We start from the raw sequence: 72,089 nt of genomic DNA, 5'->3' as shown, positions 1-72,089 counted from the left end.
AATGATCCACATGATCATTCCTGGTGTACCCACCTTAAAGACAAAGCAAGAACTTTGGGCCTTCTGTGACATCCCGTTTTACAGCCTTGTTTTTCTTCCACAGAAGAAAAACAGTGCTGAGGCACTTAAGTACTTCCACTGGCAGTGGCTCCATCATCAAACGGATGCTCAGGAGGCATCAAGCACTTATTGATTTTTGGGTCAGTGCAGTATGATGAAGCACACTTCTTCCCACTTCAAGGTCCTGTGCTGAGTGGTTCCTGCCTGCTTTATGCCAGATGGGCAGCAGCATGCAGCTGGTCAGGGTGTCTGACTATGGCTGGTCAGTAGAAAGTATGTCTCAGAAATGCAGTGTCAGAAGTTAAAAGCTGCCTTTAAGATATACTAATGAGAGCCATAGCTGATAAATTCATACCATATCCCAATAGCATCTTCATGAGATGTCTGTTCCTGCCTCACTGCTTGCTTGTTTATTCTGACCCCAAACTTAGCTTTGATCTCTAGACTTTTGATCTGTTTTACCCTCTACTCTTTCATTTTTTTAATTCCACACTCAGCTATTTCCTTTATATTCATGACACTATTTAGTAGAAGAAAGTTGCCCTGTCATTGCTTTAGTGAAAATGATCAGGTAAGAGGTAAATGATGCCATCTTTATGTCAAATACAAATTTTTAAAATGTCATTCTGTCATTCTTAGTATACTGATTTGCAGATTTGGCCTTTAAGATAGTCTTTCCTTCTTGGTGCTCCTGTTTTCTTTACAATCCTCTTCCCCATTTTTCTCTGATCTCTCCCTGCTTATCTGCCCCTTCCTCACATTCCTCTGATTTCCAGTTCACTTTCTTCCCAGAGCTCTGATCTCAGCCCTCTGATATGTTTCATATCACCTCTGAGGCTCAGCAGACATATCTATAGCATCCATCTGTGTAATTCCATAATGTATAGCTCTTGCTAAAAAAAAATAATTCAGCCAAGTTTTCTAATGAACTTTTATATTTGGCAAACCAGTGATAATCTCAAAGTCTGCCATTTCTCTTCTTTTCCAAAATCAGCTTCCACTTCTGTGTCCCCAGTGGATGATCCTAGTGAAGACTCAAAGATCCAGACCAAATATGGGGGAGTTTACCCTGTCGTTTACTCATCAAACCAGGCTACCACCCCAAAGTGTACATCTTCTTACTGACTGTTACAATGTATTCATTTCTATCTTGCTTTAGGACTTCATCCATTTCCTCTCCAGATGTGAGTAGTAGCATCTGATAGCTTTTCCTACATCTAGTTTTTCCATCTTCAAATTCATTTTCCATCCTTGAGACAAAATAAACTCCATAAAATTCAAGTTACTCTCTTATATAAAATCCTACCTTAGTTTTCTATAGTTTTCAGAAAGTGTTTGAAACTCCTTATTTAACCTCAAGGGTCATAATAATCTACCTTTTGCCTATTTCTCTGACCCCATCTCCTAAGAGTCCCCACATATTCTTCTCTTTATAGCTATGCAAACTATGTACATCCTTTTTTTCTTTGAGGCAAGCCCAACAGACTGCCACCTTTTTTATATAAGAGGAAGTGAGAGAGATGATTCGCATGCCAGGGCCTCTAGCCACTGTACTTGAACTCCAGATACATGCAACACCTTGTGCACATGTGCAACCTTGTGCACTTGTGCACTTGCATCTCCTTGTGAATCTGCCTTACATGGGACCTGGAGAGTCAAAAGCAGGACCTCATGCTTCACAGGCAAGTACCTTAATCACTAATCCATCTCTCCACCCCTAAACTAAGTAAATCATTGTGTCTTCAAACGCCACCTAGACTGCAATCCCCACCCACCTACCAACCATCTTTTTGTCCTACATTATACTTATCTTCAAACTTTCCTTGGCTGTCACCACTGCCAGGAGAATTCTTCATCTGCCTCCACCTTTCCTGGTCTGATTTGGTTCCCTTTCTGTGTTATTCTACCAGAGAATCTGGGGTGCCACCCCACCATACTACCTGTTTTTCCACATTTGAAAAAAGGAGCTATTTTTCAGTTCAGTGTATCTGGTGCAATGCCTGACATGGCATAGACATGTAATGAGTATATCTCTAAAGGTAGGAAAGGAGGGGAGAAAGGTGAGAATAGGCAGGTTTACAAAATTCACCTTAGGGAATTAAAGTTTGGTTAATGGAAGACAAATTTACCTGGAGAGTTAGTGGCCTAACAACTGCGCCCATCTAAATTTAACAATTCTGTGCCATCAATCACTAACATGAAACCCAATCTTGAGATAGATAATCAATCTGCCTGCTTTGAGCAGTAATTGATAAAACAGCCCACAGAGAACATAAATACTATTCCATCCTCAGCTTATAAGGAAATTGATAAGGATAAGAAAAGCAACAAAGGGGGCTTCAGGAAGGGTTTTGGATTTTAACTAAAATAAGCACAAAAGCCGGATGTGGTGGTAGACGCCTTTAATCCCAGCACTCACACTCGGGAGGCAGAGGTAGGGGGATTGCCATGAGTTTGAGGCCACCCTGAGACTACATAGTGAATTCCAGGTCAGCCTGAGCTAGAGTGAGACCTTACCTCAAAAAAAAAAAAAAAAAATGGGTGTAAAATAAGCACGAGACTTCAGAAATGAACTCCACAGCATTTCATTGTTTGCTAGCTTTACTCATGGCCAGAGAGCTACGCACTCTGGGTTCATCATAATAACGATCGTGGATTATTTTTGTATGTGTGTGTATGCTTCTATGTGTACGTATCTGCATCTTATTGGTGTGATTACTAATATAAAGTTATTCAGGATCTATGATTAATGAACTTTTTTAAAATGAGATAATTTTTTCTTTGGGACTTTCTCATAAACTTTCCCACCAAAGCTTTGTGTGTATAAAAATAATATCAGTTTTGTGTCTTGTTTCCAATTTCCAACTCCAATTACTTTCCATTAACTTAGCTCAACAAAAAGTGAGCCTATCCTTCTCGTCTTCCTTAAAAAGCTTCACCAACTGATTTCTCCAGCTCTAGTGCATGCTTTACCTTCTAAGAATACCCCTGCCTCCAAAATCTGAAATTAAGTTTGAGATATTTCTCTTCTACACAGCCAATCAATCAATTGTCCAGCCCTGGATAATATAATTCCAAAATCAATCTTAAGATTATGGAGTGATAGTTCAGTGGATAAATGCTTACTTCACAAGCATGAGGAGCTAAGTTTGATTTGTAAGACCTACATAAAAAGCCAGGCATGGTGGTGCATGCCTATAATATTAGCACTGAGGAGACAGAGCAGAATTCCTGGAGCTCTCTAGTCACCCTGTCTAGCCTAATTGGTGAGTTCCAAGCCAATGAAAGATTCTGTCTCAGAGGATATTATAGATGGCTTACTTGAGATTGTGCTGTGGTATCAGCATACACAGATACACACACACATGCATATACACACATACACATATACACACACACACCACACATGCAGAAAATAAAATAATTAGTCTTGAGATTTTCCCTACTTCTTTGTTCCCACTGATGCCCTCATGGTTTACATTTAGTGGCTAAAGTACACTATTTTTTTCTTACCTATACTATACTGTTTTCTGATTCATACAGTTTTAACTTGTATTATTCTCTAATAGAGTAATATGTACTATTCCTATCCATACTACTGTAGCATCCTTCTTTGAGTGTCTTTCCATTTCAATACTGCACAATGATGGCAAAATAATCTTATAAAAATCTATGTTTACCAAGCACAGTTCTGATTGTGTCACTCCATAGTATTTATAAGAGCATCAAATGAAAATAAAATGTCACAACAAAAGATATATTTGAAACTCACAATGCTTATGTAATAAAATCCTAGTGCCTTGTCATGGCATTCAGAGAATGATAGTATCATGAAATTGTTGTAAGGGAACTTACATATCATCTTATACCAGGCTCCCCAGGCTCAGTCCCAAAGCATTCTTTTCCATCTTGTCTTTCTCACTTTCTTTAACATATCATACACTCAGGCAGACTAAGCCAATCCTAGCTTTGACATGACTGCCTCACTGACTATTCTCAAACTGTTCCCTCTGTCTGGTGGCCCTTTTCTTGAAATATGTCAAAATTTGTTCATCTTCCTCAGCTCCAGGTCAGATGTCTTCCCTCTTCTATGAATGTGTACCTTATGCTTGCAAATTAAAAATCATCTCTCCTGAAACTTTTGTAAGTCTGATTTAATCCTTTCTTAGGGCATTTGAACATTCTTCTCTGTGGTATAAAGAGAATGGGTGTTGGGCTGGAGAGATAGCTTAGCAGTCAAGGGTTTGCCTGTGAAGCCTAAGAACCCTGGTTCGAGGCTCGATCCCCCAGGACCCACATTAGCCAGATGCACAAGGGGGCACACACGTCTGGAGTTCGTTTGCAGTGGCTAGAGGCCCTGGAGTGCCCATTCTCTCTGTCTCTCTCTGTCTCTGCCTCTTTCTCCCTCTGTCTGACACTCTCAAATAAATAAATATACAAACAAATTAAAATAGAATGGGTGTCTCCCATTGTTGTACCTGCTTCAGAGTCACATGGGAAAGGGAACTTGCCATATTTATTTGTATTCCTTCTGTATATTTTATCCTGCACCTTAAGAAAAAAATTACTTCTAAGTTATTGTTTTCTCCATGTTTTTAAAAGAAAGCTTTGACAGAGTGAGATTATAAAATTTCAACTGAAATATTTTTTTAACTGCTGTGGTAGTTCAAGTGGATGTCTCCCAATCAATTCAGGAATTTTGTTAAAACTTTTAACTTGGTGTCACTGGGGAAAGATCCTAGGGTACAGCCCTAAGATGTGGGGGCAGACCCAGAATTCCAATCTAAAGATATGTAAAGTGCTTGATTTCTGCCATTATGGGGTCCCTGGAGTGTACTTATTTATGGTGCTGTTGGTGGTCGCTTTTTACTTTTTTCTCTCTGCTTAGACCTGTGAAAGTGGATCAGCTTCTTCTGCCATTATGGAACTTCCCATCTATTTGTAAGCTTCAATCTCTTCCTCCATAACTGTGCCTGGTTTGGAAGTTCATCCCAACAACCTGTCTACTACAACTTCCAACCATTGATTACTTTAGGAACGTATAGCTTTGACCCTCAATCTATATAAAATAGAAAACAGTGTCACATTATTAGATAATTTTATTCAATAAATATTTGTAAAGTATCAACCATATGCAAGTGACACTGTGACAGGTGCTTTGGAAACACAGACACAAATGTATTCATTAAGGTATAGTCTAACAAGATGAAACTAAATTTTACATAGCTGTATCACCATTTTAAGTACCATATGAGAAAAAAATCTGCTATAGAGATTTAAATAAGCTTAGAACTAGGGAGGAATCTCTGTGGAAAAGAGAAGCATATGGACCTCGAAGTCATTCTGGCTGTTTTGGATTCTGGATAACTTTTTACAAGTGGTACAGCTAGGTCAAAACCCTGAGCCACACAAAATCTCAGATTTCTTATTTGTAAAAGGGGAGTCATACCTACATTTGGTTAATTTTCTTAAAACATAGTTAAGTGTTCAAAAAATAACTCAAGGTTAACAAGAGCACTGAAAACTAGTGAGAAAGGGATTCTCCCCACTCACACCAGCCCTGCAAAAATCAAAGAAATATGAAGAAAACAGGGACCAGCTGAGCAGCTCCATAACACCTTCAGATAGCATTCCACAACCTCTTCTCTCCCATATGCCAGCACTGGGAATAGCACTGGAGATTGCATGACACCAAGGGATTCCAGGCACCCCTCCCCACACAATATCCAGGCCAGCTAAGCCAAACCCATAGTGCACCAAAAAGAGAACCAACTTCACAACTCAATGTAGATGGTGGTGACCACTGCGGAGACTCATAACTACTCCAAGTGCTGAGAGGAAGTAATAGTTGAATGTTCAGCACTAACTAATATATCTCCATTACACCCTCTAAGGCTCAGGGACCATTACAGAAGAGGTGGCAGACAGAATGTAAGAGTCAAAGGATGGGAAGGAGGCGTTTGGAATACTGTCTTCCAGACATACAGAGGTCAGTACATTCATGACCTCACAGCAGCTGTCCTTACCTGCAGAAAACCTACATAATGTTGGGGAAAAACACATTTTCATGGATGAAGGAAGAGGGCAAAAAAATGATATCAAAATAGAAGAATGGATAATTGGAAACAAGAGGGGATTCAGTGGTGGGGGATGGAGGAGAAGACCAAAGAGGATGGTGGAAGGGGATTAGGAGCAAGGGTACACTGTATATATGTGGATGAAAGTTGTCACTTAATTTATTCAAAAAAATACTTTTCCTCCTCCATTTTCTACACTCTACAAAGAGATCAAGAAATTAACCATAGCTCTAGATTAAATTTAGTCCTAGGTGTCAAATTCAGAATGATTTGAATATTCTTACCACACTTCAAAATGACAAACCCAGAAGAAGGTAAAATGAAATCCATGGTAATTAAAAGCCACCATCCTTGGCTGCATCATAGCCAAGGATGACTCACTGAAATGACTGCAAATCTTTTTCTGGGAGATGATGATTTCATATTGGGGTAGTAAAATCAAGTGCCATCAATCTAGTATAACCAAGCAACTTCTCCTCAGCTCTCATGATGATAAATAATTGAGGCCCTACCTCCCAGTTACAAATATGCTTCAGCCCTGAAATGTTCCTAATAAATTTTCCATCTCTCTCAAATAGATGTTTTACTGTCAGAACAGTTTCTTATTCCCGTTAACATTGGCATTGAGCAGTAAGGATTTAGACACGTCCAGTAAAAGCACTAAAATGGGTGTTTTATAAGGCTTCGACATATTAGGAAAGTCCATTTTTGGTAAGAAGTAGGAGTCTTCCCACTCCACTTCTGAGCTCCTCTGGACCCATTCTGTGGTATAAACATCTCCACGTAAGGGGTAATCAAGCATCCCTCAGGATGCTAACATTCCAGACTCAAGTTGACACAAAATTTAGTTAACAGCTTCTCTAAGTCTATTTTCTCTATTAATTTTATGCCTTGAGGTATATGGTAATCCTAAACCAAGCTAGATTCTGGATTACAATCAGTCTTCTGCTCTCTAAAAGGACACAGAACACCTAGATGCTACATCTTAATCTGTTCTTAACTACAGAATTGTCCATTGTCAAAGTTCACAACCTCTCTCATTTTGTTTCAATAAGAATTTATCAAATTTAGGGCTGAGGAGATGGCTCAGTGGTTAAAGCACTTGCTGCTCAAGCATAAGCACCTGCATTTGGATCCCAACAGCTTACGTAGAGTTGGACTAGACTGTAGTGCATGCTTCTGTAGCCCTGGTGCTTCCAAGATGGGAGGCCGAGACAGGAGAATACCCCAGAAGCTTATAGGCCAGCTACCTGGCAAAATGAGTGAACAATGAGGGATCTTCCCTCAAGCAACATGTAAGGCAAGGACTGACAGCTGAGGTTGTCCTCTGATCTCCACATACATTGTGGCACATGCATGTCTCCACTCACAAACCCAATAACAGACAAGAGCAAAAAAAAAAAACTTATCAGCCTCTTTTATATATTAAGAAATCTGCTAGGAGCTGGGCGTGGTGACACATTCCTTTAATCCCAATACTTGGGAGGCAGAGGTAGGAGGATCACTGTGAGTTCAAGACCAGCCTGAGACTACATAATGAATTCCAGATCAGCCTGAGCTACAGCAAGACCATACTTTGAAAAAAAAAAAGAAGAAGAAGGAAAGAAAGAAAGAGAAAGAGAGAGAAAGAAAGAGAGGAAGGTGCTAAGTATTAAGTGTAAAACCCCACTGATATAAAATATATTTTTTAATTTTTTTGTTTATTTTTATTTATTTATTTGTGAGCAACAGACAGACAAGAAAGAGAGAGAGGTGGAGAGAGAGAGAAAATGGGTGCGCCAGGGCCTCCAGCCACTGCATATGAACTCCAGACACATGTGCCCCCTTGTGCATCTGGCTAACGTGGGTTCTGGGGAATCAAGCCTCAAACCAGGGTCCTTAGGCTTCACAGGCAAGTGCTGAACCACTAAGCCATCTCTCCAGCCCTAAAATATCTTTTAAGCACTAACATCAGAATGTTTGAGAAGCAGAAAGTTTTATTCCAAGCATGTGTTTTTAAAGTAAAATAAGACTTTATGAGCTGAAGAATAGATTTAAAGAGCTATTCTTGAAATGGATTTCAAAGAAAGCTCTTAGAAAGATAGCATGTACACCACAGCCCATGGTATTCAAACCCAGCAGCCAGGTCACTCTGAGCTCATGGCCATCCTTTATTACTGGGCAGCTCTCTCTCGCCCTGCTCTGAACATAACATAACAGCGTGGTCCCTGCCCTGAAGGCTAACAACTCAGGCAGCTTGTTCTGACACACTCCTAAATAAGCTTCAAGTGTACAAGAAAGAAACCAGATCAAATCCAAGAAAATAGCATCTGAAACACAGTAAATCTATGATGAGTAACTGAACTAACTTATCACCTATAAAAATCATTTTTCTTCCAAAGACACTAACATACTCATAGCCATAGCCATGCCGAGCGTACAGCTTGATGAGTCATCCTGTTCTAAACAATACAAGGTTAAACAAAGGGGTTTAAAATGACCTTAGAAAACAGTTGTAGTTGCTGAGAGAATTTGCATGTTTTAGGTGGTTTGCCCAGCGTCTTAAAACTACTTCATTAATTCAACAAATAACTGCTGAGTGAGTTTCTGCTAATGCACAACATAGCACTGAGTATTAACAGGCATAAATTTTCAAAAGCTATGAGGCATTTACTATCAGAAACAAAATTTACAAAGTCAGAACTTAATATTTATTACTTATTTCTGATTACATGTATTTATCCTAACTGCATAATAAGATGCAACCATGCTGGAAATAAAATGAAGAACAAGTCTCATTTTAAGAAGGATCTTTTGAAGCACAAGAAGAAAAAGAACATCAGTATGTGAGCCAAATACCACAAGCCAAAAATTCAATCTAAGCTATCAATACCATAAAAGGCCAACTGTAAAAGCTTATGTCTGAGGGTAAAAAGAAATGGTAATCAGACTATCTAAAAAGAAACTAGTATATGAAGCACTTTAAGACTATGTGTGAAAGATACCTGAAGGATTGCCTAGTGCAACTCCGTGATTTTGAGTGTTTTTTTTTAATTTCTTCTTTTTAAATTTATTTTTAACTAATAAATTCCCCAGGACCCACATAAGCCAGATACACAAGGTGGCGCATGCATCTGGAGTTCATTTGCAGTGGCTGGAGGCCCTGGTGTGCCCATTCTCTTTCCATATGCTTCTTTCTCTCTGTGTCTGTTGCTCTCAAATAAATAAAAATTTAAAAATTTTTAAAATAAAATTTTAAAAAATTACAATAACTGCACATTTATATTTATTGTAGCACTATTCCCAAGACACAATATGCAATAATCCTAGCTGTTTATCAGTAACTAAAGAGATAAAAAATTAAGTCTGTATACATAATGGGGTTTTATTCAGCCATTAAAAATGAAATTATTCATTTTCAGTAAAATTGGTAACACTAGAAATCTTCATGTTAAATAAATAAGAAACCCAAAAAAGACAAATATGTTTTCTCTCCTGTGTCAAATCTAGATTTTTAAGAATTAAATCTATAACATATCTATACATATACAGGATATGAAAGTATAAGGGGAACTATGTGGTGGAGGAAGGGATCACAAGAAAGAGGACAGATATAAGAATGGGTAATGTGGCAGAGGAAGTGGTACCATGAATACTGCTCTTACTGCTAGCTAACAACCAGCCCCAGGGCAATGGTGACAGACCCTGTGATCAATCAAAACCCATCAAAGCAGAAATCCAGGGACTGCAGAGAACTCAACACTAAATCAGACTCCAACAGGCTTGTCATGACCCAGGGAACATTGCAGAAAAGGGGCACAATCATTGTAAGAACCACAAGGCTGGTAGGAATACCCTGAGGCATGATCCCCCACTACCACACAGGGATTGACTGAGGCCTTCATGACCCCAAAGTAAATCCCATAATCACACTGAAGAGAGCTTCCAGGGAAACAGGAGCAGGATCAAGGGGATAAAAGAGTATACCCTGATATATATATATATATACATATATATATATATATATATATATATATATATATATAGAGAGAGAGAGAGAGAGAGAGAGAGAGAGAGAGAGAGAGAGAGAGAGAGAGAGAGAGAGAGAGAGAGAGAGAGGAAATTATTTTAATTGAAAATAAGAGTGAGTAATATGAACAAAATATATGTCATACACATATGAAAATGTCACAATGAAACTCATTCTCTGTAAGTTAGCTACTTTTTTTGCTGTTTATTTATTTATTTGAGAGAGACAGACAGAGAGAAAGAGGCAGATAGAGAGAGAGAATGGGCGTGTCAGGACCTCCAGCCCCTGCAGATGAACTCCAGACGCTTGTGCCCCCTTGTGCATCTGGCTAACGTGGGTCCTGGGGAATTGAGCCTTGAGCCGAGGTCCTGAGGCTTCACAGGCAAGTGCTTAACTGCTAAGCCATCTCTCCAGCCCACTCTTTTTTTTTTTCCGAGGAAGGGTCTCACTCTAGCCCAGGCTGACCTGGAATTTACTATGGAGTCTCAGGGTGGCCTCAAACTAATGGCAATCCTCCTACCTCTGCCTCCTGAGTGCTGGGATTAAAGGCGTGCACCACCATGCTGAGCTTTAGCTACTTTTTTAATTAAAAAAATATTTTCCCCACAATCCAGCTAATTTTCCACATCAGAGTTTTCTTCCATGACTTGTTTTTGTAATCAATAATTTTACAAGGTTGCAATCATAATGCAAATGTAAATGTGCAGTCACATTCTGCCTTTGTGTTTCATGCTCTCAGCTGGACTCCTTCATACCAACCAGCAGAGCAAGTCGACTCTAGAATCCCATCTTATCCTCTATTCTCTGAGTATCTATGTCAAAAAATTAAGTGAATGGGACATTTAAAATGATGTGTCAGGGCTGGAGAGATGGCTTAGAGGTTAAGCGCTTGCCTGTGAAGCCTATGGACCCTGGTTGGAGGCTCGGTTCCCCAGGTCCCACGTTAGCCAGATGCACAGGGGGGCGCATGCGTCTGGAGTTTGTTTGCAGAAGCCCTGGCGCACCCATTCTCTCTCTCTCCCTCTATCTGTCTTTCTCTCTGTGTCTGTCGCTCTCAAATAAAAAATAAAATTAAATTAAAACTAAAAAAAAAAAAAATGATGTGTCAACTTTGCTAGCCTGGGCAGGAAAATGGAAGAGATAGCCAAGGAGTTACTACAAGGGAAAATTAATAAACTTTTGAAATTCAAATCTAATACAATTTTAAAACATTTTAAAGATCTCAGGTGAATTATTACACTTCTTATTACTAAATAATTTGGTGTCATCACATCTAGATATATAATCATATGGTATTATAGCACTTTGCCTGTTGCTGTGACAAAAGAAAGTTAAAAAGGAAAGATTTATTTCAGCTCATAGTTGTAAGAGATACAGTCCATCATGGTAAGGCAGGCATTACATCAGAGCTTAAAGGTGACTGGTTACATTTGTGTCCATAGCCAGAAAGCAAGAGAGATTCAATGCTGGTACTCAGCTGCCTTCCTTATAATCCCCTTTTGATTCCATTTGGGACTCCAATACATGGGATGATGCCACCCACATTCAGTGTGAATCTCCCTGCTCAGTTAAACCTCTCTGGAAACTCACAGATGCATCCACAGGTGTGCCTCCAAGCTGATTCCTAATCCAGTCAGGTAGACAATGAAGATTAATGACCACAAGAATGCCTTACATCCATGAATGTTTACTTTAAATGTACTAAATTTAATCTTAAGAACAACCCTAAGAATATAGGTAGCATTATTCTCTCTTTATAAGTGCATCTATGAGATACTAAATGTCTTAACAAAGTTGACACAGATTTAAAATCATGTCTACACTAAAGATGCAATGGCAGAAACACAATAATACCCTGGGATAGGCCACAGATATAGTGTGCCTGAGCACCAAAGCCCACGCACTGTTTCCCAGTTCCACTTTAGAATACATGAGTCGTATGGCTCATGAACCAAACAAGAACCATATTCCAGTTCATGTTTTTATTCTTTACTGTTCACTGAAACATGGCTCAGTGTTTAATGCTGACATGTGTGAACTAGAACAGTGCCCTGAGAGTCAATTCCTTCCTCTCCCTGGCCCATATTCAATATTACCATTAGTAATTTTTTTTAATTATTTATTTATTTATTTGAGAGTGACAGACACAGAGAGAAAGACAGATAGAGGGAGAGAAAGAGAATGGGCGCGCCAGGGCTTCCAGCCTCTGCAAACGAACTCCAGACGCGTGCGCCCCCTTGTGCATCTAGCTAACGTGGGACCTGGGGAACCGAGCCTTGAACTGGGGTCCTTAGGCTTCACAGGCAAGCGCTTAACCGCTACGCCATCTCTCCAGCCCCATTAGTAATATTTTTAACAAAGACTCAAAGCTAAAAAATACAGAATATAAACTACTTTTATCATCTATTTTACTATTACCAACATATACAAATTCATGGGTTTATTTTTAAATCTATAGATTCAAGCCATTAATTTTTTTCTTTATTAGTTATGTACATACTCAGTGTGTAAACTGCCATGTTGGTACCATCATTAGCTTTCTCCTTGTCTTACCCCCTCCAAAGGAACCCTTCTTGTTGGGGATTGTGGATCATGCATTGTGAGGGTAGCCAACAATTATGGGGAAGAGGCAATGTCTCTGTGCATATTGTCCCAATTTGTGGCTCTAACAATCTCTCCACCCCCTCTTCTGCGAATTTCTCTGAGACATGTTGGGTTCATTTTAGGTCTGCTTCAGTGATGAGGTCTTGGGAGCCTCTGTGTCTCTGGATATCTGTTTTGGTAGGAGTTGAGTGTTCTCTGTGTCTATCTCCTTCTATCTCCTTCACCCTTTTGCTGATACCAGGTTCACCAAGAAAGCAGCACTCTTACTCATTTCTACAATTACTCTATGATTTCAACTGGGGCCCTGATGAGGTGTTATGGGCAGAATTTCTCCTCAGGTTCTGCGTCCATCTGAAAAAGAGAAGCAAATTCTCCAACAGAGAGTGAAATCAGTACCAGATAAGTGGAATAACCATTATTATTTTAGAGGGAAGTTAACAGGTATAGGCCCTCTTGTAGCCCAAGATTGGTGAGAGCTGGATATTGGAGAGTGAGTTAGAACTGGGAAACAAGTTAGAACCATGTCCAAAAATCAGGTCATTAAATTTCTTGGGCTGGAAGCTAGGAAGAGGGCTCAGCAGATATAGGTGCTTGCTTACAAAATCTACCAGGCCAGATTCAATTCTTTAGCTGTTCACAAAAGCCAATGCAAAAAACATCTGGCATTCATATTTATAAAGGGTAGAGGCCCTAGCACATCCATACACACATGCATATGCACACACATATGCATTCATGCACATATACAAATATATAAGTAAAAAGCATTTTTAAGGGCTGGAATGATGGTTTAGTGGTTAAGCGCTTGCCTGTGAAGCCTAAGGACCCCGGTTCAAGGCTCGATTCCCCAGGACCCACATTAGCCAGATGCACAAGGGGGCACACACACCTGGAATTCATCTGCAGTGGCTGGAGGCCCTGGCATGCCCATTTCTTTCTCTCTCTCTCTCTCTCTCTCTCTCTCCCTCTTTTCCTGTCTGTTGCTCTCAAATAAGTAAATAAAAATAAACCAAAAAAAAATTTTTAAAGCATTTTTAAAAGCCTTTAACTGCAAATCAATTGTAGCAGGTTTTTTCAACTTATACAATGTATTTTATTATATAAGCAATTTTCATGATATTCTTATGATTACATAAATTCTAATTTCCCAATGAATGCTTAAGACAAACTTTAATTTTAGCTCTGGAAAGTAATAATCTATAATAAATTTCTTAAATATTTTAAAGATATTTATTTATTTATTTATTGGAGAGAGAAAGAGACATGTAGAGAAAGAATGAGTGCACCAGAGCCTCATGAACTCCAGATGCATGTGCCACCTTATGCGTCTGGCTTACATGTGTACTGGGGAATCAAACCTGCATCTAGTTTAGGCTTCAAAGGCAAGTTCCTTAACCAATAAGTCATCTTTCCAGCCCTATAAAAAATATATTTTTTAATTCCTAGATTATAAATATTCATGAGATCTTTGTGAGAGAAATATCAATACTCTCTTCAGTGCCTCCATTGAATTATAGTTTTACCAACGAAAAGTATACTAGAAACACTTTACCCAAGTTCCTTATTTTATAGCTTGAAAGAAAAAAAGCAGGCTCAACATTTTCAATGATATAATAGTAAAACTGTAGTATATGGAATAAAAGAAGGTACTAAGTTATATTTGATGTTATTTAATCATACTATCAATAGTTTCTTGCTTAATTTCTCCCACATTAAAACAAAGGTTTCATATTTCATGAAATAATTGAACCAGATTGGCACTGAAATTTATCCAAATTCCTTCTCTTACAGAAATGTATGTGTATCACATACTTCATTTGAATTCTATGAAATTTTGATGAAAAGGTGAAAGTTAATTTTAGAAAAAACTCAGGTAGAATCAATAAAATCTGACAACTGATTAGATGAGGAGTTGAGAAATTGAGGTTTGGGCATCCTAGACAAGAGCTTGAACAAGAAATATTACCGTAAATAATAGAATTGATTAGAAAGAGAAAATGGGATGGGAAAAACAGCATTCTGAAAGTTTCTGTTGAATATATTACTCAGATATTTTCTACATGAAGTTGGCTGGATGTGTTGACTTGGTAAAAATTCTCTCCAATCACCATCACAGTCAAGATTTGGTCCTATGTGCTTCTTTGATTGAAAAAAAAAGAACAAGTGGCATGTCATTTCAAAGATCATGACAAGCTTACCCTTGAGGTGATAACACCTTCCCTTAATAGAATCCATTCTGAATCAGTATTTTACTTATAATTATTTCTATTTATATTGAATTATTTTATCAATTTATAAAATTAATGGACTCTATCATATTAGAACATACAAAATACCTTCTCCATAAGTATACATGCAAGGTTTATAGTCACACCCTTAATTAATATAAAATTCAAAACCAAAGCTTAGCATACATAAATTTGTTCAACCTAGTACAGTTCTCAAATACAATGAAAAATGTTATCAACTAGGAATAAACCATCCCCCAAGAAATGAGGTGAAAGATAATGAAAAAGCAACAGTGACATCTGCTGTCTGTTTTTATAGTTCCCTTAAAATTATTGTTGCAATTCATTTCTTTCTCTTCCATTTTCTTCCATAGTTATCATTGTACTCTGCATGGTGAGAAATGCTTTGAGGGTCATGCACATTGTACTCCATTGATTTTTTTCAAGAGAATAATCTAAAACAAGCTATTTTTGCGAAATGAACTGTTATAGACCTTTAAACATATATCCCTTTAGGTAAGCTGATCAGAGAGTTCATCAAAATTTAAACTTACATAAAAATGGTATTCATGAGCTATTATGCTGTCTTTCTGCTTCTGGTGTTTTGGTTCTAACAGTAATTTTTAGTTGTATTGTTTGTTTGCTTGTTTATTTGTTTTAATACTAAAGATTTAATAGAACCAGAGCCTGTTGCATGCTCAGGAAGAGCTCTACAACTGAGCTACATCCCTAGCCCCAACAAACAATGTTTTCCAAAACAAAATAAAATTATTTCACCTGTAACTTGTGAAAATATGCAGGGCACAATTGTGTTGCCATAACATGACACCATTTATAACCCTCCATACAAAAACCTAAAAATCCTTAGCTTGCTTGCAAACAGGAAGGACAGCTAGCAGCTGCCATATCCCTCCCCAGTCTAGTTCAACATCCCACCTAATGATATCTGAAAAAAAGGCACTCATAGTCGCAACCTTGGCTAATGAGTTTTCCACATAAAGCCCTTACCCGTGCCACATGCTAATTTTCATCCTAGGACAAGACATTGGACTAGTCATGCTTAAAGAGAAAAGGATTACTCATCTTATAAATTTTTCTTGTTATGCTCAGTTAGTAAATTGTTTAATTGGAGATGAAAGGGGGACAACCTTGTCATTTAAACATTGGCCCAAGAAGGCAGGCAGAGTTCAGAGGAGAACTGAATAATAAGGGTGTAAGGACACTGTGACAATTAATCTCTGGTTATCAACATGACAGAATTTAGTTACCATGGAAACAAATATCTCAAAATATCTCTGAGGGATTTTCTACATGGGTTTATTGAGGTGGGAGAAATCCACCCTGTGGGTGGCACCATTCCATAGGCTGGGGTTCAAGACTGAAAAAAAAGGAAAAAGTGAGCTGAGGAGCAGGATTTATAGCTCTCTGCTTCCTCACTGTGGACTGAATATGACCAGCTGCCTCAAGTTCCTGCTATCATATCTTCCCAGCCATGACTGGTTTACTTAACTTGTAAGTTAAATAAACCCTTCCTTAAATGGCTTCCAGTCAGTTATTTGGTCACAGAAATGAGAAAGTAACTAAAATAAACACTAAGTACTTGGTCAAGGGTCAAAAGGAAGAAAATCAGGCCTATAAAGATGATTTTTGTGCTTTCTTGCAACACCTGACAATACAGACTCAATTCTCTAGTACCCACATAAAACCAGATATACAAACTGCCCCTGCTTCTAGAGTTTACTCTCTCTCTATCTCTCTATCTCTCCCTCCCTCCTTCTGTCTTTCACTCTCAAGTAAGTAAATATTTTTAAAATATTTGAAAAAGGAAAGAAAAGTAACACCAAAAAGAAAATATCACAGACAAATCAAAACTACTCTGGGGCTGGAGAGATTGCTTAGTGTTAAGGGACTTGCCTGCAAAGCCAAAGAACCCCAGTTCAATTCTCCAGGACCCATGTAAGTCAGACACAAGGGGGTATATGTGTCTGGAGTTAATTTGCAGTGACTGGAGGCCCTGTTGTGCCCATTCTCCCCCCCCCCCCTTCTCCCTCTTTCACTCTGTCAAATAAATAAATAAAAATAAAAATATTTAAATATATTTTAAATTTAGATTTAAAAAAACTACTCTGCAATTTTACTTAATTCCTAAAGTACTCATAAAATAAGTTTTATAACAAATATTAAGTAAAAAGTAAGGGATGTAAAATATTGAAGAATAAAGAACTAAGAAAATTTCTAACCCTTAATCCAGTATGCAAGTCCAGAAAATTACAAGGAAGAATAAGTTTCCCATGGGCATGTGCCTTCTCTGAACAGAAGAGCTTATTTCCTCATGCTGTATGAGAAGGATGGAGTGTACTCAGTCTAAGGCATGACAAATGACAGCCTTCACAGAGTGACAGAACTCACCAGGAACAGACTCTGTGAAAACTAAACACAAACCTCCACACATGAGAAAACAATGTATATAGAAAGGCTATGGGTGTGATAAAAGGAAATCCATTTCTAAAATGACAGTATAAAAAATCCTCTATTGGCAAGAAGCAGTTTTCATTCTGAGGAAAAGTGAAATTCAAGAGCTCATGTGGGAGAAAGAGATCATTTGTGCTGTTTATTCTTGCCTGAGCAGACACATTCGAAATTGATCATCAGTGAAGAATAGAACAAACATTCAGTAGCAAGTGTACCTATACACTTGATCCTAATATTCAAAGAAAATGTATGAGGAAACTTTATTTCAAAACAAATCTCCTCAGATATCCAATACAGTTCTCTGTGTTACTATACAGAAGGTTATGATGAAAGTAACAAGCCAATGAAGTGATGCTTTCAATGAAATCATTAATTGATCACATAAACACTAAAACAAGCAGCATCACTGCTATCCTTTGTGGAGAATAGAACCAGCTTCACAAGCCTTCCATCATGGACTAAAGACTAGTAGCATTCCAAGAATCCTCCAGACCTTCAGTGATGGATTGGGACAGCCAAGGCATCAGGTCTCATGGACTGAGCAGCTACCAGGTTCTCCATCTCTCTAGTCAGCTATTGCTGGCCTGCCCAGCTTGTATCTTGTAAGCTAATCAATAAATGTATACCTAGAACTTAAAAAAAAACAAGCAGCATCACACATATGATCAAAATGGGCCCTAGAAGGAAGAATGGAAATACAAAGATGAGTGATAGAGCTTTCAATCTAATACATGAATATGACATCAATGTGTATAAAAGAAAAACTCCCCTGTCCTGTAATTTGATGGTCCTCCATCAGTGGTTTAAGAGTTAAGAGCCCTTCTGTATGTAGTAAACACTGTGTTTCATGGTGCTTAATGTACAGGACAGGAACCAAACCAACATGGCAGGTTAGAGAAATCTAGTTCATTATGACTGAGCATGGCACATGAAAGGCCTGAGGGGAGGCAGGTGTCAGATCTAGAAGAGCAAATGTGACATGGTTCAACTAAATTAGACAACAACTTCATAGTTTTGTTGTTGTTGTTGTTGTTGTTGTTGTTGTTGTTGTTGTTGTTGTTTTGCCTTGGAAAATTATGAGCATTAAGAAATCTCCATTCTGGGGCTGGAGAGATGGCTTAGCGGTTAAGCGCTTGCCTGTGAAGCCTAAGGACCCCGGTTCAAGGCTCGGTTCCCCAGGTCCCACGTTAGCCAGATGCACAAGGGGGCGCACGCGTCTGGAGTTCGTTTGCAGAGGCTGGAAGCCCTGGCGCGCCCATTCTCTCTCTCTCCCTCTTTCTGTCTTTCTCCCTGTGTCTGTCACTCTCAAATTAAATAAATTTTTTTTAAAAATTAAAAAAAAAAAAAAAGAAATCTCCATTCTGAAACTCCCATCTCTCAGGTCTGAGGTCCTTGCACAGATAGTGTGTGGGAGACACGGCCTGGAGTGAGTAGGCTGAACCAATTTATGGGCTTTCCCAGCTCTCTGGTCTGAATTCCTTGTGCTAACAGTATGTGGGCAGGCACAGCAGTCTGGAGTAAGTAGGCCAGGCCCATTTCTGGACTCCTTCCAACTCCCAGGTCAGAGTTCCTTGCTCAGACAGTGTGTGGGCAGGCTCTGCAGTCTGAAGTGGATAGGCCAGACCCCTACCCACCTCCCCAGTCTGAGTTGCCTGCACTGGTCTGTGTCCTAGAGGGTTCACCATGAAGTAGGCCAGATCCATGTTCCCTTGCCCATCCTAGTCCCCTGGTCGTGGTAGGTACCATTGTGGCTACTTTGGAGAGGCCTGGTCCCTGTGTGAGCTGTGGAATCAGGACTTTTGTTCTGGTATCATACTGTCCGCCAAGTATCAACATCCATGTTCACCTGAGTCAGAGGGTGAATGAGCCAAAAGACAAAATCTTGCTTCCTCCTCAATAAAAAGTCTTTCTAAAATGGATAGACAACAATGCAAAAAAGCCAATGAAAGAAACTGAGAGATGTCCACCAAAGATGTCTAGTCCTACTATGGAAGCCTCCAATGAAATCATAGAGAAATCATCAGAAATTCATTACTAAAATGAAACAAAAACAATGAGACCTTGATTTTAAAAAATCGCTGAACTTGAGATAAACTATCAAAGAACAAACAATTGTATCAATGAAATTGAACAGAATCATCTCCTAGAGCATTGAGTTTTGACAGTAGGCCTAACTTGGATAAAGAAAATGTTAGAAACCTCCAAAGACATATTAATAAATTGAAGGTAAGTCAAGAAATGGAAGACCTCAACAACTGGTTGATTAACTTTAATGAAGACTTGATCAAATGCAAGAATGAACTATAGGAAACACAAGAAAATCAGAACTCAAATTGAAATCATACCTCAAAAAAGAGATGGACATGATGAAAAACAACCCAACAGAAAACAAAAATCAAGTTGAAATTATAAAAAAACTCTCTAGAACCACTCACAAACAAAGTTATTCATGTGGAAGACAGAACCTCTGACCTGGAAGATAAGACAGAAGATATTGATCAGGAGGACCAAAAGTTTGCTAAGTTCAAAAAATCAAGTGAACAGGATACAAGGGAATTGTGAAACACTCTAAGATAACCAAACATCCAAATCATGGATATACAGAAGGAGAGGAAATCCAGACCAGAGATATAGAGAACATACTCAACCAATTATTGAAGAAAATTTTCCCAATCTTGAAAAAGAGCGGCCCATCCAGATACAAGAAGCTCACAGAACATCAGACAGGACCAAAGAAGAAACTCTCCAAGACACATTACAGCTAAAACTCTTAACAATGAAATCAAAGACAGAGTGTTAAAAGCAGCAAGAAGCAATTCAAAACAAAGGCAATCCCATCAAAATTATATCAGATTTCTCAATGGAAAGCCTGAAAGACAGAAGAATGGAAAACTATGGCTTCCAACCCAAGCTACTTTACCCAGCAAAAGTATCCCTCATAATAAATGGTGAAAGAAAAACTTTCCATGAAAAAAGTCAACTCTATGATTATATGAACACAAAGCCAAACCTACAGAGAATACTTGAGGGAATACTCCATACAGAACAGTCAAATAGCCAGTCTCAGGAGCCAACAAGAAGAAGATCACAATAACAAAAATAAACTAGACTGAAAACAGTACATAACACAAGAAAGCACCCAACCCCATAAAACACCTCCTCATGGCAAGGATTAATTCAAACCTCACAATATGAACCTAAAATATTAATGGTCTTAATTCATCCATCAAGAGACATAGGTTATCAAGATGGATCAAATATCTGGGCCCTTCTATCTGCTGTTTTCAAGAAATCCATCTCACCACTAAAGATAGACACTTCCTCAGGATGAAAGGATGGAAAATGATATTCCAAGCAAATGGAAATAAAAAAATAAGCAGGTGTTGCTATATTAATATCTGATAAAATAGATTTCAAACCAAAACTAATCAAAAATGGCAAAGAAGGCCACTTCTTTCTCATCAAGGTAATGATCCAGCATGACTACATAACAATCAAATATATATATATGCACCAAACACAGAGGCACCACAGTTTATAAAACAAAATCTACTCAACAATAAAACAGAAATAAACACCAACACTATCATAATGGGACACTTCAGTACTCCACTGTCATCAATGGACAGATCATCAAAGCAGGAAATCAACAGGGAAATAATAGAGCTCAACAATATCATAGATTAACTAGATCTAGCAGATATGTACAGAACTTTCCACCCCAACTCTACAGAATACACATTCTTCTCACCAGCCCATGGAAACTTCTCCAAAATTGACCATATATTAAGCCATAAAATGTGCCTTCATAAAGTCAGTAAAATTTAAGTAACTTCCTGCAACATGTCAGATCACAATGCTTTAAAGCTAGAAATTAACTAAAGACACATCAGGAACTCCACCAGCTCTTAGAGACTAAACAACACACTTCTAAAAAATGAATGGGCCATGGAAGAAATTAAAAAAAGAAATTGTAAAATTCCTAGAATTGAATGAAAATGAAAACACAACCTACTAAAACTTATAGAAGTCAATGAAGGCAGATATGAGGGGAAAATTCATGGCCCTAAATACCTTCATTACAAAAACAGAGAGATCCCAAATCACTGTCCACTTAGAGGCACTGGCAAAACAAGAAGAATCCAACCCAAAGTGCTCCAGACAGAAAGAAATAATCAAGATTAGAGCAGAAATTAATGAATTGGCAACTAAGAAAACAATTTTTAAAATCAATGAAATGAACCCTGGCGCGCCCATTCTCTCTCTCTCCCTCTATCTTTCTTTCTCTCTGTGTCTGTCGCTCTCAAATAAATAAATAAATAAAAGTTTAAAAAAATCAATGAAATGAAAAACTGGTTCTTTGAAAAAACAAACAAGATTGACATACCCCTCATCAAACTGATCAAGAAAAAATAAAAAAGAAGTCTCAAATTAACAAAATTAGAATAAGAAAGGAAAGATCACAAGAGACATCAATGAAATTGGAAGAATTATCAGGACAAACTTCCAAAATCACTACTCCACAAAATTAAATAATCTGAAAGTAATGGATAAATTCCTAGACACATGCCACCTACCAAAACTAAACTCAGAGCAGATTAATGTCCTAAACAAACCTATAAGATCCATGGAGATTGAAAAGGTAATAAAAAAGAAATCCTCCCAAAACAGAAAAACCCAGGACTGGATGGCTTCTCAGCTGAATTCTATCAAACCTTCATAGAAGAACTGTACCCAATTTTTCTCAAACTATCTGCAAAATCAGAGACAAGGGAATATTACCCAGCTCCTGTCATGAAGATACCATTACCCTAATACCAAAACCAGACAGAGATGCAACAAGGAAAGAAAATTACAGGCCTAATAAATTAGATGCAAAGATCCTAAACAATATCCTTGCAAACTGAATTCAACAACAAATCAAAAGCATTATTGACCTTGATCAAGTAGGCTTCATCCCAGGGCTGTAGAGATGGTTTAACATACGGAAACCAGTCAGCGTGATACACCACAGAAATAAACTGAACCATAAGAACCACAGGATTATCTCAATTGATGCGCAGATGACCTTTGACAAAACATAACACCACTTCACAATCAAAACACTGGAAAGAATAGGTGTGGAGGGTTTATATCTCAACACAATAAGGGCTACCTATAAAGCTCCTGAAGCCCAAAAAGTACTTAAGGGGGGAAAACTCAAGGAGTTCCCACTGTGATTGGGAAGAAGACAGGGGTGCCCACTCTCACCACTGCTCTTCAGCAAAGTACTAGCCCAAGCAACAAGACAGGAGAGAGAAATAAATGGGATTCAAATTGGAAAGGAAGAATTTAAGTTAGCTCTATTTGCAAATAGCATGATCCTATATATAAGTGACCTGAAAGTCTCCATCTCAAAACTTCTAAATGTAATAAATTCCTCTAACAAAGTGGCAGGATACAAAATCAATGTTTTTCTATATGCAAAGGACAAAAATACAAAGAAAGAACCAAAGCTAGCAGTCTAGGTGCTGCGCCTTAGGCTTTCCCACCTCTGGGCAGAGCCCCTCCTACACGATTGGCATACCGATGTTCCTGCCTTGCCACGGTTGCACACAATCCCCGTTCCTGCACAGCCTTGGTGTCCTCCACAGGTGCACATGATCCTGGTCTCCCCCAGCCTTGCTGTCCCCCTCGGAGCACGAACTCCTTTCCCCGCATCCTTGCTGGCCCCTGTGGACATACACAATCACTGTTCCCCCGCCCAGCCTTGCCGTCCCCTATGGGCACGTGCAATTGCAAGTAACCCCCAGGCTTGTTGCCCACCACGGGTGCATGCAATCTCCGTTCCGACCAGCCTTGCTGTCACCGCTCGTGTGATCTCCGTTCCCAACCAGCCTTGCTGTCCCCCCCACCACCACCACCACGGGAAATGACTGTTCTCCGCCTGCATGCATGATCACCATTTCTGCCCATTCTTGCTGTCCCCTGCCCACGCATTTGGTCCCTGTTCCCCACCAGCCATGCTGTCCCCCGTGGGTGCACGTGGTCTCCATTCCCTGCCCAGTTATGCTGTCCCCCTGGGGCACGTGTGATCGCTGTTCCCGCCCAGTCTTGCTGTCCCCTATGGGCGGGGATAATCTCCGTTTCCACCCAGCCTTGCTGCCTACCATGGAGGGCGCACACAATCCGCTTTCCCAACCAGCCTTTCTGTCCCCACGGCATTGGCACATGCGATTGCCATTCCCACCCAGCCTTACTGATGCCGCACGCATGATCACAGTTCACACCCAGTCTGTCCCCTGTACATGCACGTGGCCAAAGTCCCCACCCACTCTTGCTGTCCACGCCTGTGGTCCCTGTTAGCCCCCAGCCATGCTGTCCCCGTAGGTGCGCACAATCCTCATTCCAACCCAGTCTTGCTGTCCCCCATAGGCCAGGATCGCCGATTCCCCAAGCCTTGCTGTCCTCTATGGGCATGCACGCAAGATCACCCTTCCCACCCAGCCTTGATGTTCCCCGCCCTTGTGAGTAATTGTTGTTCCTGCCCAGCTTTGCTATCCCCCAGGCAAGCACCATCACCGTACCCAACCCCCGCCCGCAGCCTTGCTGTCCGCAGCAGATGTGCGTGTGTGATCGCCTTTCCTACCCAGTCTTGCTGTTTCCCACCCATGCGCATGATCACTGCTCCCCGCCGCCCCAACCTCGCTGTCCTGCCCTGGCACATGCAATTGCCATTTAAGCTCTGTCTTGCTGTCCCTCAAAGGCATGCAATCATCATTCCCACCCAACTGGGTGGCCCAGTCCCCACTACCGCCCAGGCCTGCTGAGCCAAGCACACAATTACTATCCTACTAGCCACTGCCCCCTCCCACCACCAAACAGGAACCAGGCTAGTTTCTCCGTCCTAGCCTTCCGAATTCCATGGATGATCATCATCAATCACCACTGCCCCACAACCCCTGGTGAGCAGGCTAGCATCCCACACCTTAGGCTTTCTGAAACATTATGATGGGCAGACAACAGTTAAAAAAAAAAAAAAAAAAAGAATAGCACAAAAAATGAGATGCAAGTAAATCCCGCTAGATTGCCCAGCCCCACAATGGATATCTCTAATCAAAACATAGAAGAGACAATAGGATCAGACCCCAAAATGAAGAAACAAAGTATGCAACCCTGGCAAAACAATTAACAGAACTTGCATAAACTTAACAAAGGACCAATAATTGTATGAATGGTATGCTCACTGGATTAGACACACTAGAAAAGAGCCAGGAAGAGTTCCAAAGACAGTTAAATGATCTGAAAGAGAGCAAAATAAAAGAGGTCCTCAATAACCAGCTGGCTAAGCTCAATGAAGACATAGAAAAAATTACAAGGATGAATTCCAAGAAGCATTAAGAAAATGACATGAACAGGGAACTCGACAGAGGGTTGGAAACTATACATTAAAAAAAAGCAGTAGAAAATACGAACAAAATTGAACAAGCCCAAAACTCTATAGAAGCTCTCAATAATAGAGTCAACCACATGGAGGATAGAAACCCAAAATTGGAAGACAAAACAGAAGAACAGTTTGTGAATCTAAAAGTTTCAACAAGTTCAAAAACTTCTGTGAACAGAACATGAGGGAACTGTGGGATAAAGTTAAGCATCCCAACATTCAGATCATGGGAATACCAAAAGGGGAAGAAATACAGACCAAAAGCATGGAAAACTTATTCATCAAAATTATCAAAGAAAAATTTTCCCACTCTCTCAAAAGAAAGTCCCATCAAGTTATAAGAAGCTAGCAGAACTCCAAAGAGAATAGACTAAAGCAGAAATTCTCCAAGACACATTATCATTAAGCCTCTAAACATCAATTACAAAGAGAAAGTCCTAAAGGCATCTAGGGAGAGACAACACATTACATATAAAAGAAAGACCATCAGAATTACTTCAGACTTCTCAATGGAAACCATAAAAGCCAGAAAGGCCTGGAATGGAACACTGCAAACTCTAAGAACTTATGACTTCCAACCCAGACTACTCTACCCAGCAAAAGTATCTCTTATAATAGATAGTGAAAGAAAAACTTTCCTTGATAAAACTCAGCTATACATCTGTATGAACACAAAGCCAAATCTACAGAAAGTACTTCATGGAATGCTCCACACAGAAGATTCGAATAACCAACCTCAAGTGCCTACGAGAAGCAGCTCACAATAACCAAATTTCAAAAAAGCACAAAAACTATAAAGGCCAAGAAAACACCAAACCACATAAACCACCACAATATGGCAGGTATTACATCAAACCTCACAGTTATTACCCTAAATATTAATGGCCTGAAACCACAGAGGAATTGGGGAAATGAGCAGGAGTCCTGCTTTCTTAGTGAATCTGAATCACCATAAAGGTGACGGAGAAAGATACTGAGGACACTAACACCAGAGGCTCCTGAGTGCCCATCACTGAAGTAGACTTAAAATGCTCCCAGCATGGCTCAAGGAATTTTGCAGAGGAGGGGAGTGGAAGGATTGTTAGAGGTACAAGTTGGGACATTTTGCACAGACACTTTGTCTCTCCCCTTCCCCATGAGGTTGACCTGCATTCCCAATGAGGAAGGCCTCTTCAGAAAATTGGCAGGGAAGAGGGAAAGGTTAGTACCAACATGTGTTGTTTACAAGAAAATATGACCAAATCTAACAAAAAAGGGTAAAAAGTAGAGTTAATATTCATATTTTGTGTACAATGTATATATTATACCATCATAATAAATATTAAAGTAATTAATAAAGATTTTTTTAAAAAAAGAAATCTTGGAGTCAGGCATGGTGGTGTACGCTTTTAATCCCAGCACTCAAGAGGCAGAGGTAGGAAGATCCTCATGAGTTCAAGATGACCCTGAGACTACATAGTGAACTCCAGGTCAACCTGAGATAGAGAGAAACCCTACCTTGAAAGACCAAAAAAAGAAAAGAAAGAAAGAAAGAAATCTTGGGCTAGAGAGATGGCTTAGAGGTTAAGGCACATGCCTGTGAAGCCTAAGGACTCGGGTTCAATTCTCCAGGTCCCATGTAAGCCAGATGCACATGGTAGCACATACATCTGGAGTTCATTTGCAGTGGCTGGAGACCCTGGTGTGCCCATTCTTTCCCTATCTCTATTTCTCTCTCCTTTTCCCTCTCCTCCCCCCTCCCCTCTCTCTCAGTGAGATAGTTCCTGAATAAGACCTAGGAAAATCTTCCTGGAACAGGTAAGGTACACTCATTGTGCTTGAAACCTTTATGCATGAACCTCCAAATGTGGTCTATAGACCAATGAGGTTTTCATTCTTTAGAATATGGTTAGAAATAGTTGTATTTATGAAAAATGAAATAGTAATATAGTAATGGCAAATTAATGTAGGGCAAGAAGCATTTTTGTCTTCTAATGAAAACATGTGTAAGAATACAATGCTTATTTTAGATATACCATTTAGCTTTCTCATATATTTTCCCAGGGATGTGTGGTGCAGTTAGGCGGTCACCACCTTGGCCAGAAGTCTGTAAGCACTTTTCTTAACATTCATACCCATATATTAATGCTACTCTCACTATGAGATAAAGAAGTTTCTCTTTTCAGATGGCAATGACCACTAGGATGACCCAAAAGGCACCATAGTGCTGAGAAGAAGTGACAGAGGAGTGCTCAACACTGGAATAGCTAGCTTTATCATACTTTCCAAGGATGTGTAGGACTGCTGACAATGCGATCATTCAGGCAGAAATTGACCTCTATATCCATAACCTCACAGTGCTTAGTACTACCTACACAAGACCCTTATAATAAGAAGAAAAGATGATGACATCAATATAAAAGAGAGATTAATTGAGAGGGGGAGGGAATATGATGGAAAGTGGATTTGTGAAGGGGAAAGTAGGGGAGGAGAGGATTTCATGGTTTATTATCTATAATTATGGAAGTTGTCAATAAAAATATTTAAAGGATGGAGAGATTGCTTAGTGGTTAGGATGTTTGCCTGTGAAGTCTAAGGGCCCAGGTTCAATTCCCTAATACCCATGTATGAACATGGTTTTGCATGTATCTGGAGTTTGTTTGAAGTGGCTAGAGGCCCTGGCATGTCCATTCTCTCTGCCTCTGTCTTTCTTTCTCTCTCTCCAATAAATAAATAAATAAATAAAATCTAAAGTTTAAAAAAATTACAAACAGCCTGTAAAGATTGCTTAGTGGTTACTGAAAAGCCAAGGGACCCAGGTTTGATTCCCCAGGACACACATAAGCCACATGCACAAAGTGACACATCCATCTGGAGTTTGTTTGCAATGGCTGGCATGCCCACTCTTTCTTTATCTGCCTCTTTCTCTCTCTCTCTCTCTCATAAATAAATAATTTTTAAATTAAAAACAATGAAAATCAAAACACTATTAGAGGATGGGGACCTGAAAGTTCATTGCATGAATTATCACCTTAAAGAAGCCTTTAGTGAAGCAAGACTAATGAGGACATAGACGCATATGCAAGGTGTGAGGAATTCAAGAACTATAGGGCATGGAGTGGCTTCAAATAGTTCTGTACTGCTTAGACAAACACAATGACAAGCTGAAATCACAAATTCTTGCCTACAGGCATGAAGTGAAGTCCCATGTTTCTCTGACTGCTAAAAGAATCTCTTATCACTTCCAGCCCTAGGGCTGAGATAACTGAAAATCAAATTCTAACTTTGATCCTGTAACTTTCAAAATTATAATGTCAGTCCAATTCACAGCTCCCTGAGATCAGTAATGGGAAAGCAAAAGATGATGATAGTACAAAACTGAAATGCAGTATGGGGAGAAAATGGATGGATTTGGATGTCATAAGTACCCTAACCCTACCAAATCCCATGACAGCCCCTTGCTAGCCAAGGCATTCTTCCTTCCTTCATCTTATGAGGTAAAAAAAAAAAGAATAAGTTATCTATGGTAATGGAAGTGGTTGTCACAAAAATTGAGGTTTTAGGTAGCAGGACTAGTAGAGCTGGTGGCAGCTTCTGACGCCATTGCTAGTGATGTCAACAGTGCAAGCTGCATTCTGAGCAGCAGTGACAGCAAGGTCCCTATGATTTGGACTGTTGCTTCTGGCTGAACAATCCCAAGCCTGATTCCCTTGTCCAATGTCATTAAAATAAACAATTTTCATTCCCAAACAACTGAATTTGGCTTCCATGGCTTATAGCTATGAACTATAGGCTTATAAATGTCAATAGTAGGGCTGGAGAGATGGCTCACCAGTTAAAGTACTTGCTTGCAAAGCCTAACAACCCAGGTTCAATTCCCCAGTACCCACATAAAGCCAGATGCACAAAGTGGCACATGCATCTGGAGTTTCTTTGCAGCAGCTACAGACCTTGGCATCCTCCCTATCTCCCTCTCTCTCTCTCTCTCTCTCTCTCTCTCTCTCTCTCTCTCTCTCTCCTGTCTCTCTTTGCTTGCAAATAAATAAATGAAATGTCAATACTGACTGTGTAGTTGACCCTTGATCCAAACTGTGACCAAGATGTAAAACATTTCAACTGTGTTTGGTTGCTTTGGAACAGTAATTCCTTCACCAGTCTAAATTTTGCTACAGTAAGAGCTCATGTGCAGAGTAGCAAGCTCCCTGCCTATGAAATTTAATAAGAGATTCATGGTTATTTCCTATTTACAGAGAAAATTTATTTCCTTCTACCTTTATCCATCCTTGCCTCTTTTATATGCAATATTATTCATAGTCTTCCAGCGAATTATCAAAGAAAAGGCAAACACAGACTGTCCCCTGTGTAGCCATCATCATCTAACATATCAAATCATAACCACAGATTACAACATGACCAATTGCCTGGTCAGTCTAAAACCATGACAAAGTAAATGCCTAATAAATAGTCACAGCCTTTGGAAAATTGATGTGAAGGCTTTCAAAACTTCCAGCAAAGGGCTTTATTAGCACAATGGCAAAAAACATTGATCAAATATACCCATTCCCTGTTGAGAAGACTATTAAAGTCCTTGAAAATCACACCACTAAATGTGCATATGTATATGATATATATAGAGAGAGGTATATATAGATATATAGATTGACTTTTAGGCTATAAAAAGCATCATTCTACTACTTGACACATAGTTCACTAATCTTGTGGACATTTGAACATTTCACTGGCCTCAGTTTAGGTGCACTTCCAGATACGGTCTACCCCGCTATCTCCTGGGCATTGCATGCATGTTGAAGGAGAACACAGCCACCTTACCAGTCCAGCTCCTCATATCCTAACACAGGAAAACTGCAACACAGTCTACCTCGGGAGCACAGCACCTCCTCTCATTATTTCTAGGTTCAGAGGCAGGCCATGCCACAAAACATGGAATCCTCAAAAATCACCCAGCCCAGATGGGGTAGATAATGCAACCCTGAAGTACAGGTGGGTTTCTTGTGAATTTTAATATATTAACATACAGTAATTTGGTAATATTCCCATCATGTTAACCTCTTAATTCCCCTCTCTCCCATCTCCACTGAAGGCTCTCTCCCTCCCCCCCCCCTTTTTTGTTTTGTTGTCTCATGGCTTGTGTCCTCCTCCATCATCTACATCAAATGTTGATGGGTTCAGAGCAGTGCAGATCTTGTGAAAGTACCAGTAATCACTGTGAGTAATGAATGCAACAATTGCCTCCTACATTCTTTCTGCATCCTCTTCCACAATGTTCCCTGAGCTTTGGAGGATGTGTTAGTAATCTTCTAACTAAAGTGTTAAGCTCTTGACAGCCTCTTATTTTTTTGCTTTGATTAGTCTCAGGGTGGCCTCGAACTCATGGTGATCCTCCTACCTCTGCCTCCTGAGTGCTAGGATTAAAGGCATGTGCCACCATGCCCGGCCCAAAACTAAACATTTTAACATAAAAAAACATTTATTCATATTGATGTCATTGTTGGACTATAGTCTGCTATAACAGGTTCATGTGTCAATAAACACTGGTATTTTCCCACTTCAACCTTTATTGGAGAGGGAATGAGTGACCTCAGCAACTTCTATAGCATTTTGATGTAGGAAAAACGTTGAAGAAGATGGGAGGTGAGAGAATGGGCACAGAATAGTCAATTATTTAAAGACAGGCAACTGTGGATAGGGAACTGCTGGGGGGAGGGGTGAAGTGGATAGACAGACTCTAAAGTGAACAGATGAGGTTTAAATGTTGATGTGAAGAAAGAACTCAGGATTCAAATGCTTCACTGCTGTCATTCTGACCCCATTCATTGAGTCATCAATCTCATGGGCCTGGAAAACCAAGTGAAACTAATGAAATGACTAGCACACACTCATTGGGAAAAGCACATGCTGTGGAAAACAGTTTCAATAAGCAACGTATTTGTGTGACAGCACCATTGATGAATGCAGCAACATGAATAAACAGGCTGAAGTTTTTGTCATTAGGCCTCAATGGGATAGCAGCTTTCCAGACAAATTCAATCTTCTCTTGTTCTCAAAGAACAATTTTATGTTCAAGGAATAGCCTATTACTATTAAATCTCAGGACTGAGGGGACTATAGTGGCTAACACTGATGAATGGAAAATAGAAATAATAATCATTTCATGGTGAAAAGTGCCATCTTAAGGTAGCCAGGGGGAAAGCAGCTAAAGATGAAAGCTTTTTTTTTTTTTAATTTCAGTGTCTTGTGAATACTTTTTTTTTAATTATTATTTATTTGAGAGCGACAGACACAGAGAAAAAGACAGATAGAGAGAGAGAGAATGGGCGCACCAGGGCTTCCAGCCTCTGCAAACGAACTCCAGATGCGTGCGCCCCCTTGTGCATCTGGCTAACGTGGGACCTGGGGAACCAAGCCTCGAACCAGGGTCCTTAGACTTTACAGGCAAGCGCTCAACCGCTGTGCCATCTCTCCAGCCCGATGAAAGCTTTTTAAGTAGTGACAACTTTCACATCTTCCATCAAGTCCATACAAAATATCAATTTTCACAGTGGTCTATTTTTGTCCTTTTGCTATTCCAAATAAAGCTCTGTTTATTATAATAAAGCTTCTTTCTTTTTTATAATTGTTTTTGTTTGAATATTTGTTTGAGAAAGTCTTACTTTGTAGCTCAGGCTGGCCTCAAGCTCATGGTTCTCCTGCCTCAGTCTCCCCAGTGCTATAATTGCAGGTCTGTGCTTTCATACTACCCAAGATCATGTGTCTTCATTAAGAGAAAGTTTTATGTGCTGGGATATATCTCTATGGTAGATCATTTGCTAGCATATGTAAGCTATAGGCTTAGTCCTCAGCACCTTAAAAAAATTAAAAAAAAAAAAAAAAAAGATAAAAGGGCCAGGCATGGTGACACCGGCCTTTAATCTCAGCACTCAAAAAGTAGAGATAAGAGAATTGTCATGAATTCAAGGCCACCCTGAGACTACATAGTGAATTCCAGGTCAGCCTGAGCTAGCGAGACCCTATCTCAAAAAAAGAAGAAAGAGGAGGTGGAGGAGATTTTGAATCAGTACAATAGAAATAGTTCTCACATATAAAACAAACACATAGAAGCACAAAATATGTAAGGAAAACAGCACACTGGAAAAAGGTCTTAACAGAAATAAGAACACAGAACTAAGTAAGAAAAGGTAAGAAAAAGCATACATTTAAAAGAAATTTGGGCTGGAGAGATGGCTTAGCTGTTAAGCGCTTGCCTGTGAAACCTTAGGACCCCGGTTCGAGGCTCAATTCCCCAGGACCCATGTTAGCCTGATGTACAAGGGGGTACAAGCGTCTAGAGTTCTTTTGCAGTGGCTGGAAGCCCTGACTTGCCTATTCTCACTCTAGCCCAGGCTGTTATAGAACTCTCTCTGTAATCTAGACTAGCCTTGAACTCAGTGATCCTCCTACCTCTGCTTTCCAAGTGCTGGAATTAAAGGCCTGTGCCACCATGCCCAGCCTAAATATGTGCTTTTCAAAGAAATGGTTAATTCTAGAATCTAAATGAATGGGAGTCATTTCCTAATCACAGGAAGAGAACACAGAGTATAAAGTTTAATCTTTTGTATAAAATGTATGTGGGTGTGCATGTGTCTGTGTGTCAGTGTGGTCACACACATGCCACAGTACTCACATGGAGGCCAGAAGGCAACTTTAGGAGTGGATCCTCCCCCTCTACTTTATTTGAGGCAGGGTCTCTATTGTTAGCCACTGTATTCGCCAGGCTGGCTGGCCCTGAACTTCTAATTCTCCTCTCTCCACCTCCCATCTTACTGTAGGCATGCTGGGATTACAAATACTTGCTTCCATGTTTGGCTGTTACATAGGATCTGAGGCTCTGAACTCCAGTCCTCCTACTTACACAGCAAGCACTTTATCCGCTGTATGTAATATATATATTATCATAAGTTAGTTAAATTTCCCTACTGAAAAAAGTAAAACTTTAGGAGCTGGGAAGATGGTTCAGTGGTTAAAGACCCTTGCTTACAAGTATAAGCATACTGGCCTGATTTTTATCCCAGCACCCACATAAAGCCAGATACAAAGTGGCACGAGTATCTGTAATCCTCCTGAGCCATCTAAACTGACACACAAGCAGCAGCAAAAGAAAAAGAAGAAGAAGAGGAAGGAAGGAAGGAAGGAAGGAAGGAAGGAAGGAAGGAAGGAAGGAAGGAAGGAAGGAAGGAAGGAAAGAAAGAAAGAAGAGAGGGAGAGAAGGGAAACCCTGTTTCAAGCAAGGTAGAAGGAGAGAACAAACACCCAGGGCTGTTCTCAGACCTCCATAAGTGCACCCATACACACACACACACACACACACACACAATAAATTAATTAATCAATTAATTTAATTAAATAAAAATTTAGGGTCATGGCATGTAGCTCAGTAGTAGAATATTTAAGGTTTAGCATGCATGAGGACCCGGGTTCAAGCCCCAACAATACCAAAAAATTATACTGCATTATTAAGCCCAGCTATAAACTACCTATAAAACAAAATGCCTCAGAATAAAAACATGAAGATGTTAAATGCATTGAAAAAATAAAGCACACTCAGTAAATCAGAAAACTTACAATTAAAAATCAAAATGTATTTCAAAGTGGCTCTGTACATATGAAATTAGAATATTTTATATAACAAAGCATACAGTCAAGATACATTTTGATATTTTAGGCAAAGTCTTATAGTATATAAAATGTGAAAAATGCAAAAATCAATCTACAATCACAGTAGGAGACTACCACACTCTTTTCTCAGTTCATAGTAAATCAAGTACACAAGTGTGGGTAGGGACATAGAGACTTTGAATAGAACAACAGAGGATTGACCTAATTGACATGCAAGAGAGGAGTACAGTGTAATCTGCTTACTAAGTCATGCTGGTCAGAATTTTAACAATGATTCTAGAGTGTAGATCACGTATACAAATTCATTTCTGACATTGAATAGCTATCCCAAAGTAACCATCCATATCACTATTCTCCAAATAGTATAAAACAACTTCAGTCTAAAGTCAGTAACAGCCCCTTTTGAAGACTGAAAACCCATTAAGAGAAAGGAAAGACTGGAGTCTGAAAGAAGGACATAAAACTCTGGCAGATGGTAAAGCCATTCTTTGACAAGAAACTTAGGAAACAAATGCATTTACAGTAGGAAGTAGAGCACATATCCTGTCTTTTATTACTCAGTTTAAAAGGTAGAAGTATAAAGTAGTCTGACCGCTTAGTCATTGGTCCAGTGAAAACATTGGCATTTGTAAGTGCAGCATCTGTTCCAAGCCATTCATTCTTTAGGTTACTGTTCTGTGCACAAATAACTATATTATCTTGCTCAGCAAATTTGATTTAGCCCAAAGCCAAGTGAGTTAAAGTGATAGTGACCCAAGTTTCAAAATACTTTCTAAGAGAAAAAACCGTACTTGGTCCATAAATTGCTTGTAAGAAAGTGAAAAACAAAACATTAAAAATAGAACTAGACATGTTGAAGTTGCAGTTATTTCTTGGTTTTTGGCCACAATAATTTATCTTCCAATGTAATCCTTTGAAATTGACAAGGATGTATTGAGCCCAACCCATACATCCCCTTAAGGGAAAAGCAGAGGATAGTGAGTAAAAGACTTCACAGTGATCACAACATTCCTTGTTCTTTTGTTTTCCTTCAACTTTACATTCAAAAGAAAAGACTTCATTTTCTAGAATTATTTTAGAAATATTAGAAAATTAATCTAGAAACATTATTAAAATGTTGTTTCAACTATTTTAATTGAAGCATTATTTGGAAGATGCTTCTCCCAAACTTAAGCCTTCCACTCAGAACACTGAAAACTAATGATACAGGATGTAATTGAGACAAAGTCAAGTCTTTGGACAGGCTTCCAGAAGAGTGTTTTGAAAACTTCAGCACACATTCTCTCAACAAGTACAGTCATTACACTACTTAAAATCAGAGGAGAAGGAAGGAGAAGAAAAACCAAGCAGAGGCAGCTAAAAACCCTGAGTCTCTCTGCAGCTCAGCTTCTGGATTAGGGCAAGGGCTCTACCACAGACATGACAGCCTGAGCAAAACACCTTCTTCCCCAGCCCTATGTCACAAGGTCAAGACAATGAGATCAGAGCCACTCCCAAGGTCTACTCATTCAACAGGGAAGTCACTAAGACACAGGTCACTGTCCTGACTGGCAGCTTTAATTCAGTGGCACAAAGGTCCTGCCCAAGGGGAAGAACAGACAGAAAAAATGAAGGGCTCTGAAGCTACGACTGAGGGAAATGTTTTTATTTAGAATAAAGCTTGAAAGAATTCATTCCTAAGGAAGTTGCAAAGAAATAATGGCTATTTTTGGTGATAAACAAAGTGTCCCACTACATGAATGAAATGGCAAACCAGCCACAGAGCCAATTGGATTTCTTCTGAGAGGACAGTCATCCCTGGACGTCCAGAAATCTGTCCATGTATGCTAGACTGCACACACTTGGGACTAAGCAGAGGAAAAGGTGGTTTTTGTTTGCTTGGTTTGGTTTGGTTTTGGTTTTTAGTTTTTTCAAGGTAGAGTCTCACTCTAGCCAAGGCTGACCTGGAACTCAACTATGCAATCTCAGGCTGGCCTCAAACTCATGGCGATCCTCCTACCTCTGCCTCCCAAGTGCTAGGACTAAAGGCATGTGCCACCATGCCCAGCATGAAGAAGGTTTGAAAAGACTTTTGACACAACATACTGATCCAGATTCCTTACTGGCTTACCTACTCAAAAACAGACAGAATATAAGCTATACTGACACAATGGTGACTGAACAATAAAACTACACTCCTCCCTGGTGATCCAGAAAACCGTGCATGTCTGAAGCTGTGCTCTCAGGTGCCACAAGAGACAACTGTGTTAGACCATAACAGAATGATGAGGAAAACTACTGTTGTAGTGTCTCATATGTCACTGCTAAAGGGTAAACATCTAACTGGAAATGAGGATTTAAGCACACACAAGAACATACCCAGGGAGACAGACTAAAAGAAAAGCAAAGTAAATGTCTAAACAGTAACATGAAAGGCCAAATTCCTAAAAGGAAAATAGATATCTAGAATTAGTCCAAAGAAGTCACTAAATAAACAATTTGTATAAAGTGAAGAGAAACTGTATCTAGAATTGCTACAGTGTATTATCTAAAACATCTATTGTTCAAGAAAAACTCGGGCTGGAGAGATGGTTTAGCGATTAAGCGCTTGCCTGTGAATCCTAAGGACCCGGTTCCAGGACCCACTTTAGCCAGATGCACAAGGGGGCGCACGCGTCTGGAGTTTGTTTGCAGTGGCTGGATGCCCTGGCACGCCCATTCTCTCCCTCTCTCCCTCCCTCCCTCCCTCCCTCCCCCCCCCTCTCTCTGCCTATTTCTCTCTGTTATTTCTCTCTGTTATTTCTCTCTGTCTGTCGCTCTCAAATAAATAAATAAAAATAAACAAATTTTTTTTTAAAAAAAGAAAAACTAAGATGCATGTAAATAAAGCAGAAAAGGTTGACCTATGTAAGAAAGGAATACAATGGGAGCTCTCTTTGAGAGCAAAGACTTCAAGAGCAGTTATTATATGTGTAACGAGCCAAATTAAACTATGTTTTAAAGATGTTTTTAACTTTATTTCTATGCATTTATTTAGCTGAAAGAGAAAAAGAGGCAGACAGAGAAAGAGAGAGAGAGAGAGAATATGTCACAGCCTCTGTCCGCTGCAAACGAACTCCATACACATGTGCCACCTTGTGCATCTGGCTTATGGATACTGGAGAGTCGAACATGAGTCCTCAGGCTTCATCGGCAAGCACCTTAACTGCTAAACCATCTCTCCAGCCCCTTCTTAAAAAAAAAAAAAAAAAAAAAAAAAAAAAAAACTATTTATTTGCAAGGAGAGAGAGAATGGCATACCAAGGTCTCTAGCCACTGCAAGTGAACTCCGGATACATATGCCACTTTGTGCATCTGCCTTTACATGGGTACTAGGGAACCAAACCCAGGTTGTTAGGCTATGCAAGCAAGCATCTTAACCAATGAGCCACCTCTCCAGCCCCCTTGCTTCTTAGTAAAAAATTGTATATTTTCTATTTTCAGTTGTCTTATGAAACAATAGGTTTCGTTGTAAAATTTTCATGCAGATGTATCATTGAACTTTATTAATATTTTATTAATATTTATTATGCTTTTCAACTTCAGTGACTAGAGGCCCTGGTATACCATTCTCTCTATATATCTGACTCCCTCTCCCTCTCCTTCTCCCTCTCCCTCTCCCCCTTCCCTCCCTCCCTCCCTCCCTCCCTCCCTCTCTCTCTCTTTCTCTCTGTTAAATAAATAAAATATTAACAAGAAGGAGGAGGAGGAGGAGGAGAAAAGCACAGTAACTGCCAGGCATACTGGTGCACACTCGATAATTCCAGTACTCAGAAGGCTGATGTAGGAAGATCATGAGTTTGAGGAAAGCGTAGGCCATATGGTGAGTTCCAGGCCAGCTTGGGCTACATAGCAAGACCCTATCTCAAAACAACAAAAAAATAAATAAAAGGAAGAAATTAGGAAAGAATAACATGGGGTGGGGAAATGGAACCAACACATGATTTGTTCATAAAATTCACAATTAATAAAATACATATAAATAAAAAGTATAGGGGTGGCGGCGGCTCTGCCCCCGCCGGCGCGGCCCGCGAGCTTGCGGCGGTGCCGCGGCCCGGTCCGGCCCCGGGTCCGTCTTCCGCCATGGCCCGGCCGCTCGCGCCCAGCTCGCAGAAGGCGCTGCTGCTGGAGCTAAAGGGACTGCAAGAGGAACCGGTGGAGGGCTTCCGCGCGACGCTGGTGGACGAGGGCGACCTGTATAACTGGGAGGTGGCCATCTTCGGACCCCGCGACACCTGCGACGAGGGAGGCTGTTTCAAGGCTCGCCTCGAGTTCCCCATCGACTCCCCTTACTCCCCCCAGCCTTCCGGTGCCTGACCAAGATGTGGCCCCCGACCGTCTGTGAGGACCATCCTGCAGCGTGAGATCCCCGCTGAGCCAGCCCCACACCTCGCCCGCCAATGTGGGCGCGTCAGCCATGTGCAGGAAGCGGAGGGAGCGCGAGGGCAAGGACGGCGAGCTCAGGCTTCGCGCGGCAGGCCCCGGGACCCAGGCGGACGCAGAGCGCGCTGCTGAGACGGCGCCCACCACGCCGGCCGCGTACTGCGTGACGACCAGGGCGCCGGCGCCGCGGCGGGCTCGGACCTCTTCCATGATGACTAACGAGGACCGTGCGGTGCGGGAGGCCGAGAGCTGCTCGGGACGACGAGGGTGACTCTGGCGCCGAGGAGTCCTGACGCAGCAGCCCCCGCCAAAATGAACTCCCACATTTTGCCTCGCTAGGAGCTGCGCGGCCTCGGCGCAGACCCCTCGCGGAGGCCGCGTGTGCGCCCGTCCCAGCCCCAGCGTCCTGGGCGCTGCTTGTGCGTTTCCCTCCCTGAGGAGGAGCAGCGGCCGCACGTGAGGCCGACCCACTTCCCCGGCCCCCAGACCCGGAGACAACCGGCCAGGGCCAAGACTGCCAGCTGTGGCAGCCAGAAACTCAGGGCCTGCGGCTCCTCGGCTTCCTGTCTGAAATTAAATAAAACAGCTTTGTGAGAAGGCCCAGCAGAGGAGGCAAAAAAAAAAAAAAAAGTATAGCAGGGCATGGAGGGCACACCTTTAATCCCACTATTTAGGAGGTAAAGGTAGAAGAGTCACTATGTATGTGAGGTCAGCCTGCAGCTATAGAGTGAGTTCCAGTTCAGCCTGGCTACAGTGACACTTTACCTTGAGAAAAACTAAAAAATAAAAATAAATAAATGAAAAAGTATAACAAACAAGAAAAGAAGGGAAAAGGAAAGGAAGAATAACTGAAATAAAAGGCTCACTAAGGAACCTGGCACCAGCACAATGATGAAGGCGATAGACACAGAGAACACTCAACTCTTACTAAACCAGATGTCCAGAGACACAGCGGCTCCCAAGACCTCATCACTGAAGTAGAACTAAAACGAACCCAACCTGGCTCAGAGAAATTTGCAGAAGAGGGGCAGAAACATTGTTAGAGCCACAGGTTGGGACGATATGCACAGAGACATTGCCTCTTCCTCATAACTGATGACCACCCCCACAATGCACAACCCACAATTCCCACGGGGATAACCAGCATCCCCAGCAAAGAGGATCCCTTCAGAGTAGGGAGGAGGCTAAAGATGGTACCAACATGGCTGTACACACACTGTGTACATAAATAATAAGAAAAAAAGCTCACTAAGGGGCCAAAAAAGATTTAAGTTCATAGTTAAAATGATCTGCAAATTTGAAGATAAGACAATAGAAAATATACAATGTGGAGAGATTACACACAGAAATTTTAAAAAGGATGAAGAATAAACACAGCCTCAAAGAAAATGGAACCACATCAAGCTCACAAACACACACGAGACAGAAAATAATATTCAAAAATATAACAGCTAAAAAGAGCTTTGTAAGACTTTGCATGAGGTCAAATTTAATGAAAATGCTCATCCACACCACCAATAACGTCAACAAACACCAAGTACTAAAAACATGAAGAGAGCCACCTTCAGACACATAATAGTAAAATGTTGACAGATGAAGTTTTAAATCTCACAAGAGAAAGTTAACTCATTATAGACAAAGGAATCACAATAAGATCAATGGCTGACTTTGCATTCTAAACCACTTCCTAATACAGAAAGCAGTCTAATGACACAACATACTGAAAATCTAAATTTAAATTTGATTACCCACCAAAGGTTAATGGTAAGACCGACTGACAGAAACACCATATGCTGTCAATAGAGAACATGAGAGACCTGACTGGAAGCTGGAAGAGAGCCAGACCCTAATTACTTCATCTAGTGCCAGGAGGTACTACCTGAGCTATATGGAGAAAATGGCCAACATTTGTCTGAGCAACTGAAGGTCTAAGCTGCTCAGCAGCAAAAAACCTGATGTGATGCCCACCCAAGTGCAATAGTGACACATAGCCATGGTGAGTAACCAACTGCTATTGGATTGGCTAATAGATCTGATCAGTGAAAAGGAACCCCATGGCTGGAACTGGGAAACAAGTAATGAGTTCACTCTCTAATATCAAGCCCCCATCATTCTTGGGCTACAAGAGGGCCTACACCTGTTAAATTCTTTCTAAACTAACAATGGTTATTCCGTTTAACTGGTGCTAACTTCACTCTCCATTGGAGAATCTGCTTCTTTTTCAGATGCACACAGAACCTGAAGAGAGAATCAGTCCAAAGCACTTTACCAGGGCTCCAGCTGAAACCATAGAGTACTTAGGGATATGAGCAAGAGTGCTACTTTCGTTCTCAAATCCTACCAAATCAGACATCCAGAGACACAAAAGCTTCCAAGAGCCCATCACTGAAGTAGACCTAAAGTGAACCCAACATGGCTCAATGAAATTCACAGAAGAGGAGGTGGAAGAATTGTTAGAGCCACAAGCTGGGACATTCGCACAGAGACATTGCCTCTTCCCCATAACTGATGGCTACCCCCACAATGCACAACCCACAATCCCCATGGGGATAACCAGCATCCCTTGTGAGGAGGATCCCTTGGAGGGGACAGAGATGAGGTTAAGGATGGTAACAACATGTGCTGTTTACATACTGAGTATGTCCATAACTAATACAAAAAAAATTACAAAAAACATCAGACTAGAACCAACCCTATAGCCAGTAAAACTACTTCTCACAAATGAAGGCAAAATAAAGACATCAGAAATGCAGTGGCTGAGTTTACAGCTAGTAGAGCTGTTTTGCATTAAATACTAAAGGAAGATTTCAGATAACTCATACAAAATACACAGTAAGCGCTATCAACACTCTTCATGCAATTAGTATATACAGTGATGCTATTCAATTTAATCAGTCATCCAAAATGAGGTGGTAGCAATAATTATTTAGGATGATTACTTCATTAACCATTTCTTGTTTGTAAACTACTATTCCACATATAAAATCATCTTTAAGTAGTATTGTCATTGTCATTTTTAACACCTTAAACCCCAATAGCATACCCTGTAGTGGGCAAATTAGGATCTCCTAATATTCACATGTTGTAAACTCAACCTCTAGTACTTAAAGTTGTTACCCTATTAGGAAATAAGAAAAGATATGTTCAAGCTAAACTAAGGGCTTTAAGGACCCAGTATGGCAGATGTCCATATAAGAGGAGGAACAGCTTCCAGGAATATGTATGCATGAACAAAAGGCTTTATAATGACTTCACAAGTGCCGGGTGTGGTGGCTCATGCCTTTAATCCCAGCACTTGGGAGGCAGGGGTAGGAGGATCGCCGTGAGTTCGAGGCCACCCTGAGACTCCATAGTGAATTCCAGGTCAGCCTGAGATAGAGTGAGACCCTATCTCAAAAAAAAAAGGATGTCACAAGAATGCAGCATCGGCCAGGTAAGGAGAGAGAGCTTAGAAAAAGCCAAACCTGCAACACTTGATCTTAGACTTCAACCTGCAGTACTGAGAGAAAATAAATAAATTTCTCTTGTCTAAGCTACAACTTCTTCACTTTTTTTTCTATTTTCAAGATCATTTGCTCCCCCCCGCAAAATAAAATGAAAAAGAAAACTTTTACAACACCAGGTATTGTGGTATACATATCAAATATTTACTGATAACATAATGTAGAAATTTATTTTTAAACAATTCTCTGGGTTATCTGTGATTTTATCATTTATTGCAGATAAAAGTAAAGTTGTCTACTGAGTACTGAGAAGGAAGTGTTTGTTTGTCCAATGCAATGGAACCCACAGATATACTAAGTTGATATGTGCTAAGGAATGATGGTGGAAAATATTTATTTCTTTCCCATAATTGAACCCTTATGTTTCAAGTAAAAGCAGAAGACTGTGTGGATAATAAAAATACTGCAATTCATAGTATACAACAGTCTCAGGTCTAACCTGAAGTGTTTCAGGCAGCATCCATGGACAACATGCTCAGAGCAGAAGTACCCTGTGCTGGTATCCAAGGCTGTGGTGAAGTCACATGACATGCATATACAAGCACGCCCAAACACTTCAGATGCATTACACATTTGATTTAAAAAAAAAAAACTTTTGGTCATTGTTCATCTAGAAACCTTTTGCAATTGCCAAAGTCTTCATGACACCCACATTCACTTATGTGACTACATTTGAGGTCATGAACCACAGTTTAAGGTTTCACTTAAGTGGTTCCAGTCTGATGTTTTGTTATGGAATCTTAACAAACTAACAAATCCATAAATCAAATTTTGAAAACAGTTCTAATTTTTCAAGAGCTAAAAATGTTAAATATACTAAAAATCTAGAATTAATGTTAAATATACTAAAAATCTAGAATTTCTTATTCAAAATACATTTTGTGTCTTTCAATAAAACTTTATTTGTAAAAATAGCTAGCCAATAGAAGACTCAAATAGCATTTATCCAATCTTGGTTTAGATGATTACTTTCATGATGTCCTTATTGGAAACTTGGGATTTATAAGATTTTGGAATAAAAGGCAAGAATAAAAGGCAGGTATGTCTGACATATTGACAAAGATTCCTATGTTAACTTTCCACAATCATAAGTTAAAGCTTAAAGAAATTAAACATATGCATCATACAAACACTAGTAAATGTTTCAAAAAGGATGCTAAAATAACATCAAACTCTCCTAAGCTCACCCCTCTTGTTCTTTTAAGTAACTAAGTAATTAAACATGCCTACTTTTAAAATGTACTTTAGGAAATCCCCCTTTGTCTTTAGACATGTGATTAAGCACATGTAATACACTCAGGAAATAATCAGGACTCTGAGACATTTATTGAATTTAGTGCAAGTTCTCCTCTTTTTATTTTATTTTTATTACTTTTATTAAGAACATGCTTTGTATGGATACATCATGCATTGGTATCATCTTCTCCCTCCTCCCCGCCCCCATTCCACAGGGGACCCTCCTCAGTGGGGTTGCTTGTATTCTTCATAGGGTTGTGGGTTATTCACTATGGGAGCAGCAGTCAGTTACTGAGGGGAGGCAATGCCTCTGGGCAAGATATCCCAACCTGTGGCTCTTACATTCTCTCTTCCCTCTGTTCTGCAAAATTCCCTGAGCTATGCTGGGTGTGTTTTAAGTCTACTACAGTGATGAGCTCTTAGGAGTCTCTGGATCTCTGCTTTGGAAGATGTTGAGTATCCTCAGAATCTGTCTTCTTCACCTGGTGCTGATTGTCAAGCTCACCATGGAAGCAGCACTCTTGCTCTGCTCTCCACTCCGTCTGTGGTTTTGCCTGGGCTTTGACTGAGGTGGTTATCTCCTCGGGTCTTGTTACCTTCTGAAAAAGAAAAACAGATTCTCCAACAGAGAGTGAAGTCAGCATAGGTTAAATTGGATAAGCATTATTAATTTAGGGAGAGTTTGATTGACATAGCCCCACTTTTAGCCAAAGACTAGCAGGAGCTTGTCATTGAGAGCATTATCTTTGTCTCTATAGGATTCAGACCAGTTTCCAGTTCAAGATATGGGTTCCTTTCCACTGAGTGTATCTCTTACCCAATCAGAAAGTTATTGATTACCCACCAATGCTGTGTGCCACCATTGCACTGGTATGTACTTCTTGTCAGGGTGGTTGTTTAGTCCCCTGCTTGTTCACTCCATTGTTGACCACTTTCCCCCAGTAGCTCATGTAGGACTTTCCAGCACTAGACGGACTGTCTGAGGACTGGCTGTCTTCTAGATTTGTGTTCTATGTTGGCAGCATGTGGTGTCTTCAGCAATAGGGTCTTACCTTTTACCTCAGGCAGGTAATCAAGTGCTTTAACAGAAGCCTGCCTTGTTCTGAGGACCTTGTAGGTCTCTCCCTTCAACAGCTAAATGTGGGCAGCACCAATTTCTGGTACTAGGAGTTATAGGTCAGAGCCAAAATTTTTTAAGGTTAGGCTTCATTCCACCCTCTCCAGGGCCCTTCTTTTAAGGGACTCCCCCAGTACTCCTGTTGAGGGTTATATCTTTTAGTATACTTTAAGGAGAAAGGTTTCTATGGTACCAGTTCATTTGGGGTTCAGTTTTGTATTTATTCCTCCCACCCTCCTCTTCCCTTCCCCCCAGACCTTTCCCTCCCTATTATCTGGACCTCAAGTTGCCCATCCAGTATGCCAGCAACTCAAGGTGATCCATATTAGGAACCACAGATGAGTGAGAACATGTGGCATTTGTCTTCTGTAATTAGGTGTGTTGGCTGAATGTGATCTGCTCTAAGTCTATCCATTTTCCTACAAATGTTTGTATCATTTTTCACTGTTGAGCAGAATTCCATTGACTATATGTACCAGAACTTCATTACCCATTTATCCAATGATGGGCACCTGAGAGGATTCCAGTTCTTAGCTATAATGAATTGAGCATCTATAAACATGACTGAGCAAATATCTCTGTAGTGAAGCACACTTAGGGTAAACACCCAGTTAGGGAATAGCTAGGTCTGTTGGTAGTTCTATATTAATCTTGTTCAGGAATCTCCATATTGATTTTCACAGTGGTTGTACAAATTTGCCTTCCCACCTCTTTAACCAAATCCTCATCAACGTTTGTTGTTGGTTGATTTTTTAATGATTGCCATCCTTACTGAAGTAAGGTGGAATCTTATAGTTGTTTTAATTTACAGTTCCCTGATGTTTAGGGATGTTGAACATATTCTTAAGTATGTGTTAACCATTTGAATTTCTTCCTCTGAGAATACCCTAGTCAGTTCTCTGCCCCATTTTTTTAGTGGGTTGATCTTTTGTATTGTTTAGATTTTTGAGTCTTTGTAGATTCTAAAAATGAGGCCTCTGTCCATGGCATAGCTGGAGAACATTTTCACCCATTCTGTGGGTAATCTATTGGCTCTGTTTATGGTATGTTTGTCTGTGCAAAAGCTTTTTAGCTTCATGAAAGCCCATTGTTTAAGAGATTGTTTAATTTCCTGAACTACTGGGTATTTGTCAGGAAGTCTTTCCCCACTCCTATATGGTAGAGAGTTCCTCCTATATTGCATTTAGCAGTTGAAGAGTGTCAGGTCTTATATTGAGGTCTGTAATCCATTTGGACTTGATTTTTGTGTATGTTGAGATGAGTGGGTCTAATTTCATTTTTCTACATGTGGTTATCTAATTTGTCCAGCACCAGTTGTTGAAGATGCTGTCTTTTCTCCAGTCTACATTATTGGCACCTTTGTCAAAGATCAAGTAGCTATAGGTACTTGACCTAAAGTCCAGGTTTTCAATTCTGTTTCTTTGGTCTATTTTTCTGTTTTTATTCCAGTACCATGCTGTTTTTGTTACTATGGCTTTGTAATAAGCCTTAGGTCAGGTTTGGTAATACCTCCAGGCATATTTCTTTGGCCAAGGATATATTTAGATATCCAAGGCCTACTGCCATTCCATATTAATTTGAGATCACTTTTTCTATCTCTGTGAAGAATGATGCTGGAATTTCTACTGGTATTACATTAAATCTGTATATTGCTTTTGATAGAATTGCCATTTTCACAATATTAATTACACCTATCCAAGAGCATGGGAGGTATTTCCACCTGCTCAAGTTCTCCTCAATTTCTTTGTTGAGTGTTTTTACGTTTTTCCTTATATAGCTCTTTCATGTTCTTGGTTAGTTATTCCAAGGTATTTAATTCTCTTGTGTCTATTAAAAATAGGACAGCCTCACTGATTTCTTTCTCTGTATATTTGTCCTTTGCATGTAAAAAAAGCTATTGAGCCAGGCATGGTGGTGCATGCCTTTACTCCCAACACTCATTAGGCAGAGGTAGGAGGATTTCCATGAGTTAAAGGCCACCCTGAAACTACAGAGTGAATTCGAGGCCAGCCTCAGCTAGAGTGAGACCCTACCTCAAAAAATAAAAAATAAAATTAAGTTAAAAAACAAATCATTCTCAGTGAACTTACCCAATCACAGGAAAAAAACTGACACATAGTCTCACTCATCTACAACACCTAACCTGAATCTACCCAAGATACCTTACATACCCAGCAAGCACCTCATGGACTAGACAATAGGATGGATGGGGAGGGCGGGGAGGGCATCGATGGGTGGAAAACAGTAATCTGGGCCCAAATGGCAATGGTACCATAAAATTCTACTTCCTAAAAGGCAGACCAAATGGCTGAACCTTCACTTGATCCATACAGGAAACAACTGAACCACAAGACACTGGAGAGGGTAGCATCAAGACTAACCTAAATCTTCTACATCTTCCCTCCCTCCCTCTCCCCCTCTCCCCTCTCTCTCTCTCCTCTCTAACTCTTGTATATTAGTTATGTTTTTCCTCAATTTCTTAGTGGGCACTGACCTGTAACCCCCACTTCCAGCTTGGGGCTACCATACACAATGAGCTTTAGAGCGGAGAAACCTACAAGGTTTCCCAAAAAAATAACAGACTTCTGTCAGAGTACTTGATGACCCACCAAAGGCCAGTGGGAAGACCCTATTGCTGAAGACTCCATACGCAGCTGACATGTAAAATGGAACGGCATGGCTGGAAGCCAGGAGAGAGTCAGTCCCCAGACAGTCAGTGTCTCTAGTGACAGAAGGTGCTACATGGGCAACTGGGGGAAATGACCAATATCTGTCCAAGCGAAGACTTCCGGCCAAGATGGCGACTGCCTAGCTGCACTCCAGATACCAGGGAGGAAAAGGCAAGAAATTAACGGCGAACAGGGTCTTTTTGCCAGTGGGAGGGCACAGAGTGGGGAAAAACAGGGAAGCACACATCCCCCCCCCCCCCCAGCGCAACCCGGCGCTCCCCGGCCCACCCACTCGCCCCTCACCCCCCCCCCCGCGCTCCCCAGGCAAAGAAAGACAAGAAATTAAGTGTTATCAGGGTCTTCTTGCCAGTGGCAGGGCACAGAGTGGAGAAAAACAGGGAAGCACGCATCCCCCCTCGAGTGAGTAGTCTACCCCCACACATACAGCCACTGCACCCCACTCCCCGCACCCCATGCTCTGCGCCCCTCGCCGCGCTGCTGTGCTCTGTTCGCGCGACCGCCAGCCCATCACGTGCCTGCCAGCCCGCTATGCTGTGCTGACGCGCGGGGATCTCCGCCTTTGTGCTCTGATCCTGCGTGTTGGCCAGCCACGCTGTGCTCAGTTCCCATGCCCACAGGGGCCACCTCTGCCTTCATTAAGCTGCTGCCAGACCCCCTGCTGCTGTGCTCCAATCGCTTGCCTGCCGGCCAGCCTCTACTGTGTCCTGATCCCATGCCTGCATCAGCTGCCTCTGCACTACAAATGCACGTGCAGCAGGCCCAGCCCCATAGCAAGGGCCACACAAGTCCACACTGAGTCACTAGCGCCAGCTCAGGTGCCATCCCCTACATGTCCATCGCTACCCATCCCCCACCCCCCTGAGGTGGGAGAGCTCAGACAGTTTGCAAGTCCCAGTATTCCCAGCCAGAGTTTGGGCAGCTTCAGGGCTTGCTGCCTCAGTCTGCTTCCATACTAGAAGGCAGGCAGCTTTGGTGCATTACTGGGTGAGAATTCAGGCAACTTTGGTGCCCCGTCAGGCTATAGATAGGCGACTTTGGAAAGAGAGAGCAAAAACCCAGGCTACTTGTAACTGCCCCAGGCTGCCTTGGATTCTCATTAAGCTAGATCCCAGGCTGCTCCACCCACCTACCTGCCCATACACTGACATGGGTAGACCACAGCGCAAAGAAATAACATGAAAAATAAAATGCAAGAAAATCCAGACAGATCACCCAGTCCAACAAGGATTACATCTAACCAAAACATAGAAGAGTGTTCAGGGTCAGAACATCAAGTGGAAGCTATGAACAATGCAACCCTGACCAACCTACTGCTAGAACTGGCAGGAAAGCTACAAAGGACAGATAATCGTATGGATGCTACCATCACTAAGCTAGAGCAATATGATAAGACACTGGAAGGAATTGAAAGAGAGCTAAGAGAGTTGAGGGCGAGTGAAAAGAAAGAGGACCTTAAAAATCAGCTGGCCACACTAAATGAAAACATAAAGAAATGCAAGGATGATTTCCAAGAATCATCAAGAAAATCAGAAAATGAGGCGAAAAGGGAGCTGGACAGAGCGATGGAAGTGATACATAGGAAAGTAGTAGAAAATGCAAACTTAATTGAACAAGTCCAAAACTCTCTAGAGGCCCTCAAGAATAGAGTCAGCGAAGTGGAAGATAGAAACTCTGATCTGGAAGACAGGATGGAAGAAACAGTTCGAGAGTCCAAAAATTTCAGTAAATTCAAAAGTTCCTGTGAACAGAACATGAGAGAATTGTGGGATACACTTAAACGTCCTAATATCAGACTCATTAGAATACCAGAAGGAGAAGAATTTCAGACCAAAGGCATGGAGAACCTACTTAACACAATAATTGAAGAAAACTTCCCCCGTCTCTTAAAAAGAAAGGCCAATCAAGATACAAGAAGCAAGCAGAACTCCTAACAGACTAGACCCAAGGAGAAACTCACCAAGACATATTATCATTAAGACAAAAAACATTGACACCAAAGAGAAAATCCTAAAAGCAGCTAGGGAAAAACAGCACATCACTTTCAAAGGAAACCCCATCAGAATTACTTCAGACTTCTCAATGGAAACCCTGAAAGCTAGAAGGGCCTGGAATGAAACTCTCCTAACTCTAAGAAACTATGGCTTCCAAACCAAACTACTCTACCCAGCAAAAGTCTCCCTTATAATAGATGGTGAAAGGAAAACTTTCCATGAAAAAACTCAGCTTTACAATTATATGAACACAAAACCAAAACTACAGAAAGTATTCCAGGAAATTCTCCACAGAGAAGAAACAAATAACCAAACACAAATGCCTACAAGAAGCAGATCACAACAACCAAACCCAGAGTAGACAGAAAAAAAAATTTTAATTCCATGGAAATGCCAACACACCTCTACCACCACAACTAGGCAGGGATCAAATCAAATCTCACAGTCATAACCCTAAATATTAATGGCCTTAATTCATCCATCAAGAGATACAAGCTAACAGGGTGGATCAAAAAATTAGACCCCTCAATCTGCTGCCTTCAAGAAACCCACCTAACCACTAAAGACAGAAACCTCCTCAGGGTGAAAGGGTGGAAAACAATATTCCAAGCAAATGGGAATAAGAAACAAGCAGGTGTAGCTATATTAATATCAGATAAAATTGACTTCAAACCAAAAACAATCAAAAAAGACAAAGAAGGCTACTTCCTACTTATAAAGGGAACAATCCATCAAGAGGATATTATAATCATAAATCTGTATGCACCAAACACAGGGGCAACACAGTTCATAAAACAAAACCTAATTGACAATAAAACAGAAATAACCACCAACACCATCATAGCTGGGGACTTTAACACACCATTATCAGTAGTAGACAGATCATCCAAACAGAAGCTCAACAGGGAAGTAAGAGAGCTCAACAAAACCGTAGAGCACTTAGACCTAACAGACATCTACAGAACTTTCAACCCCAAATAGACAGACTACATATTCTTCTCAGCAGCTTATGGAACATTCTCTAAAATAGACCATATACTGGGTCACAAAGACTGCCTCCACATATTTAGGAAAATCGACATAATTCCCTGCATGATATCAGATCATAATACTATATTCCTAGAAATCAACAACAAAAAAACCAACAAGAACCCCAACGGCAACTGGAAACTGAATAGCACACTCTTAAACAATAAATGGATAGTGGATGAAATAAAAAAGGAAAATGCAAAATTCCTTGAATTGAATGACAATGAGAACACATCATACCAAAACTTATGGGACACAATGAAGGCAGTCCTCAGGGGAAAATTCATAGCACTCAATGCCTTCATAAAAAAGACAGAAAGATCCCAAATCAATAGCCTAACCATCCACCTAAAGGCATTGGAAAACCAAGAAAAATCCAACCCAAAGAGCTCCAGAAGGAAAGAAATAATTAAAAATCAGAGCAGAAATTAATGAATTGGAAACCAAGGAAACAATTAAGGCAATTGACAAAACAAAGAGCTGGTTCTTTGAAAAAATAAACAAGATTGACAAACCTCTGGCCAATTTGATCAAGCAAAAAAAGGAGAGACGCCAAATTAACAAAATTCAAAATGAAAAAGGAGAGATCACAACAGACATAAGTGAAATTGGCAGAATCATCAGGACTTATTTCAAAAACCTCTACTCCACAAAACTGGAAAATGTGGAGGAGATGGATAAATTCCTGGATGCATATCATCTACCAAAGCTAAATTCAGAGCAGATTAATCACCTTAATGAACCCATCACACTCACGGAGATTGAAAAAGTAATAAAGGGCTGGAGAGATGGCATAGCAGTTAAGCGCTTGCCTGTGAAGCCTAAGGACCTCAGTTTGAGGCTCGGTTCCCCAGGTCCCACGTTAGCCAGATGCACAAGGGGGCGCACGCATCTGGAGTTCATTTGCAGAGGCTGGAAGCCCTGGCACACCCATTCTCTCTCTCTCTCCCTCTATCTGTCTTTCCCTCTGTGTCTGTCACTCTCAAATAAATAAATAAATAAATTTTTTTTAAAAAAAAAGAAAAAGTACTAAAAAACCTCCCAAAAAAGAAGAGTCCAGGACCAGATGGATTCCCAGCCGAATTTTATCAAACCTTCATGGAAGAACCCAAACCAATCTTTCTAAAACTGTGCCACACCATTGAAGAACAGGGAAAGCCACCCAACTCCTTCTATGAAGCTAGTATCACCCTAATCACAAAACCAGGCAGAGATGACACAAGAAAAGAAAACTACCGGCCTATTTCCCTAATGAACATAGATGCAAAGATCCTCTACAAAATACTCGTGAACCGAATCCAACAACACATCAAAAGCATTATCCACCTTGACCAAGTGGGATTTATCCCAGGAACACAAGGGTGGTTCAACATACGAAAATCGGTTAATGTAATTCACCACATAAACAAGCTTAAACATAAAAACCACATGATCATTTCGATAGATGCAGAAAAGGCCTTTGACAAGATACAACATCACTTCATGATCAAAACATTGGAGAGAATCGGCATGGCCGGTTCACATCTTAACATAATAAAGGCAATATACAAAGTTCCAAAGGCCCAAATAATACTTAATGGAGAGAGACTGGAGGAATTCCCACTGAGATCAAGAACAAGACAGGGATGTCCTCTCTCAACTCTGCTTTTCAACATAGTTCTGGAAGTCCTAGCCCAAGCAATAAGACAGGAGAAGGAAATAAAAGGGATACAATTTGGAAAGGAAGAAGTTAAGTTAGTTCTATTCACTGATGACATGAATGTATATGTAAGAGACCCGAGACACTCCATCCCAAAACTCCTGAAGGTGATTAACTCCTAAGGCAAAGTAGCAGGATACAAAATCAATGCACAAAACTCGGTAGCATTTCGTATGCAAATGACAAAGACACAGAAAAAGAAATAAAGGACATAGTCCCATTTTCAATAGCAACAAAAAAAAATAAAATACCTTGGAACAACGTTAACCAAGGAAGTAAAAGATCTATACAATGAAAATATAAAAACTCTCAAAAAAGAAACTGAGGAGGACTTGAGAAGATGGAAAGACCTCCCATGCTCCTGGATAGGCAGAATTAACATTGTGAAGATGGCAATCCTACCAAAGGCAATATATAGATTTAATGCAATTCCAATTAAAATCCCTACAGTGTTCTTCACAGAGATAGAAAAAATGATCTCAAATTTCACATGGAAAGGCAGAAGGCCTCGCATATCCAAACATATCCTCAGCAAAAGAAATACCTCTGGTGGCATCACCATACCTGATCTAAAGCTATACTACAAAGCCATAGTAATAAAAACAGCATGGTACTGGCATAAAAACAGGAGTATAGACCAATGGAATAGACTTGAGGACCCGGATTTTGGGTCCACCAACTATAGCTACTTGATATTTGACAAAGGCCCAAACATTACAGGCTGGAAAAAAAGATAGCATCTTCAACAAATGGTGCTGGGCAAACTGGATAACCACATGCAGGAAACTAAAACTTGATCCACACATTTCACCACGCACTACACTCAAATCCAAATGGATCAAAGACCTCAACATAAGACCAGAAACTCGAATACTACTAGAAGAAAATTTAGGAAGTACATTCCATGATATAGGAATGGAAAAAGACTTCCTGAACAAAACCCCAGTAGCTCAAGTTCTTAAACAGTCACTCAACCAATGGGATCATATGAAACTGAAGAGTTTCTTTACAGACAAGCACATAATAAGCAAAGCTAATAGAATACCCACAGAATGGGAGAAAATATTTGCAGGTTATCCAACTGATAGAGGCCTTATTTCTAGAATTTACAAAGAACTCAAAAGTCTAAACAATAAGAAGACAAATGCCCCACTCACAAAATGGGGTGCAGAGTTGAACAGGCAATTCACAGAGGAAGAAATACAAATGGCAAACACACACTTAAGAAAATGTTCATCATCCCTAACCATCAGAGAAATGCCAATTAAAACAACTATGAGATCCCACCTTACCCTAATAAGTATAGCCAACATCAAAAAGTCAAATGAAAATAAATGCTGGCGAGGATGTGGAGAAGCAGGGACACTCATTCACTGTTGGTGGGAATGCAGGATGGTACAACCACTCTGGAAAGCAATATGGAGACTCCTAAAAAAGCTGACTATAGAAATACCAACAAGACCCAGTTATACCCTTACTGGGCATCTACCCTAAAATCTTCAAACCAAAGGCCAGAGAAATTTGCTCAACCATGTTTGTAGCGGCTCAATTCGTAATAGCTAAAAGCTGGAATCAACCCAGATGTCCATCATTAGAAGAATGGATAACAAAGATGTAGTATATCTACACAATGGAATTCTATACAGCAGTAAGAAAAAATGACACAAAGAAATTTGAGGAAAAATGGTTGAACCTGGAACAGATCATTCTCAGTGAACTTACCCAATCACAGAAAAAAAAAATCAACACATAGTCTCACTCATCTACAACACCTAACCTGAATCTACCCAAGATACCTTACATACTCAGCAAGCACCTCATGGACTAGACAATAGGATGGAAGGGAGGGAGGGGAGGGCATCGAAGGGTGGAAAAGAGTAATCTGGACCCAAATGGCATTGGTACCATAAAATTCTACTTCCTAAAAGTCAGACCAAATGGCTGAACCTTCACTAGACCTTTACAGGAAATACCTGAACAAGACACTGGAGAGGGTAGGATCAAGACTAACCTAAATCTTCTATACCTTCCCTCCCTCCCTCTCCCCTTCTCCCCTCTATCTCTCTCTCCTTTCTAACTTTTGTATATTAGTTATGTTTTTCCTCAATTTCTTAGTGGGCACTGGCCTGTAACCCCCACTTCCAGCTTGGGGCTACCATCCACAATGAGCTTTTGATCAGAGAAACCTACAAGGTTTCCCAAAACAATGACAGACTTCTGTCAGAGTACTTGATGACCCACCAAAGGCCAGTGGGAAGACCCTATTGCTGAAGACTCCATATGCAGCTGATACACAAAATCAAACGGCATGGCTGGAAGCCAGGAGAGAGTCAGTCCCCAGACAGTCAGCGTGTCTAGTGGCAGAAGGCGCTACATGGGTGACTGGGGGAAACAACCAATATCTGTCCAAGCAACTCATTGTCTAATCTAATTAGCAACAAATAACCTGACGTGATGTCCACACAAGTGCAATAGTGGCACACAGCCATGGTGAGGTACCAACTACTCTTGATTTGGCTAACTGATCCACTCAGTGGTACTAGACCCATAGCTGGAGCTGGGAAACAAGTCAGAACCATACCCAAACACAAGCCCACTCTACAATATCAAGCTATCATCAATCATGGGGAACAAGAGGGCCTACACCTATCAATCTGTCTATCAAAAAATAAGTGTTGTTTCAATTTTCTTGGTGCTACCTTACTCTCCGTTGGAGAATCTGCTTCTCTTTTTCAGATAGATGCAGATCCTAAGGAGAGAGCTGCCCCAGCATACCTCAAAAGGGGCCCAACTGAAACTAAGGACAATTGGCAAAACAAGCAAGGGTGATGTTTTCCTGATGAACTGGATACCAGCACAAAGGGGAAGGAGATCAACACAGAGAAAAATCAACTCCTACCAAATCAGACAGCCAGAGCCTCAGAGGCCCCCAACACCTCAGCACTGAAGCAGACCAAAAATGAACCCAACATTGCTCAGGGAAATTTTGTGGAAGAGGGGGTGGAAACAATGTCAGAGTCACATGTTGTGTCATTATTTGCAGAGACATTTAGCATACCAATAACTGGGGACTAACCCCACAGTGCACGACCCATTTACATCAACAAGGAGGGTCTAATGGGAGGGGGTAGATCATAGATGAGCCTAAACAATGGTACCAAACTGCCTGTATTTGATGAAAAGAAAACTAATAAATCAAATTTAAAAAAATATATCTGTCCAAGCAACTCATTGTCTAATCTATTTAGTAACAAATAACCTGATGTGATGCCCACACAAGTGCAATTGTGGCACACAGCCATGTTGGGGAACCAACTGCTCTTGATTTGGCTAACTGCTCCCCTCAGTGGTATAAGACCCATAGCTGGAGCTGGGAAACAAGTCAGAACCATACCCAAACATAAGCCCACTCTCCAATATCAAGCTACCATCAATCATGGGGTACAAGAGGGCCTACACCTATCAAACTCTCTATCAAAAAAAGTAATTGTTATCTCAATTTTTGGGGTGCTAACTTACTCTCTGTTGGAGAATGTGCTTCTCTTTTTCAGATAGATGCAGATCCTAAGGAGAGAGCTGCCCCAGCATACCTCAAAAGGGACCCAACTGAAACTAAGGACAATTGGCGAAACAAGCAAGGGTGATGTTTTCCTGATGAACTGGATACCAGCACAAAGAGGAAGGAGATCAACACAGAGAAAAATCAACTCCTACCAAATCAGACAGCCAGAGCCTCAGAGGCCCCCAACACCTCAGCACTGAAACAGACCAAAAATGAACCCAACATGGCTCAGGGAAATTTTGCGGAAGAGGGGGCAGAAAGAATGTCAGAGTCACATGTTGGGTCATGATATGCAGAGACATTTATCATACCAATAACTGTGGGCTAACTCCACAATGCACGACCCATTTACATCAACAAGGAGGGTCCAATGGGAGGGGGTAGATCATGGATGAGCCTAAACAATGGTACCAAACTGCCTGTATTTGCTGAAAAGAAAACTAATAAATTAAATTAAAAAAATAAAAAATAAAATAAAATTAAGTTAAAAAACTATTGATATTTGTATGTTGATTTCATATCCTGCCACTTTGCTAAAGGAATTAATCACCTTTGAAGTTTTGAGATGGAAACTTTTGGGTCAATTATGTATAGGATCATGTCATCTGCAAATAGAGCTAACTTGACTTCTTCCTTTCCAGTTTGTATCCCTTTTATTTCTTTCTCCTATCTTATTTCTTTCTCTATCTTATTGCTTTGGCTAGTACTCCTAGTACTATGTTGAAGAGTGCTAGTGAGAGGGGGCAGCCCTCTCTTGTTTCTGATCTCAATGGGAATTTCTTGACTCTTTCTCCATTAAGTATTATTTGGGCTTTAGGTGCTTTATATGTGTTGAGATATAAATACTCCATGCCTATTCTCTCCAGTGTAGGGAGCCAATGCAGACGCCATTCTCGCCAGTCTTGAGGTAAATACTTCCTCAGTTAGGCAGCAACCTCCCTTGAGGTTGTGCATGCGCTTGATGCACCTTGTCCTGAGCCTATCCCGTGGCTCCTGTGGGTGGGTGAGCCTATGGCAGCCAATCAGCAGGCGTCCCATAGTATTCTGCCCTATAAAAGCAGCTACATTCCTGCGCCCCTCGCCCCTCGCCATCAACTTTCCTGTTAACCAAGAGGCTCTCCAATAAAGTGTGATCGAGAAGGATCCTTGTTTGCTGGTCATGCTTTTCCTGTGGGACAGGGGCTCGCCGCAAAGTGGTGCTGAAACCCGGGAACGCTGGGTGTTTTGTGGTCACTGGGCGAGGGGCCGAAGAGGATCCAGAACTTGACACACGGAGAGGAAGACGTCGGAGAGGAAGACGTCGGTAAGTCATCCCCAGTCATAATGTTTTTTTACTTAGATCCCTACCTGGTCCTTCTTATTTTCATTCCTGTGTGGTTTGTTGTCTTTATTGTTTGCTGTGAGCGCAACATGGGCAACTCAGAGGACAGAATAGGTAAGGGTACACTGCCATTTTGGCGGCTGGTTCACTCTTGCTTAAGTAAAGAAAACCACAAGGAACTTATTAGAAGGGGACGGGAAGTTCTCACAAGGCATCAGGATAGTGTTTCTGAGTCAGATTCAAATGGGGAGTCAAAAACTAGGCCTAGAAAAAGAAAAAAAATAAAAAAGAAGGGATTAAACAAAGATAAAAGTTTACAAGATGAGCTCAGAGAAACAGGTAAAATCTATAATTGGCCCCCCCCCTGAGGGGGAAAAAGGAGCCTTTAACAGGCTCGATCCTCCCATTGAGGAGCTTACACATGCAAATGTACTTAACACAGATAAGGAGGCTAGCTCCGATTCTGCAGAGGAGGAAGAAGAATTATTTAAAGGGAAAGAGGAAAGACTAAAGGAGGCCACCGCCTGTCATAAAAGGGAACAGACAAAGGGGCCTAAAGGCCAAGGGTGTAGTCCTTTACAGTCCCTAGAGCCTTCCGCACCCCCACCCTATAACTCCCCTAGGGACACATGCCGCTTCATTAAAACAATAACCTGGTCGCGGCTGGCCTCCGCTAGGAGGGGCTTCTATTATGGCTTCAAGAGAAGGAAAAAAAAAAAAAAAAAAGGGAAAAAAACTCCTTGGGAGCCGCACTCTCCAATATTTTCCGCAGCTGGTAGCCCGACAGGCTTGTTTGGGGCTTAAATATTGCTTAATACACTTTGCAAAGTTGCCTGACAAACTCATCATCCCCTATACTAAGGAACAGGTAGAAGTTTTGTCTGGCACTGTAGATGATTGGAGCATTCTCATGTGTGCTTTCCCAAATGTCATAGATAATCATTATCCAAAGAGCCCTATTTTGTCTTTTGTTGAAAATAATCTGGTTTACTTTCCTAAAATCACTGTTCAGGAGCCTATTACATCAGCCCCTGCCATCTTTACTGATGGCTCAAAGTCTGGTCGTGGGGCCTACCTGGTACAGGGATCGGAGCCTACAGTAAGAATGTTCAGACCTGACTCTCCTCAGATTGTTGAATGCTTAATAGTCTTGGAGGTATTTCAGACATTTCCCACTTCCTTTAATTTGTTTACAGATTCCTTGTATGTGGCCAATGCAGTGGCTAATTTAGAGATCGCAGCTTCAGTTCGCTCCTCTAGTTCAGTGTCCAATATTCTATTACAACTTCAATCTTTAATTCAGCAGAAAACTTGCCCATTTCATGTTTCTCATATCCGAGCCCATTCATTGCTGCCTGGACCCCTGTCACAGGCTAATGACCTGGTAGATCGGGCTACCAGGCTGGCCATGGTTTCCTTAGGAGATACAAAGGCTTCGGCTATAGAATTTCATAGATTATATCATGTTCCTGCAAACACCTTGAGAAAAAAAATTTTCTATTTCCAGAAATAAAACACGAGACATTATAAAATCTTGTCAGTCTTGTGTCACCTTTTTACCCTCCCCACATGTGGGCGTTAACCCTCGAGGCCTACGTCCTGGAGACCTTTGGCAAATGGATGTGACAAATCTTCCAGAGTTTGGAAGATTAAAATACCTACATGTCTCAGTGGACACGTGCTCAGGTATTATTTTTGCCTCACCATTGGCAGGTGAGAAGGTCTCTCATGTAAAAACTCACTGCCTAGAGGCCTGGGCTGCTTGGGGAAAGCCACACCGCCTAAAAACTGATAATGGCCCAGCGTACTCATCTGGTGGCTTTCGAGCCTTCTGTGCCCAAATGCAGGTTGCACATACCACTGGCCTTCCTTACAACCCACAAAGTCAAGGTATAGTAGAAAGAGCCAATAAAAGTCTAAAAGCTCTTTTATTTAAACAAAAAGGGGGTATAGCGGAAAATGCAACTCCCAAGGAAAGAGTGTCTTTAGCCCTTTTTACCCTTAATTTTTTAATCTTGGATAATAATAATAAATGTGCAGCTGACAGGCACAGTCAACATGTGATTCAATCATCTAGTGAGATGGTGTTATGGAAGGATGTCTTAGATAATAAATGGAAAGGACCGGATCTTGTTGTGATAAGATCCAGGGGAGCTGTTTGTGTTTTTCCACAGGAACAGGATTCCCCTCATTGGGTTCCAGCCCGGCTGGTGAGGACAGTCAAGCGATCTCCGGAGGAGAGTCCAGGAGACAGTGATGTTCATCAGGGCGGAGATGATGAAGGTCTTGTGGATAATCTTCCTCCTGTGCCTGGAATCCATGAATCAAGTGGAAGAGGAAGGGACACAAGATGAAGGGGCGTCTTGGAAGCACCTCAATACATCTGGGGGTGTTAATGACATTGGACATGGCTGTGGGAGGAATACTTCCTTTGCCCCTGCGCTGGTGTGTGTTCATCCACTGTTTCTGTTCGTTCTTAGTAACTTCTCTTTTAGTAATTGCACCAATGCTTCCTGCTATCTGTCATTTTAAGGAAGGGGTAAAAGTGGGAATATTCCTAGTGTGCTGCCTGGGAGGATGCGTACTTTGCCTCTGGTTGATTTGCCGCCTGCGAACCCAAACCAGGAGGGACAAGGTGGTCATTTCTCAAGCGTTTGCTGCCTTGGAAAGTGGTTCCTCCCCCCAAATTTGGCTTTAAAAGGCATATAGCTCCCCTGGCCCTTGCACCCTCAGGGTCTCAGAGTACCCATTGCACGAGGATGGGCAGGGATCTGGTAGCTTTCGTTTGACTGCCGCCTTTGCACTCTCAGGGGATCTGTCCCATTGCACTGAGGAAGGGGAGGTTGAACTTCTTCCCTTGATCGGTCAACACATCATGAGGTGCGGACCTGATCGGGAAGGTGGCTATTTTTCTGAGCTATGCCATAAGTTAATAAAAAAGGGGGAACTGTAGGGAGCCAATGCAGACGCCATTCTCGCCAGTCTTGAGGTAAATACTTCCTCAGTTAGGCAGCAACCTCCCTTGAGGTTGTGCATGCGCTTGATGCACCTTGTCCTGAGCCTATCCCGTGGCTCCTGTGGGTGGGTGAGCCTATGGCAGCCAATCAGCAGGCGTCCCATAGTATTCTGCCCTATAAAAGCAGCTACATTCCTGCGCCCCTCGCCCCTCGCCATCAACTTTCCTGTTAACCAAGAGGCTCTCCAATAAAGTGTGATCGAGAAGGATCCTTGTTTGCTGGTCATGCTTTTCCTGTGGGACAGGGGCTCGCCGCACTCCAGCGTTTTGATCATGAAGTGATGTATTTGTCAAAGGCCTTCTCTGCATCTCTTGAAATGATCAGATGGATTTTGTGATTGAGTTATATATGTGGGATATTATGTTGACTGATTTCTGTATGTTGAACCATCCCTGCTTGATCAAGGTGAATAATGCTGTTGATGTACTATTGAATTCAGTTTGAGAAGATTCTGTTCAGAACTTTTACATCTAAGTTCATCAGGGATATAGGTCTATAGTTTTCTTTTCTTGTATATCTGTCTGTATTAGGATGATGCTAGTTTCATTAAAGGAGTTGGGAAGGATCCCCTATTCTCCAATTATGTGAAATAGTTTGAGAAAAATTGCTTTCAGTCCTTCAATGAAAGTTTGATAGAATTCAGCTGAGAAGCCATCTGGTCCTGAACTTTTCTTTTAGGGGAAGTTTTTGATTTCCTTTTCAATCTCAATGAATGTGATTGGTTTGTTCGGGAGAATCCAGTTCAGTAACTCTTTTGATCAGGGTCACATAGCTTGTTGTTTTTATTTTGTTATTCAATTTATGATGTTTTCTCTATGATTTCATTGGAGACTTCCATTGTGGCACTAGCCGTCCTTGGTGGAGATCTCTCAATTTTCTGACTTTCATTGTTCTTTTATATTGTAGTCTACCCATCTCAGGGAAAAGTCGTATTTTATTGAGGAGGAAGCAAGTCTTTGTCCCTGAAGGATCTTCAGTGAATAGTTTGTTTTAAATGTGAACCAGATTGGTGTATAATGGGGTTATAACTGCAGATACACAGATTATGGAGATTACAAGTACATCAAAGGTACCTGGAGAACTGGGAGGTAGGGAACTGGGAGCTCAGGCCTACTCACTTCACTTGTGTACACTCTTCAGCACAGGGAAACCAAGGGTTGGGAAACCAGGAGCTGAGAAGCTGAGGAGCCAAGGGCAAGATGCCAGTAGCCACAGTGGCTCATGTACCCTCTGGCTCAGGGGAACGGGGATTTGGGGACTCAGGGGCCAGTCAATCAGGAAGCCAGAGCAAAAGGCCCATTTTCAGAGCCCACATGCAGGGTCCAGGCAGCCCCAACCAGGAGCAGCAGTACTGGGACTAGGGAACTGAGATGTGGGGAACAAACTGGAAGCCCTGGCCTACTCACTCTGCATGTGCATCCTCCAGAGTAGGATATGGGGAGTTGTGGACCCAGGGGCCATTCAATCAGGAAGACAGAACAACTGGCCTGCTTCAGTCTGGTGCATGCAGGGTCCAAGGAGGCCAAATCCAGCAGCAGGGCCCAGGGAAGTGGGAGGTGGGAAAGGAACCAGGAGCTTTGGACTACTTACTCTGTGTGCACGCCCTCCATAGCAGGGAATATAGGTGTTGGGGATCCACGGGCAGGTCAAGCAGGAATATGAAGCAGAAGGCTTGCTTCAGCAGCACGTGGGCAGGGTCCAGGCAGCTCTAAGATAGTAGCTGGGGTCCCAGGGACTAGGGAACTTGAGGTGGGGAATGACCCAAACTGTGAGCTCTGGCCTACTCTGCATGTACATCCTCCAGAGCAGGGGATCTGGGAGTTGGGGACCCAAGGGCCATTCAGTTAGGAAGCTCAAAATACTTTTAACATTGAACCAGGTATTAGCAACATCCTAGAAGTCATCACAGATTACAAGGAAGGTCTGCAGTATGTATATGCAAAGCTAATATTAAACCACAAGAGGAGTAATAGTCTAAACTGATACTTATCACTCTACACTTACAATTTGGGTGATTTTTAATACTTTTTAAATTTTTTATTTGTTTATTAATTTTCAAGCAGAGGGATAGAAGAGTGGCAGATACAGACAGAGAGAGAAAAAAAATGGGCACTCCAGGGCCTCTAGGAGCTGTAATGAACTCCAAATGCATGTGACATTGTGCATCTGACTTCACATGGTGTTGCAGTCAGGTTCACATTGCTGATAGAAATCACCCAATCAATAGCAACTTGTGGGAACAAGAGGTTTATTTTGGCTAACAGGCTCAAGGAGGAAGCTCCATGATGGCAGGGAAAATGATGGCATGCGCAGAGGGTGGACATCACCCCCTGACCAACATCAGGTGGACAATAACAACATGAGAGTGTGCCAAACACTTGCTTGGGGAAACTGACTATAACACCCATAAGCCAGCCCCTAATACACTCCCTCCAGAAGGTATTAATTCCCAAATCTCCATCAGCTGGGGACATAGCATTCAAAACACCTGAGTTAACAGGGGACACCTGAATCAAACCATCACATTCTGTCCCTGGCCCCCATAAACTTAGGTATCAGAATGCTAGTCCCCCCAGCTGATAGCAATTGGAAATTAAAGCCTCCTGGAGGCAGTGTGTTGTTGGGGGCAGGTTTATGGGTATTACAGCCAGTTTCCCCTTGCCAGTGTTTGGCACACTCCCCTGTTGTTATTGTCCACCTTATGTTGGCCACCCTCTGCTCATGCCATCATTTTCCCCTGCCATAGTGTAGCTTCCCCTCCAGTCTGTAAGCCAAAAGAAACCACTTTTTCCCACAAGCTGCTTTGGTTGGGTGATTTCTACCAGCAATGCAAACCTGATGCAACACATGGATACTGGGGAGTCAAACCTGGGTCCTTAGGCGTTGTAGGCAAGTGCTTTAACCGCTGAGCCATCTCTCCAGCCTGACTTTTATCTATTATAGTGTTAACAAAAGCATTTTAAGTTGTATGTTTATCCCTGAGGTAGCCTAGATCTCTAGTGTGAATCAAGGCTAAACATGAGTTAGCAGACACAGCTAAGCATGAACAGATACCATAATATTTTAGTGGTATATAGAGAACAACAGAGTATTATCACCACCATCAATAATGCCAATAGTTGTGTAAGGCTTACAGTATATACAATACTCATCTAAGCACATTTAATATACTAATCAGTTTACAATTCAGTAAAATATAGTTATCTCCATATTAACATGAGGAACAGAGAATGTAAGTAACTTATTAAGAACCATATAACCAAAATATTAAAGCTAAGTTCAAACTCCTGTGTCCATGTTCTTTTCTTATTATGCTACATATCTACTTATGCCTGTCCTTATTTCTAAGATGAAAGTAAATAGGACTGGAGAGATGGCTTGTGGTGAAGGCACTCAACTGCAAAGCCTAAGAACCCAAGTTTGACTTCCCAGTACCCACGTAAGCCAGATGCACAAGGTGGCATATGAGTCTGGAGTTTATTTGCAGTGTTTAGAGGCTCTGGAACACCCATTCATTACTCTCTCATATAAATAAATAAAACATTTTTTAACTTAAAAAATATACACTGGATCCAATTTCGTATTACTTTTGGGTTTTTTTATTTTTTATTTTTATTTTTTTGGTTTTTTGAGGTAGAATCTTCTTACATTAGCCAAGGATAACCTGGAACTCACTATGTAGTTTCAGGGTGGCCTTGAACTCATGATCTTCCTACCTTTGCCTCGCAAGTGCTAGAATTAAAGATATGAACCATCACACCAAGTTTTACTATTTATTCTTTTTTGAGTGTATATGCTTTTCTTTATATATATTTTTTTTAATTGACAACTTCTATGCTTACAGACAACAAACCATGGTATTTTCCTCCCCCACATTCCCCTTCAAAACTCTGTTCTCCTTCATATCCCCTCTCTCCATTAGTCTCTCTTTTTATTTGATGTCATCATCTTTTTCTCCTATTATGAGGGTCTTGTGTAGGTATTGCTAGGCACTGCGAGGTATTGGATACAGTCCATGATGGTGGGGAAGGTGTGGATAGCAGTAGGAGTGTGGGCAGCTGGTCACATTGTATCTGCAGCGAGGAAACAGAGAGAGGCGAATGCTGGTGCTCAGCTTGCTTTATCTTTTTATTCAGTCCTGGACCCCAGCCCATGAAATGGAACTTCCCACTTAGGGTGGGTCTTCCAACCTCAATTAACCTAATCTAGAAAGTCCTTAGGACCAGCCCAAGGATTTGTCTCTGAGGTGATTCTAGATCCTGGCAAGTTGACACTGAATATTAGCCATAACAGTCTTCTTTGATCTACTGTTATTAATTTGAAAATTAAATAAAACTTACGTATAACATTAAGGTGCAGTTTGGCCCAGCCTACCGGATCTCGCTGGTGGGGCCAGGTAACCACCCAGAAACCTCTTCTGGCCACCAGAGAAAAACCACAGTCCACAGTCTTTTCCAAGCAGGAACTCACTTTATTGTGACAGGCGGGTGTTTATACAATGTTGAGAACAAAGGCAGAGACTTTAGGGTAGGGTGAGACGTAAGGGCCAATAGCACACTGCGACCTCTGAGATGATTGGTTGTAAGCGTGCATGAGCGGGTGGCCCCCTGCTGAGTCATAGCTGGGCGGAGGCAGTTAGGCTCAGGAAGTTCCCCTAGGCCTCAGTCCGGGCCTCTCAGGTAGGGACTCACTCTAAGCCAGGCTGACCTGAAATTCACTATGTAGTCTCAGGTGTCCTCAAACTCATGGTAATACTCCTATCTCTGTCTCCTAAGTGCTGGTATTAAAGGCGTGTGCCACCACACCTGGCCAGAGTTACTTTTTTAAGATTGCAGAGGAAATGTCAAAGTTCTATATATTAAGCTTAAGTAAACTAGATTTATGTTTCTCTTAATGAAGACGTAAAGTTTTGTTTTCTAGGTCAACTATATTCTGAGCCAGGCCTTCCTCACAAAAGGAAAGACAAATTTTATTCCAACTCTGGTAGACTCTCTGGACCAACAGAACTCAGAGGTTTTAATATGCCTTCTTTGGATTAAAGTGGCTAAGACAGCATGCACATGCGTGTGTGTGTGTGTGTGTGTGTGTGTGTGTGTGTGTAATTGTGGCATATTAAGGAACTGGGAGCTAAATAAAAGGCTAATATATTTGCTATCTCAGGTAGCTCTTAGGGTCTGGGTTTTATGTTTCTTACTGTCTTGAAACAGACTTGCATCCAAATATGTATTTGTAGTTGCTTTGCGTACCATAGTAATAGGTTCAATGTATCTGCCTATGATAGTAAATTTTGCTCTGCTCCATGGCTAGCTTTTCAATTTTTTCAGTCTTTTTTATTTTTTTTTGAGGTAGGGTCTCACTCTGGCCCAGGCTGACCATAAATTAACTATGTAGTCTCAGGGTGGCCCCAAACTCATGGCTATCCTCCTACCTCTGCCTCCCAAGTGATTGAATTTAAGGTGTGCACCACCATGCTCAGCCCTCAGTCCAGTTTTTAATACATCCTGTTGTGTAAGTAGGGAAATTAGGCAGGCAAATGTCAGTGGGTATAAGTCCATCCATAAGCTGGATGTATTTTCTACTAATGGCTTAATAAGTTACCTTGTTTGAATATTTAATGTTAAGAATGATTTAACACAGATTTACTGGATAATCTACTGTTTATTAGACTTTTTTCTTTTTTTTTTTTTTTTTGAGATAGGGTCTCCCTCTAGTTCAGGCAGATCTGGAATTCATTATGTAGTCTCAGGCTGGCCTCATACTCACAGGGATCCTCCTACCTTGGCCTCTCAAATGCTGGAATTAAAAGCATGCACCACTACCCCCAGCTCATTTATTAAAAAAATATTTATTTATTTATTCGTGTGTTTCTTTCTTTCAAGGAGAGAGAGAGAGAGGAGATAGAGAGACAGAGGAAGAAGGAGGGAGAAGGAGACGGAGAGAACGGGCACACCAGGGCCTGTAGCTGCTGCAAATGAACTTCAGATGCATGCATGTGTCACTTTGTGCATCTGCTTTATGTTGGTACTGGGAAACCAAACCTGGGTCATTTGGCTTTGAAGGCAGTCACCTTAACTATTGAGCTCTCTCTCCAGCCCCAAGGTTGTATTTTTTTTCCCGAGTTAGGATCTTTCTCTAGCATAGGGTGACCTGGAATTCATTATGTAGTTTCAAGCTAGCCTCCTACCTCAGCCTCCCAAGTGCTAAGATTAAAGGCATGCACCACCATGTCCAGTTACTGTCAGGCTCTCTTAAACTACAATATAACTACCCACTGTAGTTGAAGCATATATATGTCTACTCTAGCTGTCAAAAGTATAATATATTTGGGGCTGGAGAGATGGCTCAGCAGTTAAGGCACTTGCCTACAAAGCCTTACAACTCCTGTTCAGTTCTCCAGTATCCATGTAAAGCCTATTGCACAAAAGTGGCACATGCATCTGGAGTTTGTAGCAGCTGCAAGCCCTGGCACACTCAAAAGTTGGACATGGCCATAAATATCTTGTAACCCCAGCTCTGAGGGGAGCCAAGACAGGAAGATTACTGGGTTTCCCTGTTCAGCCAGTCTAACTGAAAAATAGCATGAGCTTCAGGTTGGCCTGAAGAGTTTTAAGAGACCTTGTCTCAAGGAAATAAAATAAAAGAGTGGCTTGGCATAGAGGCGCAATGCCTTTAATCCTAGCACTCTGGAGGCAGAGTTAGGAGGATCACTGTGAGTTCAAGGCTAGCCTGAGACTAAATAATGAATTCTTGAGCAGCCTGGGGCTAGAGTGAGACCCTACCTCAAAAAGCCAAAACAAAAAAGGTGGAAGAATGAGAATGAGGACTCCCTAAATTCTTCTCTGGCTTATGCATGTGTGTGCATCTGTGAGTGTGCTTGCACACATGCACACACACCCCAAAAAGGAATTTCTATAAAGTAGAAAATAGTACTTACTGGTAAAGGTTTCCTATTGTGTGTGAGAAACATTACCCAGTTGAAGTATTTACTACTTTAGAAATTACTATTGTTGAATAAAAAGCAAAGAAGCAGACCCACAGTCTAGATTTAATGTGTCAGATTTTTCATCACTGTGGCCAAATACCTGACAGAGACATCCTAAGGGAGGAATAGTTTAGTTTGGCTCATGGTTTCAGAGATTGAGAGGTTTCTTTTCTTGCTTTCTTTTTTTTTTTTTTTTAAATTTTGTATTGACAACTCCTATACTTACAGACAATAAACCATGATATTCTCCCACTTCCCCCTTTTTCCCCTTCACAACACCACTCTCCATCATATCCCCTACCTCTCTCTGTTAATCTCTCTTTTATTTTGATGTCATTGTCTTTTTCTCCTATTATGATGGACTCATTAAGGTGTTACTAGGCACTGTGAGGTCGTGGATAGCGAGGCCAATTTTGGTCTGGGAAGTTTCATTGTAAGGAGTGGTGCCCTTCCTTTGGTTCTTTCATTCTTTCCACTACCTCTTCTGCAATGGACCCTGAGCCTTGGAGGGTGTAATAAAGAAGTTTCTGTGCTGAGCACTCCTCTGTCCCTTCTTCTCAGCACTGTATTGTCTTTTGGGTCATCCCAGTGGTCACTGCCATCTGAAAAGAAAAGTTTCTCTAATCAAAAGTGAGAATAGCATTAATATATGAATATGATCATTAGATGTAGTGCTTTCAGGGCAGTTTGGTGAGAATAATAAATTCATTTAGTTAGACAACAGCAGGCTTTATACCCCTAAAGCATATGATCTCCCCTTCCATAGGCTTTTGATTAGGTTTTCAGTACCAGGTATGTATTTCCTCCCATAGAGCGGGCCTACAGTCCAATTAGTGAGCAGTTGGTTTCCCCCAGAGCGGACATGCCACTATTGTACTTGTTCAGTCTTCTGGCCTGCCTAGCCAAACTTGAGGCTTCCAATGTCCACTATTTTCACCGCTGATGACTTCTGTCTCCCATAAGGCTGCATACAGTGCAGCTTTTCCAGCTTTCAGTTGGCTGGGCTACAGGTTTTCTTCTCAGCACCAGCTTGATTTCTCTATTTATTCTTAATTACCAGCTTTAAAATATTTTCTAATCAACAAGGTTTCTATAAAAGAACAATCCATTTGTCATGTTTTCTTTATAAATCTATAAAATATTTAACTACAAAAAAAAATGTTAAAATTCATCAATAATTGCCAAGAAGTTCCAGGTAGTACTTTAAACTATTACAGGTGACATATGCGGTCCTCATTGTAAAATTTACAAAATTAGTCAGCAATTCTTGATCTGATCATTGTGGCTTGCTGTATGTCCCAAGGCTTGAATGATATATCTACCTTCAAAGAAACAGAAAGCTCTAAAGAAATCATACTGGGACTATTCTAGTTCATCAGCATCTTTTTTGTTTTTAATGAGTGTTAGAGGAGAGACAGAACTTTCTGCTTCATAAATAACAGTGCATATAAAACTGTCTGTTGCTGTGATTTGGCAACACTGCTTACAACCATGTTAAGCAGGCTGAGCAGGCACCTTGTCTCACTTGGTGTGGTGGTGTCTGTAATCCCAGCACTAAAGAAAAGATTCAAAAGTTGAGACCTGTCTGGGATACATAGCAAGAACTTGTCTCACAAAACAAAAATGAAAAGTGAGAAATCTTGTCTAAAGAATATATGTTTGCTGCTGTTCTGTTTGCCTAACAATTATAAACAACATGGACAAGCAAAAACCATTATGTAACTCTAGCAAAGTCTTGTGATCACACTTGCTCAGATTAAGCTGTCACACTGTGATGGTCTACATTGTTTCCTTGACAGGACCTGGAATCACCTGGGAAGGATTGTCTAAAGTAGGTAGAGGTAGGAAAATCCACCTTACCTGTGTGTCAGACCATTCCATTGGCTGGGGTCCTGGATTATAAAAAAAAAAAAAAAAAAGTTAAGTGCTGGCTCAACACCAGCTTCATCATTCTGTTTCTTCACTAGAGGCTGAATATGACCAGCTCTACTTCAATCACCTGCCACCATGCCTCCCCCACTATGATAGACTTTAACCTGGAACCGTAAGTTGAAATAAATCCTTTCTCCCTGAAAATAATTTCTCACAGACATTTTGCTCCAGCATCAAAATGTAACAGACATACTAACCTTCTATTTTATATGTTTATTTTATATGTTTTTTACCACCATTCTTTCAAGGATATGTGAAGCTCATGTTATAGAATGAATTTTCTAATGAAATTAAAATGTCCCATTAGTTCATTGTCTCTGAGTCTTAGACTTGGGTTTTTCTCATAATTGCACCCTTCCTATGATGGATTCTACCTGTAGGAGTAAAGACATCCACTTACTCTGCATAGTCAGCAGTCTGCAATGAGTTCCAGTAGTCCTCGCCTCTCAGCATTAATCCCCTCACTCTGTGGGGTAAAGTTCTGACTTATTGCTTAAATAGAGTGGGACAAGTAATGAGATGTTGCCTCAAAACTTACTTTGTAAAGACTGGCTTTGGTCATAGGTGATAATTCATTTTCTTGTTCTTCTGTGCATTCTGCAGGAAACCAGCTACCTAATGAAGACTGCCCTAAAGGGACATCCAATTGGCAAGAAACTGAAGCAAGCCTCCAGCAAACAGCCAGTGTGGAACTAAAACTCTGGATCAGCCTGTGAAGAAGCAAAAATCTGCCAACAACTGCATGAGCAAGCTTGTAAGTAAACCTACAGTTCAAACCTATAATTTGACTGGAACTTTCTAAGGGACTTTGAACTTCCAGCTAAACTATGTCCAGATTTCTGACCTTCATGGTTATAAAGCAATAGTGGTTTTTGTTGTAAGCTACTAAATTTAGAATTCATTTTTTATGCAGCAAAAGATTGATAGAGTTGTAACTCATGGCATTACTGGGAGATGGCTGAGTCTTCTGAAGCAGAATGTGATTAGCAGTAGGATGTCTGTGAAGGACATATCTTGTCCCCACTCCACTCTGTCTCTGTCCACTTCCTGTCCTCCATAAGGTTAGCTGTTTGAACTCTTTTGCAAGAACACACTCTTGCCACCATAATATTTGCCTTACCTCAAACCCAAAATAATAAAGCCAACCATGGACTGAAACCATGAATCAAAATAAACCTTTCTTCATTTAAATTGTTTATCTCAGGTATTTGTCACAGCAATGAAAAGTCCAATTCACAGAGGTTAGCAATACAGGATGACTCATTCTACTGAAGTGAAGACATCACAGAGAAGGAATATTTGAAGAGGAGCATGATAGAGGGAAAAGGAAATGGCAAAGGTCTTAAAGAATAAGAAACATTCAGGTAACTACGGGTTTGGAATTGTTGGGATATGTATAGGTATAAGAAAGCTAAGTGCAAGAGAGATGTATTATGGAAGACATGATGTTTTGTGCTATTTTTATCTATTCATTTTACTTTTTTTGTTTGTTTGTTTGCCTTCTTTTGGTTTATTTTGGTTTTTCAGACAGGCTCTTTCTATACAGTCTAGGCTGGCGTACAGTGTGCCATGTAGCACAGGCTGGTCTTGTGTTCATAACCCTCCTGCTTCAGCTGTGACTATCATTGTGTGTCAGCATGCCCAGCTTGAGGTTTGAACTTTCAAATGAGGATTCTGATACCAATGAAAAAGAGAACTAAGGTGGAAGAAGTTGAACCTGATGAAGATCCTAGTTTCAAATTTTTAGATAAGTATGTAAATAAAAGTGAGAGTCAATAGAGGCTATGAATTTAGAAAGGTGTCAAAGAGGAAGGAGAAAGAGGGAAGGCTTAGGGGGAAGGAACAGTAAAACACATGTGTCATGAAAGTAGAGGTGCAGAAACTGAGACATAAGAGGTCTAAGTTGAGATAGCATAAGAGAATGGAGGAGAGTAGGGAGGAGGATAAGCCAAAACTAAAGACTTAAGAAAAAGACATGTATAAACCTATTTTCTTCCTGTCAACTAATTAAAAATATAAATTTTATTGCAGAAGACACTAGAAAGTAGAGAAACATCCCTTGTTCCTGGTTTGGAAGAAACAATATTGTGAAAATGGCAATCTTACCAAAAGCAATCTACACATTTAATTCAATCCCTATCAAAATTCCTAAGGCATTCTTCATGGAAATAGAAAAAAAATTCATTTGGAATCACAAAAAAACTCGAATATCTAAAATAATGCTGAGCAACAAAAATAAAGCTGGTGGTATCACCACACCTGATTTTAACCTATACTACAGAGCCACAGTAACAAAAACAGCATGGTACTGGCACAAAAACAGATATGTAGATCAGTGGAACAGAATAGAGGACTCAGATGTAAGTCCAGGTAGCTTTAGCCACCTGATATTCAATAAAAATGCCAAAAATACTCATTGGAGAAAAGACAGCCTCTTCATCAAATGGTGTTGAGAAAACTGGATATATATCTGTAGAAGGATGAAAATAGATTCTTCTCTCTCTCCATGCACAAGAATTAAGTCCAAATGGATTAATGACCTTAATATCAGACCAGAAACTCTAAAACTGCTAGAGGAAAATTAGGGGAAACTCTTCAACTTATTGGTCTTGGCAAAGACTTTCTGAATACAACCCCAATTGCTCAGGCAATAATCAGATTAATAATTAGATAATAATCAGATTAATCACTGGGACCTCATAAAATTACAAAGATTTTACACTGCAAAGGACACAGTGAAAAAAGCAAAGAGGCAACCTACAGAATGGGAAAAAATCTTTGCCAGCTATATATCTGATAGAGGATTAGTATCTAGGATATACAAAGAACTCAAAAAGTTAAATAATAAGGAATCAAACAAGCCAATCAAAAAATGGGCTATGGAGCTAAATAGAGCATTCTCAAAGGAAGAAATACGAATGGCATATAAGCATCTAAAAAGATGTTCTACGCCACTAGTCATCAGGGAAATGCAGATTAAAACTACATTGAGATTCCATCTCACTCCTGTCAGATTGGCCACCATCATGAAAACAAATGATCATAAATGTTGGCGGGGATATGAAAAAAGAGGAACCCTTCTACGCTGCTGGTGGGAATGCAATCTGGTCCAGCCATTGTGGAAATCAGTGTGGAGGTTCCTAAAACAGCTAAAGATTGATCTACCATATGACCCAGCTATAGCACTCCTAGGCATATATCCTAAGGACTCAACTCATTTCCTTAGAAGTACATGCTCAACCATGTTTATTGCTGCTCAATTTATAATAGCTGGGAAATGGAACCAGCCTAGATGTCCCTCAACTGATAAGTGGATAATGAAGATGTGGCACATTTATACAACAGAGTTTTACTCAGTGGTAAAGAAAAATGAAGTTATGAAATTTGCAGAAAAATGGATGGATCTGGAAAGGATTATACTAAGCAAGGTAACCCAGGCCCAGAAAGCCAAGTGCCACATGTTCTCCCTCATATGTGGATCCTAGCTACAGATGATTGGGCTTCTGTGTGAGAAGGAAAATACTTAGTAGCAGAGGCCAGTAAGTTAAAAAGGAGATATAAAGGGAAGAGAAAGGAAGGGAGGAGGATACTTAATAGGTTGGTATTGTATATATGTAAGTACAATCATTGAGATGGGGAGGTAATATGATGGAGAATGGAATTTCAAAGGAGAAAGTGCGGGGGGAGTGGGGGTATTACCATAGGATATTTTTTATAATCATGGAAAATGTCAATAAAAATTGTGAAAAGAAAAAATAAATAAATAACTGGGGGACTGGGAGGGAGCCAAAACTTTGGAACAAACTGAGAAAGTTCAGGTTTGAATTGCAGGCAAACACTAGGTCAGCCGCATACAAATTGGACTTCTAGTGTTTATTTGGGTCTGTGCCAAGAAACTGGGGTGGGGGCTGCAGCCAGTCCTCAGGATGACCTCCAGGTGGCCATCACTAAAAAGAAGAGACAGAGAGGGGTGGGGGAGAGAAGGAGAAGCCAGATTCTTTTCTGAGTTCTAGCAAAGTGGAGACTGCGAGGGCAAGTCCAAGGGCATTCTTGCTTTTTTGTTTTTGGTGTCCTGACAGCCTAA

General features: G+C 40.8%; 1 long non-coding RNA gene and 1 pseudogene across 1 annotated transcript; one reads left to right on the top strand and one right to left on the bottom strand.

The window, feature by feature from the left end:
• Positions 1-37,626: 37,626 nt before the first annotated feature.
• Positions 37,627-38,145, top strand: LOC101593732 (annotated as a pseudogene).
• Positions 38,146-66,619: 28,474 nt separating this feature from the next.
• Positions 66,620-68,709, bottom strand: LOC123462175. Its single transcript, XR_006638140.1, has 3 exons — positions 68,544-68,709; positions 67,934-67,965; positions 66,620-66,675 (listed from the first exon to the last, which is right to left on the bottom strand). It is a non-coding gene; the product is annotated as an uncharacterized LOC123462175 (long non-coding RNA).
• Between the last annotated feature and the right edge of the window lie 3,380 nt (positions 68,710-72,089).

Source organism: Jaculus jaculus, chromosome 7 (assembly GCF_020740685.1).
Source record: "Jaculus jaculus isolate mJacJac1 chromosome 7, mJacJac1.mat.Y.cur, whole genome shotgun sequence".
In the NCBI taxonomy this organism is placed as follows: domain Eukaryota; kingdom Metazoa; phylum Chordata; class Mammalia; order Rodentia; family Dipodidae; genus Jaculus; species Jaculus jaculus.
Note: the sequence above shows the minus strand (reverse complement) of the source record. Positions and strands in the feature narration are given on the sequence as shown.